The sequence below is a fragment of the Nerophis ophidion genome, linkage group LG07 (genome assembly GCF_033978795.1).
Source record: "Nerophis ophidion isolate RoL-2023_Sa linkage group LG07, RoL_Noph_v1.0, whole genome shotgun sequence".
Lineage (NCBI taxonomy): Eukaryota > Metazoa > Chordata > Actinopteri > Syngnathiformes > Syngnathidae > Nerophis > Nerophis ophidion.
This window is the reverse complement of record NC_084617.1, coordinates 21,740,634-21,811,569: the sequence shown is the minus strand read 5'-3', so window position 1 is coordinate 21,811,569 and position 70,936 is coordinate 21,740,634. Positions and strand designations below refer to the sequence as shown.

At 39.9% G+C, this 70,936-nt stretch overlaps 5 protein-coding genes across 10 annotated transcripts in view; 3 read left to right on the top strand and 2 right to left on the bottom strand.

Moving 5' to 3' along the window:
- The window catches only part of ift70 (intraflagellar transport 70), a 19,330-nt gene extending 5,916 nt beyond the window's left edge, over positions 1-13,414 (top strand). The window contains exons 4-19 of one of the 2 annotated variants that reach the window (XM_061905648.1): positions 325-381; positions 487-622; positions 737-841; positions 919-1,047; positions 2,233-2,282; positions 2,555-2,707; positions 2,782-2,847; positions 3,972-4,025; positions 4,109-4,174; positions 5,913-5,989; positions 6,141-6,348; positions 8,558-8,629; positions 8,698-8,801; positions 8,871-8,949; positions 12,221-12,350; positions 12,442-13,414. In XM_061905648.1, the coding sequence (XP_061761632.1) occupies positions 325-381; positions 487-622; positions 737-841; positions 919-1,047; positions 2,233-2,282; positions 2,555-2,707; positions 2,782-2,847; positions 3,972-4,025; positions 4,109-4,174; positions 5,913-5,989; positions 6,141-6,348; positions 8,558-8,629; positions 8,698-8,801; positions 8,871-8,949; positions 12,221-12,350; positions 12,442-12,578 (1,623 nt within the window). In that variant the 3' untranslated portion in view covers positions 12,579-13,414. Of the gene's footprint in view, positions 1-324; positions 382-486; positions 623-736; positions 842-918; positions 1,048-2,232; positions 2,283-2,554; positions 2,708-2,781; positions 2,848-3,971; positions 4,026-4,108; positions 4,175-5,912; positions 5,990-6,140; positions 6,349-8,557; positions 8,630-8,697; positions 8,802-8,870; positions 8,950-12,220; positions 12,351-12,404 lie in introns of both variants that reach the window. The other variant, XM_061905649.1, reaches the window with a different exon arrangement.
- On the bottom strand, positions 12,624-20,723 carry lg07h16orf89 (linkage group 07 C16orf89 homolog). Its single transcript, XM_061905650.1, has 8 exons — positions 20,502-20,723; positions 16,183-16,335; positions 15,963-16,113; positions 15,782-15,899; positions 15,547-15,709; positions 15,384-15,488; positions 15,231-15,320; positions 12,624-13,013 (listed from the first exon to the last, which is right to left on the bottom strand). The coding sequence occupies exons 1-8, from the start codon at positions 20,677-20,679 to the stop codon at positions 12,910-12,912; spliced, it is 1,062 nt and encodes a 353-aa protein (XP_061761634.1). The 5' UTR covers positions 20,680-20,723; the 3' UTR covers positions 12,624-12,909.
- A 4,546-nt stretch (positions 20,724-25,269) lies between these two features.
- alg1 (ALG1 chitobiosyldiphosphodolichol beta-mannosyltransferase) lies at positions 25,270-46,285 on the top strand. 3 transcript variants are annotated; one of them, XM_061905645.1, is made up of 13 exons: positions 25,270-25,329; positions 30,097-30,174; positions 33,800-33,903; positions 33,985-34,133; positions 34,210-34,299; positions 34,369-34,482; positions 37,103-37,224; positions 37,318-37,356; positions 37,424-37,483; positions 40,716-40,826; positions 40,895-41,009; positions 41,086-41,161; positions 41,228-46,285. In XM_061905645.1, exons 3-13 carry the CDS (start codon positions 33,874-33,876, stop codon positions 41,357-41,359), a joined length of 1,038 nt encoding a protein of 345 aa, XP_061761629.1. In that variant the 5' UTR covers positions 25,270-25,329; positions 30,097-30,174; positions 33,800-33,873; the 3' UTR covers positions 41,360-46,285. The 3 variants fall into 3 exon arrangements, with proteins under 3 accessions (XP_061761629.1, XP_061761628.1, XP_061761630.1); XM_061905644.1 differs by lacking the exon at positions 25,270-25,329 and adding an exon at positions 26,088-26,406; XM_061905646.1 differs by lacking the exon at positions 25,270-25,329 and adding an exon at positions 26,437-27,119.
- On the bottom strand, positions 41,454-53,829 carry eef2kmt (eukaryotic elongation factor 2 lysine methyltransferase). 2 transcript variants are annotated; one of them, XR_009807439.1, is made up of 9 exons: positions 53,650-53,829; positions 53,282-53,344; positions 53,137-53,217; positions 52,963-53,064; positions 50,828-50,961; positions 50,478-50,725; positions 46,645-46,681; positions 41,666-41,815; positions 41,454-41,579 (listed from the first exon to the last, which is right to left on the bottom strand). XR_009807439.1 is itself a non-coding variant. In XM_061905647.1 (8 exons), exons 1-8 carry the CDS (start codon positions 53,764-53,766, stop codon positions 41,479-41,481), a joined length of 996 nt encoding a protein of 331 aa, XP_061761631.1. In that variant the 5' UTR covers positions 53,767-53,829; the 3' UTR covers positions 41,454-41,478. The 2 variants fall into 2 exon arrangements, 1 of the variants encoding a protein (XP_061761631.1); XM_061905647.1 differs by lacking the exon at positions 46,645-46,681.
- A 2,887-nt stretch (positions 53,830-56,716) lies between these two features.
- Positions 56,717-70,936, top strand: part of pigq (phosphatidylinositol glycan anchor biosynthesis, class Q) — a 27,815-nt gene continuing 13,595 nt past the window's right edge. The window contains exons 1-9 of one of the 2 annotated variants that reach the window (XM_061905642.1): positions 56,717-56,819; positions 57,334-57,512; positions 60,946-61,135; positions 61,215-61,384; positions 63,155-63,351; positions 63,421-63,552; positions 63,619-63,739; positions 69,667-69,793; positions 69,869-70,022. In XM_061905642.1, the coding sequence (XP_061761626.1) occupies positions 57,354-57,512; positions 60,946-61,135; positions 61,215-61,384; positions 63,155-63,351; positions 63,421-63,552; positions 63,619-63,739; positions 69,667-69,793; positions 69,869-70,022 (1,250 nt within the window). In that variant the 5' untranslated portion in view covers positions 56,717-56,819; positions 57,334-57,353. Of the gene's footprint in view, positions 56,820-57,333; positions 57,513-60,945; positions 61,136-61,211; positions 61,385-63,154; positions 63,352-63,420; positions 63,553-63,618; positions 63,740-69,666; positions 69,794-69,868; positions 70,023-70,936 lie in introns of both variants that reach the window. The other variant, XM_061905641.1, reaches the window with a different exon arrangement.

The following is a 70,936-nucleotide window of genomic DNA, read 5'->3' as shown; positions in this document are numbered from 1 at the left end:
CATTTTAAAACATTTGGGGAGAATAATTTTGCAAAATTTGTATAGGCTGTTTTTTGGCAACAAAGGCATACAACATAAAATACATAAAGTTGATCTATAAGTTGAATAATGAATATATGTATGATATATTTTCTGCAATGCTTCTTGGTCCCCAAGGCCAAAGTTGAAAGGAGTTTAAAAAAAAAAAAAAGTATATATATAGTATTGATTTTGAAAATGAAAAATATCAAGCCCCTCCAGGCTTTAATTTTCTAGTGGGTGGCACTTGGTGGAAAAAGTTTGGATACCCCAGCGAAGTGTTCATTGTCTGACTTTCCTCCACAGATGATCAAGCTGCAGGCCTCCATCAAATATTTTGAGGAGAATTATTCTGCTGCCAAGGTGCCATGCTCATATTCATAGATTGTTGACGTATTCATGTTTCGTATGTATATGCCTGTGTAGAACGGTTCACATTTGAAGCACTGAAGTGTTCCATGTGTGCAGTCTCTGGTGGAGCAGCTACCCCAGGAGGACCCAGACTATGTCTACAACATGGGCTGCCTACTCTATCAAGACGCCAATTATGAGGACGCCTGCAAGAAGTTCACGTCGGCCATGCAGGTGCTGGGATACGTACCTGGTAATCACACTACACACACACACACACTGATTTGACAGTTGGCCGCTGTTCCACGACTTGATAAACTCTTTTTATTTTTTTATTTTTTTTTCTTCTGTCTTCTTTTCCTGTCAGCGCTGTCGTACAACGTCGCGCTGTGTTACTACAGAATGAGCAACTACGCCCAGGCGCTCAAGTACATTGGCGAGATCATCGAGCGAGGCATCAGGGAACACCCAGGTAAAAAGATGATGTTGCTGGAGCACAAATCCTACATGCTGCAACTTCATCTTAATGACGACCTTTCGCCGTACCAGAGCTGAGTGTGGGCCTGACGACAGAGGGTATCGATGTGCGCAGTGTGGGCAACACGCTTGTGCTGCATCAGACCGCCCTCATCGAAGCTTTCAACCTCAAAGCTGCCATCGAATACCAGCTGAAGAAACGTAAGCACTTCACTCACTTGCTCAGTCAACCAACAGTCACATGACTGTCATCAGCAGCAGGAAAAAGTTCTGGAAACATCAGCACAAGCTATACAAGGGGTGTCCAAAGTGTGGCCCGGGGGCGATTTGCTGCCCACAGCTAATTGAAAAAAATACATTAAAAAAATGTTTTAAAAAATAAACAAGTGGAATAATAGCGCGAACAGATTAAATGTAACGAGGAAAAGTTGTAATGTCAACTGTAATAATGCAATAAGTCTTTAAAGCTGTCATTGCTACAAAAATAATAATGAATCAATGTTGTTGTTATTGACCAAGTCAAGGCTTCACATCAAGTATTCAACTTTGAACATTTTTGGAGGGAAATTATTGCATATTTTGTGTGTTTGCCATATAATAGGTGTTCTTTGACAAAAAACGGCACAAGACAAACAAGTAAAAAACAACAACATTAAAACATAATAAAAGCATATACTGGATGAATAGATCTTAAAGTTGTTGAAAGTAAATAGGAAATAGGATTTTAGTGGGGGTTTCTAAACTGTCGTTGCTCAAAAAATATAATAAAGTAAAAAAATCAATGTTATGAAATATTGACTTATTTAAGGCTTCAATTATTTTACATCAAATATTCCGCATTGAAAATTTTGGGGGGAAAATATTGCATATTGTGTTGTTTTTGTGTGTATATATGTGTGTGTATATATATATATATATATATATATATATACGCATATATATATATACGCATATATATATATATACATACATATGTATGTATATGTGTGTATAAATGTATGTATATGTGTTTATATATATATATATACATATATATATTTGTATATGTGTATATATTTTCATATATATATTTACATATATGTGTATATATATATATATATATGTATATGTATATGTATTTGTATATATGTATATTGTAATGGTTTTGAAAATGAAAAATATCAATTTTACAGTGGAAAAATGTTTGGACACACCTGTTCTATACACTTTGATTGACAGATGGAAGCTTTCTATCAAACCCTTTGCACATTGAATAGCCTTTCATGGGGGAACCTTAAGGCAGCATTTTACACCTCTCAATATGCTAAATATTTTTGAATGTATGCTTATTTTTTCAATCATTCCCTTGTGAATAAATGTATTGACTACTGAAATGTTAATTTACAGTGAAAGGCGCTCAAGAGGCTTTGACAGACATGCCGCCACGATCAGAGGAGGTAACCACTAATTGTCCTCTCACTTTTCAATGTGTCCTCTGTCCTAATTATCCTCTCAATAAGGTGTACAACCACTGCCCTCTAGTGGAATGTATTATAAACTGCATGCAGCCAATTCAAGTTTCCTTTTTATTTGTCATAATCTTGTATGTATAGTTTCTGGGGTGGTCACATGACTTGACTGAGGAGCTGACATCCATGTACCATAAGATGGAAAATCTCAAATGAAGCTTTACGAGTACATATATTTCTAAAGATGGGCTGTCATGCAGGAGCTGGACACAGTGACGCTGCACAATCAGGCTCTGCTCAACATGGACTCCAAGCCATCGCAAGGTTTTGAGAAGTTGGCCTTCCTGCTTCAGCAACCGTCCTTCCCTCCCGTCACTTTTGGAAACTTGCTTCTGCTCTACTGCAAACATGAGGTGCGTCTTTACTCAAGAGTTAAGACATCAAAACACTGGTGGACGTAATCCCACTCTGCCTCTTCCCTTGGCAGTATTTTGACCTAGCAGCCGACGTCCTGGCAGAAAACGCCCACCTCACCTACAAATTGCTCTCTCCAGTAAGACACGTGCCTCACATGAAACCAAGTGGTGTTTTAGTAAACAAAACACACCCTACAGCAGGGGTGTCCAAACTTGTTGACTTGGGGCCGCATTGGGCTAAAAGCATTTGTTCAAGGGCCAAAAGCAGACTGCTTGTAAAGTAACTATATATATATATATATATATATATATATATATATACATATATACATGTGTATATATACATATACAAATATATGTATATAAATATGTCTTTGTATGTATGTGTATATATATATATACATATATACATATACAAATATATGTATATAAATATGTCTTTGTATGTATGTATATATATATATTCATAATATATACAAACACACGTGTATATACAGATATATATTTGTGTGTGTTCATATTATATCAATATAATGGATATATAATTAATAATTAATATATTTGGAAATTAGGAGTCTGTGAAAGTTCAACCTTTACCTTTACCTTAAAGTTTTGTAATTGATCAGAAATATCAAGCAGCTAAAATGCGGCAAACATGAATAAGTGGTTCTCAAATCTCTGTGAAGCGCTTTCAGTGTCGACAAAAACGCTACATAAATCTAATACATTGTTTTTATTATTATTAAGTGTGAAGAGTGTTTTGCATTTTTCCTATCATGCTTTGTAATGTATTTATATAGGTGTATAATTTGGAATTTTGTATGGGCATTTTTTTATAATGTCCACAGAGTTTGGTGAGCAGGTTGTGTTATGTGTGACCATGTCTGTTGAAATGTTGTGCTAGTTAAGTTTATTTATTTTTCTCTTTCTTTTTTTTGCACTATGACTAGGGAAAGTTGTTTGCATTTGGTCATAAAGTAAATGCTGCGCACACTCCCATTCATGGCATAATTAAAGGTCATTGACTTGAATTTCTCACACTCTCCTCTAGATGGCAACATAATAGCAGTATCAAAATTGGCAGACTATTAAAATGGGTGCAATCTCTCTGAGGATAAAATTAATTACAACTCATGATGTCTCGCGGGCCAAATTGATTATGTTGACAGGCCGCATTTGGCTTGTGGACCCTAGTTTGGACACCCCTGCCCTCCAGTGTGTATTTGTTGTTTACATTTCTTGTGATTTTTGCTTTTTGTAGTATGAATATGAGTTTCTAGATGCCTTGTTGACCTGCCAGACTGCACCGGAGGAGGTACAGTAACATAACACACTGCAAGTGCATCTTGCTTCTATTACACATGTAAAATCATGTGTACGTGTGTGTGTGTTTGACAGGCATTCAGAAAGTTTGATGACATGATCGGCAAAATGACCGAGAAGTTACGCAAGCTGGCCAAGCAGGTTGTCTGCATCCTTTCCATCAGCCTTAGAAGACGTTTTTTTGTCTTTATTATGAAGTAAATTTAGCCACATAACTCAATTTACGAACTTTATTAGTTCTTGAACATGGTGTGTCAATTGCAAAGTTCGAATGATGAAGCAGTGTTCCCTATAAAAAAAATGTAAACATGAATAATTAGTTCTAGCCTCAACAAAAGTCCCTATTTTAGTAAAATAATGCACACTTAGAAGACAATAGTATGTATATATAGTAGGGTTGTCAAATTATTATTTCTTTTTGAATCAGATTAATCTCATTTTGGAATTTGGATTTATTATGATTAATCACAGGTGATTACTCACATTACCTCACTATTTCTACACAAATGCATTTTATTATGAGAATGTCATCCAAGAACATATTCAAAAGTTTTATTTGAATTCATGTCATTCATTTGCACAACACTTGGTAACAGTTTTCATCTAAAGTTCTTTCAGGCTATATTTTGGAGTGAAATTTGCCAGCTAGCACACCACTCAGAATTTCCTCAATAATTTTTCTACTTTCGTATGCATTGGTCTAATCCCTGATTTAACGGAGCTTTTACGGTCAAACTAAAATGCAATATTTATTTAAGTGTGTTCATGATTAATGTGATCTTTTTCTGTGGTTATTCACATCAGTTAACGCTTTAATTTGGATCTATATATATCAATATATATATATATATATATGTATGTAAATATATACATATATACATATATATATATACACAGACACACATTGTGTGTGTGTGTGTAATGTGTATGTACATACAAACAAATTATATATTACATACACACACTTGTGTGTGTGTTTATATATATATATATATATATATGTGTGTGTATGTATACTTGTGTGTGTATATATATATATATATTTCTGTATATATGAAAGTACAGTATTTATGTATAAATAACAGTGTACATATGTATGTATGTATATATATATATATATATATACATATATATATATATATATATATAAAGTATATAATTGTAATATGTACAATATAAAATAACAAGGGGTTAATGGATCAACAATCACTTCATTATCAAAATAACACGACAAGCTAAATGCGCGCACGCACACACACACACACACACAACAGTCCCTTTGGTGTGCTCAAAAACGTTAACAACCATGCTGCTACGATAATTTAAAAAAAAAAGTTCAATACAATTTACCTTACTGTCTGCGAATGTCAAGCAGAGAGAGGAGGTCATAGGTTAGAGGGGAAATGTGTGGGTTCTCTCTCCTCTCTAAGTTTAAGTCCACAGTGATTCCCTCTTTCTTTCCAGGCTGGTTTGTTGCCTATTTTGACCCATATTCCATCCATCCATTTTGTACCGCTTATTCCCTTTGGGGTCACGGGTGGGCTGGTGCCTATCTCAGCTACAATCGGGCGGAAGGCGGGGTACACCCTGGACAAGTCGCCATCTCATCGCAGATTTTGACCCATATTGCGAAAGCAAAATAGACAAAACTTTGAAAATAGTGAGAAAGGAAACACATGCTGCAGCACTGAGGAGCACTAATGGACTGCGTAAACAGAATGTGACGTAGGGCCGCTCACCATGTGTCCTGTAAAATGAATAAAAGAAGCATCCGTACACGGAGACATGGTTCGCACACAGAGGCATATTTGGCGCAGTCTCAAGTCTCAGTCTCTTATTTTAATTTCTGTCAATGAGACTTGTTTGATGCGGATTTCAGCTGCAGGATGCCAAAGCAGTCCGTGACGATGAAGGACAGAAGAAAGCCCTGCATGAGTACGACACAATGCAGGAGAAGTGAGAACACACACATTGCTTGAAAGTCTAGGGTAGCATTCAAAGCACATTCTCTTCTTCTGTGCTAACCGTTAAATATATAAAAAAGAGGCATTCTTGCAAGGATTGTATGCACCTCCGCCCATCTTGACGACCTTGCTCCTCTGCCAAGGTACATTGTGGTGCTGATGGCCCAGGCCAAGATCTACTGGAACCGGGAGAACTTCCAGATGGTGGAGAAAATTTTCCAGAAGTCCATGGAGGTGTGCAACGAGGACGACACGTGGAAGCTGAACGTGGCCCATGTGCTATTCATGCAGAACAAGTACAAGGAGGCCATCAGCTTCTACGAGCCCATCGTCAAGAAGCACTATGACAAAGTGAGTGACACTGAGCAATGTGAGTGGAGCTGAGAGGGGCGCGGCGTCGGCTGACACGTTGCCTTTGTGTACAGGTGGAGCAGTGTAGTGTGCAGGAGTGTCTGTGCACGTTCAAACCTTCGGTAAAATAGACTTAACAGCTTTGCGGTGCATTTTTGTGTTTCTTTTTTCTTTCCTGTAGGGATGTCCAAAGTGCGGCACGGAGCTAATTTTTTACGGGCCACGGCACGTTTTAAAAATACATTTGAAAAAAAGTAGAATAAAAGAGAAAACAGGTCAAATGTAACAAATAAAAGTTACAATGTCAACTCTAATAACACAATACCTCTTTAAAACTGTCATATTTAAAAAAAAATGATAATGAATAAATCCATGTCGTTATGAAATATTGATATAAAATAAATATATTCAATTATCCATCCATTTTCTACTGCTTGACCCTCTCAGGGTTGCAGGAGATTATTTCACAACAAATATTACACTTCGAAACCATTTTTTGGAGAAAGTATTACATATTTTGTGTTTGTCATATTCAAAACAGTTTTCTTATGTCAAAAAGGGCACAAAATAAACAAACAAAAAAAAATATTTCAAAAATTAAAACTTATAAACGATGGATAGATCTGAAGTTGATCGAGAGATTTAAGTGTTGAAAGCAAAACAAAATGTATGACTTATTTTTAACACTTTTATGAGTGGAGCCCTTATAAATTCCTAAAAAATTCATTTTTTTGTTTTTTTTGTTTTAAATCTCTTTGCTCAAAAAATAATAATAATAAATTTAAATCAATGGTGTTATGAAATATTGACCAAGAAGTGTCTTTTCATGTTGTCCTCCCCAGTTTCGATTCCTAAATGGATGTCATAAGTGCATCAACTTGTCGGAATACCTACTCAGACTTGTTCTGTGCATGTGAGATGCATCATTTATGATCAAGAACAAACTTAGAGGGAACAAGAAAATGAACAAGCAGCAGAACACTCGATGATGTTAGCATAGGGACACACGACAGTGATTACAGCACCGCTATAAATAGTTTGCCTACATTGGCGCTTATAATAACAAAATCTCCAAAACTTGGCTAATATTAAAATCAAGAAATGTAAATAAAGTATTGTTGGTGGGATTTGAATGGTTATTCTTTGGGTTTTATGGGCGAAATAGAAGAGCTCCTGTTGGCTGCGCTGTAAGCGAACTTTTATTTTCAAGTTAGACTGTATTTAAAAGATCAATCTGTTGTGATTGTGAACAATAGGCAACCCCCCCCCCAAATAAGCGCAGTTCCCCTTTAAAGAAATTTCCTGTATGACATTCAGACTACCAAATTGCATTTGCATCCAAAATTGGTGTATTTCTTTGTATACATTTTATTTATGCAAGCAAATAATAACCTGTGATTAATCATGATTAATCCTAGGTCAAGTGTGTAATTATTCGGATCAAAATAATTAATTGTTGACAAATCTGCCCAAATCTGCGGATTTTTTTTTACTTTAGAAAAGAGAAGTGTGGGGATGCCTTATTTGTATTTGGCTTTATATATGTCTGGGTAAAATGTTATTAACCAGAACAGTTTTCTTTTAAGTAATATGAAAATTTATCAGAGATGTTTATTTATTTTATGGAGGAATGTAGTTAATCATAGAACTGGCATCCTATGTTATTAAAAATGTTTGGAATTTTAATCGACAATTGTTTTAAATCGAAAATCTATTCTGAATCGATTATTACCCCCAAGAATCGAATCAAATTGTGCAGTGCTCTACCCTAAGATTCACAGCCATCATATATATATATATATATATATATATATATATATATATATATATATATATATATATATATATATATATGTATGTATGTATGTATATATATATATATATATATATATATATATATATATATATATATATATATATACTGTATTGTATTGTATTGGCTCTGCAAATAAAAAATATGAGAAAATGGCCCCTGCATGCTTTATATTTTCAGTGTGCAGCCTTCCGTGGAAAAAGTTTGAACACCCCCCGCTTTACTGTTTGCAGTGTTACTTTTGTGTCTCCTGGAAAATCCTGTAATGTTACAAAGGCAAAAGTAATGGTTGCGACCATTTAAGGAGTTTTCACATACGTTAACAAGATGGCAGAGTATAGCCATTCCTGCAGATGAAAATTGGCTAATGATCCATGAAAATGTGTGTTGTTGCAGATCTTGGATGTCAGCGCCGTGGTCCTGGCTAACCTGTGTGTGTCCTACATCATGACCAGCCAGAATGAAGATGTACTTAGAATGCAGGACTATTGAATGAGACGGTCTTACATTATCTTCACGTTCTCCTGCTCCTCCAGGCTGAGGAGCTGATGAGGAAGATCGAGAAAGAAGAGGAGCAGATCTCCTATGTCGACCCAGATAAGAAAGTCTTCCACCTCTGCATCGTCAACATGGTGATCGGGTGAGTTCAGCAGTCAATCTCACACCAAACTGTGTTTTTTATGTGTATTTATTTGGTTTTCATTTTCAGCACGTTGTACTGCGCCAAAGGCCACTATGATTTTGGCATTTCTCGTGTCATCAAGAGCTTGGAGCCTTACAACAAGAAGGTTGGCTTTTTGAATTATCTGTTACTACTTGGGTTAAAGTGTCCCTTGTTTATCGCAGCTAATTGCAGGCCTGAGCCACCTGACCACGGCGAACAAATTGCAGCAAAGTACGATTATTAGTATAAATTTAAAATAATTAATAGTTAAAGCCTACAAATCTGTTTACTACCTTATAAACATTTTTAAACCTAATAAGAGATTTGTAAAAATTAAATAACAGTCATATAGTCACCTTTACACTAACCCCATAAAGTAGCCTTGAGCCAATGGTTGTCACCCGGCCACTACAACATATCCACTAAGTGGAAATACTTAATCACATCCTGAATGATTCCTCTAAGTTAGAACTGGGCTTCCATGTACTGAAACCACAGGCGTAGATTTTTCTGCAAAAACTTGGTAAACTTGACACTCACAGGTACGACCATTAGCCATGTTGTTAGCATTGTTTGTCTCATAATTCAAGACAAGATAATGTCTTGTTCAGCTGATGATGTCGAAGATAAAGTACATCAACATAGTTCATCTCCTCTTATCATCACCCAGACTGCTGCTGATAGCTGATAGCAGTGTTGTTAGCGTCAGATGTGTGCCTGTACTGTTGCTTCTCTTCTTTTGATATTGGTCATGTCAATGTCTCACTAATGTGAAGATGTGCTATTGATGAGGCAGGGGTTGAACATGGAGTGTATCGAAAAGATGTTCTGCAAAAAGTCAGTCAAATTTGTTGACTTGGGGAAGATAGCACGCCAAGATTAGCCTCTGTGTTGTTAGCATTGTTCAACTTTAACCAGGAAATGGAAGTCCTTTTTGGTGATTAACTTTATCAATCGCCACGCTGTAATATTACAAAATATGACAAATGCTGCCCTGTAATAATAGGGTGTCTCTGGGATCTTAAAAAGTCTTAAATCCAACATTTTGAATTTAAGGCCTTAAAATGTCTAAAATTCTCCTAAAATCTTATAAAAGGTCTTAAATACGATTTTGAAATGTCTGGAAAAAATCTATTTACAGTCCTATTTTTATGCATAAACTTCAGTCTGGCTTTTAAATGTTCAATTTTTGAGGACGCTATAATGTGACCCCAAAACGGATCTAAACTAGGCAACCTGTGCTACCTGGTCAGAATTAATCACGCACGGCCTGATGTGCTGTACGGACGCACCGATGCGTTGTTACAGCTTACTTTACAATACCACAATTAGTTTACAAAAGAGTTTTATGGTGTATTTAGTTAGTTTAGCCATTTTGTTTCCTATGTGAAACAAAAGTGAATTATTTCATATACTTACAATTCATCCTGGCCCTCTGATTTTCCTTTGTCTTTGTACTTTTTTGTCCGTATGGATATGAAGTGGTCTTAAATTATATTCATTATGGTCTTAAAAAAGTCTTAAAAAGTCCTACATTTGACGTCTTGAAACCTGCAGAAACCCTGAATAACCCAAATACATACTTGAAGGGGAACTGCACCTTTTTTTGGAATTTTGCCTATCGTTCACAATCATTACCAGAGGCAAAAAGACAAAAGGTTTTTGGTTTGTTTTGCATTCTATCATATAAAAATTGTCTCGTTCTTGGTGGCCAGCAACAAAGCAAATACGAGCAATCATTTCTACCTCTAAACCACTTTGAAAATGCATTCAAAAACCATCAATAATAGTTCATTTACGTTCCGTAAACTGTATAATAACCAAGCTGTAGCGACATTGTTATTTTAAGAGCCAACACGGAGGAACTTTTTCTAGCGTACTAACACATCGGAATAGTTTGGTACTAGCCGTAAAAGCTAACTACGGCAAGGGGATAAATTAGCTTCTAAGTCAGCACGAAGCGCGTTTGAGTATGTATTGCCCAACACGATGTGATTGTCAATAATCTTTATTGACTGAAAAAACATAAATAATCATATAACAGTATCTGTAAAGTATTAGCCCACATTTCATGTTTTGTTTGTACACAGCTAGCCAGACAGCATATGTAGTGTACTGTACGGTGATGTGCTGTATGTATTATGAACTATAGTATAGTTACTTACTCAATGGTGAAGCTGGCGGGGGACGTTTCCAGTTGATTTTGGCACTCCAATAATTCGGCATAGCCTGGTTCAAAATTTCGTCTGCTCCAACCTTTCACCCTCTTTCTTCTTCATGCTGGCTTCTAGAAGCAGCAGTTCATCCTCTGTATATTCAGCTTCAAAAAGATAAGGTTGCAAATCCTCATTTGTCTAAAAACAGTTGTCTGTTACCAAGTCTTTCATGATTAGAAAACATACTTGCGTGTTTGTTTGTGGAAGTAGGAACACGCAGTTGATGCCAGAAGACGAATGTGCGCTGCTATGGAAACGGAAATAAATGTGCCAGAGAAGGAAGTCCTGCTGTTAATTAAAATCAATAAAACACAGTCAATACTGTTTATGTTACGTAATGTTTTGAACATGTCTGTTCCTACATTATATATAGATTTGACTGTGTTCTTGTCCCTCATAATGGATTGTGCACGATAGGCAAAATTCCAAAAAAGTGCAGTTCCCCTTTAATTTTAAGAGGACCTATTACGCAAGACCAACTTTTCTTACCTATGGGTACCTGCTTTTGTGCATTTGGCATCGCCATGAGTCCCAATAATGTGAAATCAAAAAATGGCGACTTGGTGGAGATATTTATAAAACAATCTTGCCTTCCTTCATACTTTCTCCTCACAACCTGTTTTGGATTTCTCCAATTTGTGACATTTTTCCTTAGTGTGATATCAGCGGACATCTATATATTGTTAAGGTTTACTTGTAGATCTTTGCAGGAGTCCGCCGCTGTAGTCAAAATAAGTCCCTTCTTTTTCGCTATCCGCTTGTGGGCCAGCTTGGCTTGTACATGCACATGCATGCAATGCTGTTGCCATATTTAATACAAAGTAGCGTATAGTTCTAACTTATATCTGTCAGTAGACTACATATGGAAGCGCTAAAAAGTACAACATTGCTGACTAGGAGAAGACGCTGTTAAAGTGGAGGCACGTATAAAACGGCACATCCTGAAGAGACTGTCAGAAAGCGACTTGAAGGCGGTTTCTAAAACAGTTGAAAAAAATAATAGAATGTAGTTGTAGAAAAAACATTATAAATGACCCATTTTAACAATTAATTTAAATACAGGGAATATGCTTTCATAAACCTGGATGTAGTGAAGCATGATGTGGGACGACTGTAGACCCAGGAACAGTAGGCCCAGCTCCTGCCAGTGATTAAGCAGTCAGTCCTTGTTGTGTGTAGCTGGGGACCGACACGTGGTTCTACGCCAAGCGCTGTTTCCTGTCCCTGCTGGAGAACATGTCCAAACACATCATCACGCTGAAGGGTGCCGTGGTGCAGGAGTGCATTCAGTTCCTGGAGAACTGTGAAGGTGAGTCTCTCACAACAAACTTGTTAGTGTGCAAGGATTCATTGAGGAAGCCAGATGTTTGCTCTTCATTGCGGCGTTCTGTCCGCATCAGAATACGGCAGGGAGGTGCCCGCCATCATCGAGCAGCCTCTGGAGGAGTCCCGCGTTCAAATGGGCAAGAACACGGTCACCTATGAAGCCCGGCTCCTCAAGGCCCTCTTCCACAAAGTCACCAGCTGGAACGAGTGACGTCACCGAGGCCTACAGCCTGGATTTAAACACCAGAGACACACGCACGTTCATTTATTTATTTGGGATGTTATGTTTTTACATACATTCATGGTTCATACTTGACACAAAGCCTGCCAAACTCCTAAAACACTTAAGTGCTTCACATATAAAAACAGGCAGTTTATTTGTTTTTCTACTCCACATTGCAGAGGACTCCATGAAGAACTACATGGGAACTGTTGTCTGTGAAGATGTACGATTCAGTTCTCGGTCTGCCAGGAAGAATGTTTCCATTTTGGGCCAGAGAGACCACCTCATGCCCAGCATGGCTGTGAGGGACCAGAGAGGTTCACGACAGGGGCCTCTTGGTTATGTCCTGCTCTGCCAGGTAGTAGTTTAAATATCCTCCCAGGGCGCCCACCGCCACAGCGGTCATGTGACTGGAGCAGCCGTCTGAAGGCAGAAACAAAAAATTAATATCAGAAGAATAGTACACAGGGTTTTTGTTTTTTTTTTCAAAATAAAATTACCTGTCGTCAAAAGGTGTTGTGTCGGCATTAATATATAATTCTTTAATGTTATCATTATTACACTAGAGCAGCTGTCAAACCTGTTTTCATTGAGGGCCGAATCACAGTTTTGGCTGCCCTCAGACGGCCATTTGTAAGATTAAAAAATACATGAATATACATTTATAAGAGTTTTCCTCATTATATTACGAAATGTATTATATTTTTTTTACATTCACTGTAATGAAAACAGGAAGCTAAGTCGCCAGGATTTTACGGTAACATTTACAATGATTTTTACAGCATGTCACAGTAAAAATTTAACAATAAAATCTACAGATGTTTTATGGTGTATTACTGTAAATGTAAAAATGGTCCCACGGGTTTTTTTCCCCATAATATGGCAACTCAGCAACCAGTTGTTTTTACTGTAAAATCTATTGCTGTCTTTACAGTGTACAATTTGATGGATTACTTGCTTGGGAATCATGAGTCACACAGTTATTTATTGTTAAATATTTTGATTTGAATGAATAAAACTATAATGTATGCTAATATAATTATTTATTGCATTATTAGATAATAATAATAATAAAGGTTCAAAATACTTTTTTTTTTTTACTGCTGTCAAATGATAACTTTTTTTTAATCATTAATCACAGTTTTGAATTTGGAATAATCTTTACTAATCACTGATTTTTTTCTCGCCTGCATAATTTCAGTTAACTTAAATCTGACGCAGGCATTGACCGTATAACAACCAGATAACCATCCGCGGTTACGGTAAATGAGCATGTACGGTCAAAATAAATTGCATTGATTAAGCTGCATACTGACAGTGCATCTGAAAGTATTCAGAGCGCTTGACTTTTTCCACATTTTTTTTATGTTGCAGCCTCATTCCAAAATTTAATAAATTAATTTTAGTCCTTAAGATTCTGCATGCAATACCCCATAATGACAATGCAAAAAAGTTTCAGATTTTTTGGCAAATTTGTCAAAAAATAAAAAACAAATAAATCACTTGTATTCACAGCCTTTGTTCAATATTTTGTTGATGCAGCTTTGGCAGAAATTACAGCATCAAGTCTTTTTGAATACTACACCACAAGCTTGGCACACCTACTTTTCGGTAGTTTCGCCCATCCCACACCTTTCAAGCTCCATCAGGTTGGATGGGAAGTGTTGGTTTTCCTCCAGGATGTCTCTACATTGCTGCATTCATCTTTCCCTCTATCCTGATTAGTCTACCAGTTCCTGCCGCTCTAAACCATCCCCACAGCAAGATGCTGCCCCTACCATGCTTCCCTGTAGGAGTGTTACTTGCCTGGTTTCCTCCAAACATGACGCTTGGCTTTCACGCCAAAGATATCGATCTTTGTCTTATCAGACCAGAGAATTTTATTTCTCATGGTCTAAGAAGCTTTCAGTTGCAATGTGGCAAACTATTTGGGAAGAAATATCTTCTGTCTGGACACTCTGCCTTATAGGCCTGATTGGTGGTTTGCTACAGAGATGGTTCTCCTCTCTCCACAGAGGAATGCTGTAGCTCTGACAGATTGACCATCAGGTTCTTGGTCACCTCCCTGACTAAGCCCCTTCTCGCCCGATCGCTCACTTTAGACAGCCAGCCAGCTATGGGAAGAGTCCTGGTGGTTCCAAACTTCTTTTATTTACAGATACGGAGGCCACTGTGATCATTGGGACCTCCAAGGCAGTGCCTCGAGACAATCCTGTCTGTAGGTCTACATAAAATGTCATGCTTGGTTTGTGCTCTGCCATGCACTGTCCAGTGTGAAGGTGTGTGCCTTTCCAAATCATGTCCAACCAACTGAATTTACCACAGGTGGACTCCAATTAAGGATGATCGGTTCAAACAGGATGCAACTGAGCTCACTTTTGAGCTCCATCGTGTCATGTCATTTTAGTTTTAAATTTTGGATAAATTTACACAAAATCTCTAAAAAAAAAGTTTTCATGTTGTCATTAATGGGTATTGTGTGTATAATTTTGAGGACAAAATAAATTTTTGTGATTATATGCAAGTTAACTTTTTGATTTTTCAAAATACAACTACTTCCCGTCAAAAGCAGTTGTGTCTGCAATAACTTTCTCTTTCAGTTTCTTCCTGGCAGTGACTAACAATCCAGTTCAAACCCACCAGGCAGTATCTTCTCCCTCCTCTTCACTCGGTGGTGAGGCTGCAGCTGCTCCAGCAGCTCGTCTCCGATTATCTGAGAGATGACGCTCCCTGAGGACATAAATTGGGCTTAAGTATGACACGACAACATAGTAACGTCAGGTGGTGACTCACTATCGCGCCCAAAGCAGCCCAGTTCGCCATCCTGCAGGCGCAAGATGTGCTGCAGCCAGTCGGCTTTGTAGAAGTCGGAGAAGCCGGCCAATCCACAGATGAGGACTGGGAACGTGGAGCAGGTCAGAGAACGTGGACCATAAGTGATGGGAAAAAAACTCACTGTTCTCGATGAAGATGTCGACCGTCTGCTGGGTCAATCCGTCCGAGATGATGTCCTGGTTGGTCTTCATCATGTTGGAGCAGAAGATTTTCCGGTAGTTGAGTTCCGTCATGTTGGTCCGGGATGCTCGCATGTCGCCCTTCAGCAGGTTGGAGCAGCCGTTCTGGGATCGACAGGCAAAAAACCCTGATAGGACGACGAGAAGGTTTCTTCTTTGTGCTTCGTGTGGACTCACCATCTTCCCGATTATGAAGTAGAGCAGCTGGTGGGACAGCGAGTAGTAAGGGCAGCCGAAGCGAGTCATGGTGTCCTGACAGGGTTTGGTGACGATGCATGGAGTCCCCTTGGTTTTCCTGCAAACATCACATCACTTTGTCTCCTCCATCATGGGAGTCCCGCCCCCTTTTTGCTCCTACCAGGTGCCCAGCAGCAGTGTCAGACACTTGTCGCTGAGCTGCTCGTCGTAACACTCGCTGGTGTTGGCCGAGGGGTACACCAGGCTGGGGTCTGTGGTGTTCCACTCCTGAGGAACTTGCCAGAACGTCCAGGTGAGGAGAGGCTCAAACTCTGCAGGAACAAAACGAGACATTTGGGTTGACTTTCCTTGTTTTTATAGTTTGGGCTCCAGAGCTTCACCTCGGTAATATGTGGGGTCGTTCTGCTGCAGGGCGGCGATGGCGTTGTCGAAGCTTCGGTCCAGACGTTTGACCAGATCCACGGAGGCCGCCCTCTGAGCCCAGCTGACCGGGTCCGAGTGAGGCCACATCCTAACCGCCTCCTTCAGTTGAGCTAGAAAACAGTGACACACACACACACACACACTGAAGTACGGGTCAGCTGGTAAAACACAATATAGATCAGTGGTTCTCAACCTTTTTTTAGCGATGTACCCCCTGTGAACATGTTTTTAATTCAATTCCCCCCTAATCAGAGCAAAGCATTTTTGGTTAAAAAAAAAGAGATAAAGAAGTAAAATACAGCTCTATGTCATCAGTTTCTGATTTGTAAGAATTGTATAACTGTGCAAAATATTGCTCATTTGTAGTGGTCTTTCTTGAACTATTTGGAAAAAAAAGATATAAAAGTAACTAAAAACTTGTTGAAAAATAAACAAGTGATTCAATTATAAATAAAGATTTCTACACATAGAAGTAATCAACTTTAAAAAAATGCCCTCTTGGGGGATTGTAATAGAGATCCAACTGGATTCATGAACTTAATTCTAAACATTTCTTCACAAAAAAATAAATCTTTAACATCAATATTTATGGAACATGTCCACAAAAAAATCTAGCTGTCAACACTGAATATTGCATTCATATTTTGTTGAAGTATTATTCAATAAATATATTTATAAAGGATTTTTGAATTGTTGCTATTTTTAGAATATTTGTAAAAAATCTCATGTACCCATTGGCATACTTCCAGGTACCCCCAGGGGTACGCGTACCCCCATTTGAGAACCACTGATATAGATCACAGGTGTCAAACTTAAGGCAAGGGGGCAAGATCTGGCCCTACACATCATTTTGTGTGGCCCGGGAATAATGTGTGTGAATAAAGTGCTTCATTTGTTCTCTCAGTTTCGACAAAAAATAGCAATTTTATATTCAATTGCAGTGGTTCTCAAACTGTTTTCCCCAAGTACCACCTTGGAAAGCACTTGGCTCTCCAAGTACTGCAACAACAACCAACATTTAAATACAGTAGCCGAGTGGGCCTAAGTCGGGGGTCGGCAACCCGTGGCTCTAGAGCCACCTTCAGCGCCGTCCAAGTGGCTTCCTGGAGCTTTTTCAAAAATGGAAAAAGATGGGGGAAAAAATACATGTTTTGTTTTGATTTGGTTCTTGGAGGAGGAAAAACGTGACACAAACCGTCCTAATTGTTAGAAATCCCACTGTTTATATTAAACATGCCTCACTGATGAGAGTATTTGCAAGCGCCGTTTTGTCCTACTAATTTCGGCGGTCTTTGAACTCACCATAGTTTGTTTACGTACAACTTTCTCCGACTCTGCCACAGTAAGACGTGTTTTATGTCACCCCTCCATTGTGTCCACCAAACTTTTTATGCTGTGCATTAATGCTCAATAGTGAGCTTTGTAGATGTTATTGACTTTTTGTAGTGCTTATCAGGCATATTTGGTCAGTGCGTGACTGCAAGTTAATCGATGCTAACATGCTATTTAGATTAGCACCATTATGCCTTGTTTGTAGGTTTCACTTATGTCCTCTGTATATTTTATTTATATTTGCATGTCTCACGACACATTATCTGTATGTAATATTGGCTGCTTTTCTGACAGTTGTTTGTTTGCACGTATAGACCACAGCAAACGTTACACAGTTTGCAAAGAGTGTAATAAATCCATTCTTTAACTTGGAAAAGAAAAATCTATACCTTTGGCCATTCTAAGCCAGTAACTTCCAGGAGTTATCTCACCGTCTGAGAAGCCTTCGTTTTAATGTTTTCCAATTTTTTTTAAAGGAGTAGAATAAATATTACATTTTAACATTTCTGTCAACGAAGATTTGCATAAGCCTGCAACAAATAGTCATGTTGATAGTAGGCTAATAAAGCTAATATAGACACCCACATCATGTGTTGCCTTTATTATAACACTTATACAAGGCGTTTAATTTTGTGCAGCTCCAAACCGATTTGTTTTTTGTATTTTTGGTCCAATATGGCTCTTTTAAGATTTCGGTTTTGCAGACCCTTGGCCTAAGTATTCATTAAAAATAGCAGAAATGTTATTTGTCAAGTATATTTAATAGTTTTGGCTACTTTAACATTACAGTTTCAACAGTAACACTATGTTTGAATAAATGAAAATAAAACACTGTCCTTTAATCAAGTGATTCTTTGGCGTACCGTGAGATGGAGCCCCTACCACTGTTCTATTGCATATTTTTTAAACTCTACTGTTATCCGATTATGCAACAAGAAAATCTAAACATTTCTTTTACATCATCAAAAAAAAAAAATGCTTAAATTAGGGGTGTGCCGATACATATTTTTTAAACTCTACAGTTATCCGATTATGCAATAAGAAAATCCAAACATTTCTTTTACATCATCAGGAAAAAAAATGCTTAAATTAGGGGTGTGCCGATACAACTTTTTCACTTTCAATACAATACAGTATAGGCGCTTTGAGCATTGGACGATACCGACATGAATCTGATACGATATCAGCATGAGCACATTCTTTTATCATTTTGTAGTGTTAAATGTTAGAAAAGGCTGGATTAAGTGAAATTATACAGAAAATGTTTGAAGATGACGGATTTACGATGTTTTTAAAATGAAAGGGAGTGGTAATTTGTTTTTGGTGACACCTACTGGCTACAATCATTTATTATGTTAGGCTAATGCCCTGCTTTGCACAAGTAAATATGCTGCAGGACTGCTCGTATTTATTAAGCTTACAGTATATTGGACATATTTTAAGCAAGTCAGTATCGTATCTGGACACACCTATTTGTCACTTTGATTTATGAGTTATCCACCAGTTAAAAATATACAAGAATTATTAGAGGATTGTACATTTACATTCATATTTTCACTGTTCCAAACGGCGCTGCAAAAGTGCAAAGGTTAATATGCAAACTGTACAATTGTGAAGTGAAACATATTTATGCAGCGCTTTTTCTCTAGTGACTCAAAGCGCTTTACATAGTGAAACCCAATATCTAATTCTTACATTTAAACTAGGTGGGTAAAGTTTCTTGCCCAAGGACACAATGGCAGTGATTAGGATGGCGAAAGCAGGGATCGAACCTGCAACCCTCAAGTTGCTGGCATGGCTGTTCTACCAACCGGTATAGTTCGGTTGGTGTGTGCGACTCGTTTTTTCATAACAAGTGCAAAAGTGGTGCAAAAGTCCATTGAGGTTTTTGTGTGTAGCATTAATCCCCTCCACATTCATGACATCATACGCTCCAAACTGGGCTGTTCAGTTACGTTGTGGAATATGCAGCACACAAATACAATATGAAGAAATACTGTACTTTTTTATTCCTGACAGTCCAAATATGTGGACGCACACGTACAAGTCGGAGGATTATCTGTCCGTCGTCTCTTGGACTGCATGGTTTTGAGAAAAATCAGGAATGCAACTTTTCCCTACCAAATTGCGATTCAATTTGAGATTATTATACCCTATTTCCTTGATTTGCCGCCGGGGCACTAATTAATTCAAAACTTCTTCTCACTCCTGCGCTTACCAAAGGCATGCGGTAAAAGTAAGCATGCGCTAATTATTTTACACCCTCTTCTCACTCCGGCACTTACCAAAGGTATGCAGTAAATATTTGAGTGTGATGTAAGCTTGGACCTTAAATCCTACTGAATAGCTCTTAATCTTCTTCCCTTTATGCAATTTCAAATTACGGGTATTGAAATCAGCCTCCTCCATTTTGAAAATGATGACAGGGGAAGTGTCACTCGTGACGTCACGAGTTTGACCAGGCGGTAATACTGAGCATGCGCTAATTATTTTGCCAAGCGAGTTTGACCCGGCAGTAATTCAAGGCAGGCGCATACTATATGCCTTCCGGCAATTCAAGGAAATACGGTATTTTATACATACGTACATGTAAATATTTACACCCCTGGTGCATATGATTTATTAATCTCTTTGTGCATTTGCCACTCTTTGTGTTGTAAGCAATCTGCTCATTTCCAATATATGTTCCTGGCTTGTGTTTTACTTTTTTCACGGCACGCATCCGACTTGCAAACACGACTCGTTAAAAGAATCGTATCTTTTCCACACATTGCATCATGGCTTTTACTTGAGGTCATCCAACACTATCTGAGTGTTCCCATATGTATTACACGTGTACTACACTGATATAATCGATACATTTCTGTTTTGCAGTCCGTGCAGTGACATTGCGGGCCTGCAGGAGGACACTGCGCCACGACGACAACAAGCCCTGTGCACCCACCCTGCAGCAGGAGGAAGCCCACCACGCCGTCCAGGTTGATGTGTTCGTGCTGGCGCTCCAGGAACGACGCGCCCTTGGAGAGGCTGCCCAGCACGTCATCGATCACCTCCGCCAGCGAGCAGCCGGCGGCGGCCAACAGCGCCAGCACCGCGGCCAGCTGGAGTCGAGACGTCCGCATGTTGTGAGCTGAGCTCCGGTGACGTTTTAACGGAGGAGGGGGCGGACTCCGGAGCGGGAATGAAAAGGTGACGTCATGTACAAAAATCCCGTTTTTCCCCTGGGGAAATTAATAACATAACTAAAGTGTGAGCGTAATAATGATAATTCCACATATATGTCATCAAATTATTTTTAATTAATCAAACGCATATTTTCCTTAAATCCCACCGGAGGGCGAAAAAATAGTGACGTCAGCGACGTATGTCATGAAGAACAATTTTCACGATGTTTATGCCTACAATTAGTAAACTTTTTAGTTGTTTGACTCAATTATTTTGCGTGTTTGAATGCAAATTGGAGTTACTGTAATGGAGTGAAACTATACTGCCAAAACTCTACAAACACAAAATATTTTTAACTCACGCCCAATGACTCGCAAGTAGTAAAAAAAAACAATTTTCTTCAACTTTAAAAAATTATTAGCATGCATAAAACCAATTTTATACTGGCATAAAATGATTTGTAAATATGAAAACATGTTTCTGTAAATAAATGGTCTGCAATTGTAAAAACTATTTTCTACTATTGAAAAAACAACAGTATACAAACAAATTTCTACAATTTAAAAAATGATACGCAGGAATAAAAACAATTTTCTGCAAGTAAAAATGATTTGTAAGTATAAAAACTATTTTCTACAATTTAAGAAGTGAAACGCAAGAATAAAAACAGTTTTCTGCAAGTATAATGATTTGCAAGTATAAAAACAATTTTCTTCAATAAAGAAAAAACATTTGCTAGTATAAAACACGTTTTAATTCAACGACTCACAAGTATAACACAATTTTCTTTAATTAAAAATACAATTCGCAAGCGTAAAACCATAAAATTATTTGCATGTATAAAAATAACTTTCAATTAAACGATTTGCAAGTATATAAACAACTTTCTGCAAGTAAAAAATGGTTCGCAAGCAAAAAAACAATAATCTACAACTTAAAGAATGATACCAGAAGAATAAAAACAATTTTCTGCATGTAAAACAATTTTTGCAAGTATCAAAAACATTTCCTTAAAATAAAAAAAAACATTTACAAGTATAAAACAATTTTCTTCTATTACAAAAACAATTCACAAGTAAAAAAAATGGTTTACAAGTATAAAAACTATTTTCTACAATAAAAAAATTATACGCAAGAATAAAAACTATTTTCTGAAGGTAAACAATTATTTGAAAGTATAAAAACTATTTTCTTCAATTAAGAGAAAAAATGTGCAAGAATAAAACAAGTTTTGATTAATAGATTCACAAGTATAACAAGTTTATTCAATTAAAAACACAATTCTCAAGCATAAAACAGTTTTTTCTGCAGGTAAAAAACTATTTGAATGTATAAAAACTATTTTCAATTAAAGAACGATTTGCACGTATAAAAACCCTTTTCTGAAATTGAAAAATTATTTGCAAGACTAAACACAATTTCCTTCAAATAAAAAATGATTCGCATTGTAAAGAAAACAATTTAGTGTATAAAAAAATGTAAGTACCACTGGGTGTGGTGAAATTACCCTCTGCATTTGGACCATCCCCTTGTTCCACCCCCTGAAAAATGATTCATATGTATAAAAACTATTTTCTTCAGTCAAAAAACCATTTACAAGTATAAAAAACGATTTGCAAGCAAAATGAATTTTTGCGAGTAAAAAAATGGCTTACATGTTAAACAAAAAAAGTTTTTGCAAATTATTAAATGACTCGCAAGTATAATAACCATTTCCATCCATCCATCCATTTTCTACCGCTTATTCCCTTTCGGGGTCGCGGGGGGCGCTGGCGCCTATCTCAGCTACAATATCGGTTAAAAAAATATTAAAAAGTAAAAAATATATATATATTTTTCAAGAAAAAAATGGTTCGCAACTATAAAAATAACAACAAAACAAGCTCAGTCTGTAAGTTAACATGTAAGTCAAAAAATAAAATAACAGTTGCCTGACTCCTTTAAATAGACTCAACAGCACCAAATGTCGTTGTAGGGTGCACATGACGGGTGCTCTTGAGTGCAAACTTCGACTTAGACTGAGACTTAAACAAACTTTAATGATCCACTAGGGAAATTGTTCCACACAGTAGCTCAGTTGCAATCATGGAAAGTGTAAGAATGGAAAGGACTATGCTTGTATAAATAGACTAAATATAGCGATAAAAAAATATAACATATATACGTAATATTTACATAATATATGTACAGTATATTATATATACTGTTATATTATATTATGTCTATATCATATATACAATATATATAAAAATTACCATGTACAATATTACAGTATATGTGACAGCTTCAGCATAAAATGGAGAGTAAATCCAGCAGAAAATAGAAATTAGACATTAAAAACAAAGAGAAGTAGCTAACATAGTGTAACAACGTCCATCCATCCATCAGGGGCGGTATGGCTCGGTTGGTAGAGCGGCCGTGTTCAATAACTTAAGGGTTCGAGGTTTGATCCCCGTTTCTGCCGTTGTGTCCCTGGACAAGACACTTTTCCCACCTGCTCCCAGTGCCACCCACACTGGTTTAAATCTAACTTAGATATTGGGTTTCATTATGTAAAGCGCTTTGAGTCACTAGAGAAAAGCACTATATAAATATAATTCACTTCACTTCACATCCATTTTCTACCGCTTGTCCCTTTTGGGGTTGCGGGGGGTGCTGGAGACTATCTCAGCTGCATACGGGCGGAAGGCGGGGTAAACCCTGTGAGAGAAAATGTTTTTTATACTTGTAAATAGTTTTTTTTAACTGAAGAAAATTGTTTTATACAAACACCATTTTTTTCCTTGCAGAAAATGTTTTTTATATACTTTGGATATTTTTTTTTACTTGCGCAACATTTTTTTATATTTGTGAATCGTTTTTTTTAAGTGTGTGTGGAGTTTTGGCAGCAATTTCACTGTTTGACAAGAGTTACCAGTTTACTATGAATTGATTAACGTGGACCCCGACTTAAAGGCCTACTGAAACCCACTACTACCGACCACGCAGTCTGATAGTTTATATATCAATGATGAAATATTAACATTGCAACACATGCCAATACGGCCGGTTTAGTTTACTAAATTGCAATTTTGAATTTCTCGCGAAGTATCCTGTTGAAAACGTCGCGGAATGATGACACGTATAATGACGCATGCGCGTGACGTCACCAGTGGTAGCGGACATGTTCTTCGAGCACCGATCACGGCTAAAAGTAGTCTGTTTTTATTGCATAATTACACAGTATTCTAGACATCTGTGTTGCTGAATCTTTTGCAATGTGTTCAATTAATAATGGAGACTACAAAGAAGAAAGATGTTTGTGGAAAGCGGTGTATTGCAGCCGGCTGTAGCAACACAAACACAGCCAGTGTTTCTTTGTTTGTTGTGAAGCTTTAATATGGAACAGAGCGGTCAAGCGAACATGGTTCTCTACCACATGTCAACCGGCAGGTTTCGGTGAGAAATTTGTGGTAATAAGTCGGCTCTTACCGTAAACATGAGCGGAGCTTGTGTCGTTCCTCCTGCAGCTGTCAAAGAGGCAGCTGAGACTTTCTTGGCTCCTCCGTGGCTTCCCTCACCCCTCCAACTTTCAGGTATGACTATATAATCTCGCTAAAACACTAGTAACACAATAAGCAGATAAAGGATTTTCCAGAATTATCTTAGTAAATGTGTCTAATAACATCTGAATCGCTCCCACTGCCCTCGTCTTTTTTGTTTGTTTGTTTCTAGTCCTTCACTCTCACTTTCCTCATCCACAAATCTTTCATCCTCGCTCAAATTAATGGGGAAATCGTCGCTTTCTCGGTCCGAATCGCTCTAGCTGCGGCTGGCCATGATTGTAAACAATGTGAGGATGTGAGGAGCTCCACAACCCGTGACGTCACGCGCACATCGTCTGCTACTTCCGCTAAAGGCAAAGCTTTTTTATTAGCGACCAAAAGTTGCGAACTTTATCGTGGATGTTCTCTACTAAATCATTTCAGCAAAAATATGGCAGTATCGCAAAATGATCAAGTATGACACATAGAATGGACCCGCTATCCCTGTTTAAAGGCCTACTAAAATGAGATTTTCTTATTTAAACGGGGATAGCAGGTCCATTCTATGTGTCATACTTGATCATTTCGCGATATTGCCATATTTCTACTGAAAGGATTTAGTAGAGAACATCCACGATAAAGTTTGCAACTTTTGGTGCTAAGAGAAATGCCCTGCCTCTACCGGAAGTCGTAGAAGAAGACGTCACATGTTTGATGGCTCCTCACATAGTCACATTGTTTTTAATGGGAGCCTCCAACAAAAACAGATATTTGGACCGAGAAAACGACAATTTCTCCTTTAATTTGAGCGAGGATGAAAGATTTGTGTTTGAGGATATTGATAGCGACGGACTAGAAAAAAAACAACAAAAACGTGATTGCATTGGGACGGATTCCAATGTTTTTAGACACATTTACTAGGTTAATTCTGTGAAATCCCTTATCTTTCTATTGTGTTGCTAGTGTTTTAGTGAGTTTAATATTACCTGATGGTCGGAAGGGTATCTCCACGGGTGTCTTGACGCGCAGTGTCTCAGGGAAGTCGACGGCAGCTATGGACGGCACCAGCTCAGCTTTTCTCCTGTAAGAACTGACTTTTTAACCACAAATTTCTCACCGAAACCTGCCGGTTGACAAGTGGTCGGGATCCATGTTCGCTTGACCGCTCTGATCCATAGTAAGGTTTCACCACCGGGAATTTTAAACAAGGAATCACTGTGTGTTTGTGTGGCTAAAGGCTAAAGCTTCCCACCTCCATCTCTCTACTTTGACTTCTCCATTATTAATTGAACAAATTGCAAAAGATTCAGCCACACAGATGTCCAAAATACTGTGTAATTATGCGGTTAAAGCAGACGACTTTTAGCTGTGTGTGTGCGCAGCTCTAATATTTCCTAACAGTCTGTGATATCACGCGAACACGTCAGCATTCCGCAACGTTTTCAACAGGACACTTCACGGGAAATTTAAAATTGCAATTTAGTAAACTAAAAAGGCCGTATTGGCATGTGTTGCAATGTTGATATTTCATCATTGATATATAAACTATCAGACTGCTTGGTCGGTAGTAGTGGGCGTAAGTAAAAGCATTTTTAATTGTGTGTGGGGTTTTGGCAGCAATTTCATTGTTTGACAAGAGTTACCAGTTTACTATAAAAAGATTAACGTGGACCCCGACTTAAAACAGGTTGAAATACTTATTGGGGTGTTACCATTTAGTGGTCAGTTGTACGGAATATGTACTGTACAGTGAAATATTTAAAAAAAATCAATTAATCAGATAATGAATCATTTAAAAAACAAAACTACGCGGTCACTTTAAATCTGTAGTACCGCCTACTTCCGTGTTCCACGTCCTTGCCAAATCCCAAACAAACATGGCAGCGGATTTCTGTAGTGTCGCTCTCCCGGCAGCTTTGGCGCTCATTCCGCTGGTCCCGGTTGTGTTTTTTGCAGCGGATTGGGATTGTTGGTGGCTGCTTGTGTCTACGGCGCTCGCCGGCCTGCTCGCTGTGCTTTTGCTGCGGTGGAGGAGCGACGGGACGGAGCGGCGGGTGTGCGTGCTGGTGTTGGGGGACATCGGCCGCAGTCCCCGCATGCAGTATCACGCCTTGGCCCTCAGCAAACACGGCTATCGCGTGACTCTGGTCGGATTTTTAGGTAACATATTTCATCCCTTATCTCCTTCATTGATTTAAACTTAGACTTAGATTAACTTTAATGATCCTCAAGGGAAATTGTTCCACACAGTAGCTCACTTACAATGATGGAAAGTGTAAGGATGGAAAGGACAACGCAGGTATAAACTTAAAGGCCTACTGAAATGAGATTTTCTTATTTAAACGGGGATAGCAGCTCCATTCTATGTGTCATACTTGATCATTTCGCGATATTGCCATATTCTTGCTGAAAGGATTTAGTAGAGAACATCGACGATAAAGTTCACAAATTTGGTCGCTAATAAAAAACCCTTGCCTGTACCGGAAGTAGCAGATGATGACATCACAAGGGTGAGGTCTCCTCACGTCCTCACATTGTTTATAATGTGAGCCTCCAGCAGCAAGAGCTATTCAGACAGAGAAAGCGACAATTTCCCCAATAATTTGAGCGAGGATGAAAGATTCGTGGATGAGGAAATTTAGAGTGAAGAACTAGAAAAAAAAAAGGTGATTGCATTGGGAGCGATTCAGATGTTTTTAGACACATTTACTAGGATAATTCTGGGAAAGCCCTTATCTTTCTATTGTGTTGCTAGTGTTTTAGTGAGTTAAATAGTACCTGATAGTCAGAGGGGTGTTTCCACGGCTGTGTTGACGCCAGTCTCTGAGAGAAGTCACGAAGCTGCAGCAGGACAGAAGCTCTGCTGATTTCCGGTAAGAGGCGACTTTTTACCACAATTTTCTCACCAAAACCTGCCGGTTGACAAGTGGTCGGAAACCATGTTCGCTTGACCGCTCTGATCCATAGTAAAGCTTCACCTCTGGCAATTTTAAACAAGGACACACCGTGTGTTTGTGTAGCTAGAGGCTAAAGCTTCCCACCTCCATCTTTCTACTTTGACTTCTCCATTATTAATTGAACAAATTGCAAAATATTTAGCAACACAGCTGTCCAAAATACTGTGTAATGAAAAGAGACGGCTTTTAGCCGCAAGTGGTGCTGGGCTAATATGTCCCCTCCAACCAATAACTTTACAAACACGCGTCGTCATTCCGCGACGTTTTCAACAAGAAACTCCGCGGGAAATTTAAAATTGTAATTTAGTAAACTAAACCGGCCGTATTGGCATATGTTGCAATGTTAATAATTCATCATTTATATATAAACTATCAGACTGCGTGGTCGGTAGTAATGGGGTTTCAGTAGGCCTTTAGTATAGCAATATAAAATATGAAATATATACGTAATAGTTATATAACATATGTACAGAATATTATATATACTGATATATTATATTATGGCTATATCATGTATACAATGGCCCTGCGATGAGGTGGCGACTTGTCCAGGGTGTACACCGCCTTCCGCCCGATTGTAGCTGAGATAGGCACCAGCGCCCCCCGCGACCCCAAAGGGAATAAGCGGTAGAAAATGGATGGATGGGCATATATACAATATATATCAATTAGCATGTACAATATTACAGTATATGTGACAGCTACAGCATAAAATAGAGAGTAGCTCTAGCAGAAAATAGACATTAAAAAACCAAGAGAAGTAATTAACATAGAAGCGGTCAGCGGATATCAATCAATGTTTATTTATATAGCCCTAAATCAATAGTGTCTCAAAGGGCTGCACAAACCACAACACAAACCACAACGACATCCTCTGTAGAGCCCACATAAGGGCAAGGAAAACTCACCCCAGTGGGACGCCGGTGACAATGATGACTATGAGAAACCTTGGACCGAAAGCAATGGATGTCGAGCGGGTCTAACATGATACTGTGAAAGTTCAATCCATAGTGGATCCAACAAAACCGTGAGAGTCCAGTCCAAAGTGGATCCAACACAGTAGCGAGAGTCCCGTCCATAGTGGAGCCAACAGGAAACCATCCCAAGCGGAGGCGGATCTGCAGAGATGTCCCCATCCAATACACACGCCAGCGGTTCATTCTGGGTCCCGACTCTGGACGAGCGGTCCATCCTGGGTCCCGACTCTGGACGAGCGGTCCATCCTGGGCCCCAACTCTGGAAAGCCAGTACTTCATCCATGGCCACCGGACCGGACCTCCTCCACAAGGGAGAGTGGGACAGAGGAGAACAAGAAAAGAAACGGCAGATCAAAAGGTCTAAAAATGGAGTCTATTTAAAGGCTAGAGTATACAAATGAGTTTTAAGGTGAGATTTAAATGCTTCTACTGAGGTAGCATCTCGAACCGGAGCCCGAACGAAAAACGCTCTATGGCCCGCAGACTTTTTTTGGGCTCTGGGAAACAAACAGATATCATCTATTGCTGTATGGCGAGTGATTATACAGCTGGATGGAGTGCGGAATGAAGGAGTTCTTGAATCGAACACTGTGGAGCCTGTAGGAGTATGTACTCCGTTGTCCCTCAATTGTCTGGTGGAGTGGGTGGGCAGGATTGTCCAAGATGGCCAGCAGTTCGTCCAGTATCCTCCTGTCCCTCACTGACACAAACGCCTCCTACTGCTTGCCAATAGTTTGGCCGGCTTTCCGGATCAGTTTGTCAATCCGGTTTGAGCCCCTTTAGCTGGTGCTGCTGCCTCAAACAAACCACTGCAAAGGACAGGGCACTGGCTACAACAGACTGATAAAGTATCTCCAACAGCTTGCTGCAGACATTAAAGGACCTAAGCTACCTCAGGAAAAAGAGTCTGCTCATGCCCTTCTTGTAAACAGCTTTGCAGTTGTCCTTCCAGTCCAGTCTGCTGTTCAAGTGGACTCCCAGGTACTGGTACTGCCCCACTACTGCCACCTCCCGGCGCTGGATCTTGATGGGCTCCACCAGGGTCATTCTCTTCTTGTAGTCTATGACCAGCTCCTTGGTCTTGTCCACATTAAGGACCAGGTGGTTCGCCTGAGACCACTCCACAAAGTCAGCGATCAGTGTCCTGTACTCCAATGATGTGCATTTTTGATTAATAGACAATTAAACTCTAGCAACTAAACACATATTTACACAACTGTGCTTGAGAAGGAAAAGGATGAAAGAAATCTTATATGTCCTGCCCCCTTCAACATAATAAGTAGTCTTACTTAATGGATAGCTTAGATTCACAAGCATAGAAACCAAACAAATACATCCAAATATAATGAAAACAAACAAAAAACACACACACACACAAGTGCAAAACTTCATGAAGTACAAACCAAACAAAAAAGTAATATACACCTCACGGGATGATGCAAAACACATACAAAACCAGACTAAAAATAAGTAAAATATAAACCAAAATGTAGACACTTACGACTGTCCATATGATCTTATTGTTCTGTGTTTATATCTATTTTTCAATTGGAATATATTTCTACAATCTTTTATCTCACTGTAAAAATAATTCCATACTTTAAACCCCACCACTGATATACACATTTGCTTTAAAGTTGTTCTTGAATACTGATGTTTGAAATGACCCTTTTTTCTAGGCTCTTCATTCTCAGAAGTTAAGACAAACATTATTGTAAATTTGCTGGTGATGTTTTACTTTTAGCCGTAAACATAACGCATAATGTCTGTAACTTTACTAGCTCCTGTAGTTTCAATATACCAGAATTTACTCATTTACACATTTTTGTGCAGTTCCGGTCAAATATTTGGACTCACTTTCTGGTGGAATTCAATTGCTATTTATTGTTATTTTCACACAATATTATTTTTTGCAGATAGCAAACCTCACAAGGATGTGCTGAGCGATGAGAGAATTCACATCATCGCAATCACAGAAGTGAAAGGCATCAGAGGTATCTGCTTTTATGCTTTTTATTGATTATCAGGGTTGGCGCAAGGAATCTTCTAAATGCAGTCCCAGGGACCCCATCAAGTCATAACAATGGGGTACCACAGTAAATTTATGGGCTCCCATTTTTTTGTAATTGTTTAGAAAACAAATGATAAATGTATGCATTATCCTGTTACAGCTCACATTTTATGTTGTGTTTTTGAAGAAGGTTGTCATAAATGTTACTTAATTAATTAAAAAAATAACAAAAAAGAAAACAAATGCAGTATTTGTGATCGATAAAACTTTAGGCGAATAAACATTTATGAAACTGTGCTAATTACTTCGAAGTCGACCAATAATAAATAATTAATCATTTTACCCGGAAAATATACCGTATTTTCCGGACCATAGGGCGCACTGGATTATAAGGATTATATTTTTAATCTTTTTTCATATATTAGGTGCACCGGATTAAAGGGCCTATTAAAGGAGTCTTTTTTTTTTTTTCTGAATGTAAAACACTTCCTTGTGGTCTACATCAGTGGTCCCCAACCACCGGTCCGTGACTCATTTGCTACCGGGCCGCAAAGAAGCGTTAAATAATTCATAAAGGACTGCATTTTCTCCAACTTAACTTTGGTCTGTCCCTCTAGACACACCAATAAGTTTGTTTATAGATGTACAATAAAACTCCTCATAGGAAGTTGTTATATTTGTTATAACTTGGTGACACGATGCAATGCACATTAATGCACATATCAAATATAAATGTGACAGATTGTAGCCAAAGGCTGATTCCTATCTGCATCGCATTGCAAAGAAACCAGCCCAGGTGCTCCCACTCATTCAGCATTATAGTGAGTTGTATTTTTGCTGTATTTTTCTGGCACAAGTGGAAAACCGGTCCTTGAAAATAATGCCTACATTAAACCGGTCTGTGGTGCAAAAAAGGTTGGGGACCACTAGTCTACATAACATGTAATGGTGGTTCTTTGGTCAAAATGTTGCATCGATTATGTTTTACAGATCATCTTCTAGCCGCTTTCTGACAGTCTCTTCCGGATGTGCCGTTTTCTGGGCGGTCTTATTTACGTGGCTGACCTTTGACAGCGTCTTCTCCCTGTCATTTTTGTTGTAGCGTTGTAGCGTGCAAGGACGGCAGTTGAAGAAGTGTAAAAAGATGGAGCTAACTGTTTTAATGACATCCAGACTTCACTTAAATCAACAACAGAGTAGCGTCTCCTCCTCCGGAAACAACCACACTGGAAAAGTGTCCCGTGAAAAACAGTCCAACCGTAACTCTAATAACTAAAGTTACTTGGGTGAATAATGGTACTGCGGCTTCCTCCCACTTCCAAAGAGATGCACCTGGGGATTAGGTTGATAGGCAACACTAAATTGGCCCTAGTGTGTGAATGTTGTGTGTCTATCTGTGTTGGCCCTACGATGAGGTGGCGGTTTGTCCAGGGTGTACACCGCCTTCCGCCCGATTGTAGCTGAGATAGCCATCAGCGCCCCCCCGCCATCCCAAAGGGAATAAGTGGTAGAAAATGGATGGATTGACTACACCAGTATGTTTTAGCACTTTCATGGCGAGTTTACTGACAGATATAAGTAAGAACTTTACCCTACTTTATATTACAAATGGCACTAAAACATTTACTACTAAAACATTTTGATAGATTTTGAGCCTTGTGTGTAATTTTCTATATTTTCAATGAAAGATTTAAAAATGTTGTTGTTGTTGAGGGAGACTTATCTCTTGTTGGGCGGTATAGCTCGGTAGGAAGAGCGGCCGTGCCAGCAACTTGAGGGTTGCAGGTTCAATCCCCGCTTCCGCCATCCTAGTCACTGCCGTTGTGTCCTTGGGAAAGGCACTTTACCCTCCTGCTCCCAGTGCTACCCACACACCCACACTGGTTTAAATGTAAAAAAAATAGATATTGGTTTTTACTATGGAAAGCGCTTTGAGTCACTAGAGAAAAAGCGCTATATAAATATAATTCACTTCACTGTTATGTTTGACTGCCATCTACTGGGCACACTTATAATTACACCCTGTACCAAATAAAATAGTGCAGCGTCCCGGAAGACTAGCTACTGCAAGGAATTCTGGGTATTTGCTCTGTTGTGTTTATGTTGTGTAGCGATGCGAATATTCTCCCGAAATGTGTTGGTCATTGTTGTTTAGTTTGGTTTCGCAATATGGCACATGTTTATGACTGTGTTGGCATTGTTTTGATATGGCCACCCTTAATCTGACATGTATGGCTGTTGAGTACGAATGCCCTTCATTCACTTGTACATGTACTGGTCATTTAAATTGGCTATAATCATACAGAATTACAGCTTTTCTTGACATCGTGGATTTAAGATCATTATCAACCTTTCCAATGCGTCAATAGCATTGAGGTGGGTGAGCTCAATCTTGTAGGCTATAGTCCGGAAAATACAGGAAACAGAACGCCGACGGAAAACGATAATCGGAATTCCAGAATTTCGCGACCTTTCTGATTTCAATGCGTGAAAAGACCCAAAAAGTGCGTTAACGCCGAAATTAGGGTTGGGTATCAAGTATCGATTGGAACCGGGACTAACTTTCCGATTCTCCCGGAATCGTTCAAAAGTTTAAATTTCGATTCCTAGTTTATATACCCAGCCGCCGACTGGAAAAAAATAATAAGTCCGCCGAACAGGAAAAAGAAGCCGCTGAACACCAATGAAGAAGCGCCCACCGCCGGAAGTGTTAGCAAAGCCGAGCCTATTTAGCCGAGCGAGTCAGTCAAGCATGGATAGCGGGCATCGGCGGTCGAAAGTTAGGCTTTATTTTACAAAAAAAAATGAAATATCGGTGAAATGTAACACGTGCAACGGGACTGTTTCGTGCTTAGGAGGGTGCACGTCGAACATGATGAAACACCTCCGAGTTCATGGAGTACAAATAAATGCGTGTCCCATCTTCGACAGGAGACACTATCTGTCCAGAACGCTCACGCATCCTGCCTGAGAAGGCGGATATGGTCCTTTTCCTAAACAAGAACTGTCTCTGATTTTATACTGTACCCGCTGCTAATCTGGACTGGGTTTTGCAAGTTGTTTCTTATTGTTTATTTGCTTTTCTGCACCAGTTTAGCCCATCAGTGGGAGCACGGTAACATGTTTAAGTAACCTGCAGCATCATACACTTATGTATAAATGTGTTTTTATGAGGTTTTCAAAAATAAAGCTCTCTTGATGAAAGTGTACCTCTGTGAAAATGTATTCATAATTTATAATATTTATATGCAAATTCATAGATTTGATATTTATATTCTAGTTGAAAACAGCCCTGTGAGGAATTTATAGTAAAGTTCATAAAAAGTTAATAGAATTAAAATTGATGGAGAATGTCAGACTATTTCATTCAGAAAGACTGCAGGTTAGCTAGCTCATTTAAAATATCCTAAACTTTTTTTGGCCCTGCCTTTTTTTTTTTTTTTTAAAGAAAGAATCGGAACCTAGAATCGTCAGGAATCAGAATCGAAACAAAGAATCGGAATCGTTCGAATTCAAACGATACCCAACCCTAGCCAACACTGATTATTATCAATATGGTCATTGATTTTCACGCTGTGTTCGCCTTAATGCTCGCTCTTTCCTTCCAGGGGGCCCAAAGATCCTGACATACGTGACGAAAGTCCTCGTCCAGTTTGTGCAGCTTCTGGTGGTGCTGCTGAGAATGAAGCTGCAGGCTCAAATCCTAATGCAGGTTGGCGGCACTCGCAGTCACGTGACTTGTCAGTAGCCAATCACTGGTTGGTGAGGCAAACGTCCCACTTTTGTTTCCAAGAATCCCCCTGGTCTTCCCGGCATAGCGGCGGCTTGGCTGGTTTGCGTCCTGCGAGGCAGCCGCTTGGTCATCGACTGGCACAACTACGGCTTCACCATCATGGCGCTCAGCCTGGGCAAAACGCACCTGCTTGTACGCCTGGCAAAGTGGTCAGAAGTCTGAGCCGTACCTGAATTTTTGAGCATTCGCACCAGTCCTCCAATGGCTTATTTATTGTTGCTGCAGGTATGAACATGTCTTCGGCACCCTGGCGACTCACAACCTGTGTGTGACCAATGCCATGAAGGACGACCTGCACCAGAACTGGGGCATCAAGTAGGATTTATTTTGCTTGAATAATTAATCTTTGCACACTGCATCACTTTTGCCATTTGACCTCTTTAGGGCGACCACACTCTACGACAGACCGGCCACCATTTTTAGGGAGACGCCGCTGAAGGCGCGGCATGAGCTTTTTGTGAGGCTTTCACGCCCGCTTCCCGTGCTCCAGTGCAGCAGGTGAGTGACGCTTTGTCTATGTAGGAATGCCTAATAGTCTTTAACGGCTCACACATCGGTGTGACCAGGGGGGGGGACATCTGCTGCCCGCAACTTTTTATTACAAAAAAAAAAGACAAACAAAAAAACAATTGAAACAGCGGTGCGAGTAAGATAGTGGAACCTTCTTAAGTCGACAACTCGTCTATGTTGCCACTATATTGCCAAAATTATTTGGCCACCTGCCTTGACTCACTTATGAAGTTGAAGTGCCATCCTATTCCTAATCCATAGGGTTCAACATGATGTCAGTCCACCTTTTGCAGCTATTACAGCTTCAACTCTTCTGGGAAGGCTGTTCACAAGATTGCGGAGTGTGTTTATAGAAATGTTCCACCATTCTTCCAAAAGCGCATTGGTGAAGTCACACACTGATGTTGGTCGAGAAAGCCTGGCTCTCAGTCTCCGTTTTAATTCATCCCTAAGGTGTTCTATTAGGTTCAGGTCAGGACTCTGTGCAGGCCAGTCGAATTCATCCACACCAAACTCTGTCATCCATGTCTTTATGGACCTTGCTTTGTGCACCGATGCATAGTCGTGTTGGAAGAAGAAGGGGCCCGCTCCAAACTGTTCCCACAAGGTTGGGAGCATGGAATTGACCAAAATGTTTGGTATCCTGGAGCATTCAGAGTTCCTTTCAATGGAACTAAAGGGCCAAGCCCAACTCCTGAAAAACAACCCCACACCATAATTCCTCCTCCACCAAATTTCACACTCTGCACAATGCAGTCCGAAATGTATCGTTCTCCTGGCAACCTCCACACCAAGACTCGTCCATCAGATTGCCAGATTGATGGAAAAGCGTGATTCATCACTTCCACTGCTCAAGAGTCCAGTGGCGACGGGCTTTACGCCACCGCATCCGACGCTTTGCATTGGACTTGGAGATGTATGGCTTGGATAAAGCTGCTCGGCCATGGAAACTCATTTCATGAAGCTCTCTGCGTACTGTACGTGGGCTAATTGGAAGGTCTCATGAAGTTTAGAGCTCTGTAGCAACTGACTGTGCAGAAGGTATTTGCATTATGCGCTTTAGCATCCGCTGACCTCTCTCTGTCAGTTTACGTGGCCTACCACTTGGTGGCTGAGTTGCTGTTGTTCCCAAACTCTTCCATTTTCTTATAATAAAGCCGACAGTTGACTTTGGAAAGAGAGGAAATTTCACGACTGGATTTGTTGCACAGGTGGCATCCTATGACAGTTCCACGCTGGAAATCACTGAGCTCTTGAGGGCGGCCCATTCTTTCACAAATGTTTGTAGAAACAGTCTCTATGCCTAAGTGCTTGATTTTATACACCTGTGGCCGAGCCAAGTGATTAGGACACCTGATTCTGATCATTTGGATGGGTGGCCCAATACGTTTGGCAATATAGTGTATCTATCTAGGTCCTGGTCCACTATGTTCTTAATATTACAAGAAAACATGCCAGCATAGGTCAACGTCATGTGATTACTTTGACAAATGTCTGATTGTGTCGACATGTTGCATTATTAACTTCATTATTATCACTAAGCTTTAAAAGGAACTGCACTTTTATGGGAATTTTGCCCATCATTCACAATCCTTATGGAAGACAAGAACACATGTTGTTGTTTTTTTATGCATTCTAAGTTAAAAAATATGGCAATACGGCTATCAATGCAGGTAATAAAGAGTACCCTATTCCAGTGGTCTCCAACCTTTTTGTAGCTGTGGACCGGTCAACGCTTGATAATTTGTCCCGCGTTTTTTGGGGGTTTTGTGTTATGAAAAGGGGAGGTTTTTTGGGTTGGTACATTAATTGTAAGTGTATCTTGTGTTTTTTATGTTTATTTAATAGAATATAAAAAAAATAATAAAAAAATTATTCTGCGGCCCGGTACTGGTTGGGGACCACTGACCTATTCCACTCAAAGTATTAGCATTAGCGATATTGTTATTAGCCCTATCAAAGACAAACTATTTTTAGCGGCACCGTCATGATCAAAGAGAGCTAACCAGCTTATGCTGCATTGCCTCTGAATTGGTGAAAGTTAATTCTAGATTATAAATCATGCTTCTCACCTGGATAGTAGAATGTTGTGGACATAAACCGAGAAGTTGGGCAACTAACTAACTAACTTAGACCCGAAGATGGCGAGAAAGGCAAGAAAAGATGCTTTTTTGCGTCAACTTTTTTTTTTAACCTTCAAAGAGCCATAGGTTTAAAAAAATATTTTATCAATCTTTGTCTCTGGACAAATCCACAAATAAATGTGCTTGGTTTCACTTTTCGATTTTGGCAAAGTTGACCACCGCTCATTCAATGACTGTCATCCAGTCCGAAGGATGTCAAGATCAGAAGGTTCGGCTTTACTACTACTACTACTAATAATAATAATATGCTTTGTCAACACAAAAGCTGAGGTTTGTTACTTGATATTGTATCTACATTTAACTGGTGTTAGTGTGCAAACACTGAATATTATCAAAATGTTTTTTTTTTTCATGACCTGCTCTGATGCCGTATTTAATTAATCAATTTATAGTTCATTTAGTTAACGGTTTAGCAACAATATTTTTGCCCATTTTCATCATGTCTATTGTGTTGCGTCCTCCAGGGAGGATGATGATGTCGAAGCAGTCGAGGCGACCGTCTTCTCCGTGAGGGACCTCGCCAAGGACACTGTGACGTTAAGACCTGGCCGACCCGCCTTGCTGATGAGCAGCACAAGCTGGACAAGTGAGTGCACCGTGACTACAAGGTGACTTTGGTCGGATTGAGATGTTTATTGTCCATGAGCTCAACAATCATCACATTGTTTTGCCTCCTCAGAGGATGAGGACTTCTCCATCCTCCTGCAGGCTCTCCAAGGTAACTTATTTTCCTGCAACAAAAAGAATGTATTTTCTCAGCACAGATTTACTTTTGTGCTTGACAGAATACGAAGGTTTTATTCAAGGAGGAGCGTCTTTGCCAGCGCTCATCTGCATCATCACAGGTAAATGTTCTGTTGGCCTATCGTGGTCCGGCATATGCTAATTCCCATAGATTGAGTGTTGGGTGGAACAAAACTAGCCAATGTGAACTCATTGCCCAGTGCAGCTCTTAAGGTATCAGGGAGTGAGGTTTATAGGATGCACAGCCATGCTAGCCAGCAACCCAAAGTACACTCTCTTCTGGGTCAAGGCACCAAAGTAACAGTTGTATTTCCGCGCAGTTCACCCCAGGGCTTATAGCTCATTAGCTTGCACTGCTCTTAAGGCATCAGGGAGTGAGGTTTACAGGATGTACAATTACACAGCCACGCTAGCTGGCATCTGTTACTTCACTCTCATCCGAGACACGGCACCAAATAACAGTTTTAACTCTAAACAGTCCAGCGCAGGGCTTTAAGCTCATTAGCTAACATTGCTCTTAAGCAGGGGTCCCAAACACGTGGCCCGCGAGACGTTATTTCGCGGCCCGCACCTTGATGTGAAAATGTAATGTTGGTGCGGCCTGCGAGTTTTATATGACTGGCGCTTTGCAGCGTCATACTTGTATACCCTCGATTTTTTTCCGGGAGATTCCCAATTTTCAGTGCCCCTCCAGGGGCAAACATTCCCCGAATTTTACCCTAACAACAATATTAAGGGGGCACCTCGGAGTCACTGCCTTTAGGGTCTTCTACATCCTGTACTAACAGCGTGCCAGTCCAGCCGCATGTTGTGTTCGGCTTCTGTAGATGCGGTAAGCGACTGCAAGACATACTTGATCAACAGCCATACAGGTCACACTGTGGGTTGCCATTTCAACAACTTTAACACTGTTACAAATATATTCCACACTGTGAACCCACACCAAACAATAATGACAAACACATTTTGGGAGAACATACGCACCGTAACACAACATAAACACAACAGAAAAAATACCCAGAATCCCATGCAGCCCTAACTCTTCCGGACTACAATAGGGGGCTGGGGTGTGAATTGTTATATTGATGTGTTTGTCAATCTTGTTTGGTGTGGATTCACAGTGTGGCCCATGTTTGTAACAGTATTAACGTTGTTTATACGGCCACCCTCAGTGTGACCTGTATAGCTGTTGATCAAGTACGTCTTGCAGTCACTTCCATGGGTCTGCAGAAGCCTCATACAATATGTGACTGGGCCAGCACACTTTATGGCGGGCGAGACTGCAGGTTGTAGATGACGCTAGAGGCAGTGCCATCACGGCACAGACCTTAATATTGTTGTCCGGGGCGTGCCTTAATATTGTTGTCCAGGTAAAAACTGGAAGAATGATCGCCTCGGGAGATTGTCGGGAGGGGCACTGATATTCGGGTGTTTCCTGGAAAGATCGCGAGAGTTGGCAAGTATGTTGCTAAGGCGGGAAAGCCATTCAAAGAAGGTGAATTTGTTAAAAAGTGCCTGTTGGATTTTTTTAAGAAATCTTTTGTTGCGGCCCATCCTCACCCAGTTTCTGCATCCAGTGGCCCCCAGGTAAATTGAGCTCGAGACCCCTGCTTTTAAGGAATCAGTGGGTGAGGTTCATATGACGTACTATTGCACAGCTACGCTAACTAGCATCGTAAATTTCGCTCTCTTCCGGGTCACGGCACTAAAGTAACCGTTGTATTTCCGCGCAGTTCTGCCCAGGGCTTTTAGCTCATTAACTAACACTGCTCTTAAGGTGTTAGGGAGTGAGGTTGATAGGATGTATTATTGCACAGCTCCGCTCGTTATCAACCTAAATTTTACTTTCATCCGGATCACGGTACCAAAGTAACAGTCGCATTTCCGCCCAGTTCACCCCAGGGATTTTAGCTCCTTGGCTAGCAGCCCAGGGCTTTTAGCTCATTAGCTTGCACTGATCTTAAGGAATCAGGGAGTGAGGTTCACAAGACGTACTGTTGCACTGCCATGTTAGCTGGCATCCGTTGCACTCACCCGCTAAACTTTACTCTCATCCTAGACACGGCACCAAATAACAGTATTAACTCTACACAGTCCAGCCCAGGGCTTGTAGCTCATTAGCTAACACTCCTCTTAAGGCATCAGGTGGAGAGGTTTGTATGATGGACTATTGCACAGCTACGCTAACTAGCATCCTAAATCCCGCTCTCATCTGGGCCAGGGCACCAAAGTAACAGTTGTATTTCTGTGCAGTTCTGCCAGAACATTTAGCTCATTCCCTCACCCTGCCCTTAAGGCACCAGGGAGTGGCGTTCACAGTATGTACTATTGCACAGCCACGCTAGCTCGCATTAGTTACACTTACCCGCTAAACTTTACTTTTATCTGGGAAAGTAACAGTTGTAATTCCCTACAGTTCAACCCAGACTTTTTTAGCTCATTGGCTTGCGCTGCTCCTAAGGCATCAGGAAGTGAGGTTCCCACGATGTACTATTGCACAGCCTAGTTCAGTGGTTCTCAACCTTTTTTCAGTGATGTACCTCCTGTTAACATCTTTTTAATTCAAGTACCCCCTAGTCAGAGCAAAGCATTTTTGTTTGGAAAAAAAAGAGATAAAGAAGTAAAATAAAGCACTATGTCATCAGTTTCTGATTTATTAAATTGTATAACAGTGCAAAATATTGCTCATTTGTAGTGGTCTTTCTTGAACTATTTGGAAAAAAAGATATAAAAATAACTAAAAACTTATAAAGATTTCTAGACATGGAAGTAATCATCAACTTAAAGTGCCCTCTTTTGGGATTGTAATAGAGATTCATCTGGATTCATGAACTTATATCTAAAGTTTTCTTCACAATAAAAATAAATCTTTAACATCAATATTTATGGAACATGTCCACAAAAAATCAAGCTGTCAACACTGAATAATCCATTGTTGTATTTTTTTTTCACAGTTTATGTACTTGCATTCATATTTTGTTGACGTATTATTCAATAAATATATTTATAAAGAATTTTTGAATTGTTGCTATTTTTAGAATATTTTTTAAAAATCTCTCGTACCCCCAGGGGTATGTGTACCCCCATTTGAGAACCACTGGCCTAGTTAGTGGTCTCCGTTACACTCACTCCCTAAACCTCACTCTCATCCGAGTCACGGCACTGAAGTAATGGCTGTAATCCCACGCAGTCACGGCCAGGGCTTCTCATGCATTGGCTAGCGTTGCTATACTTAACTCTCAAATGGTGGTCGCTGGTTTGAGCCTTTCGTGCGATGACCGCTATTTAAGTGTGATGGTGAGGGGCACATGTGACCTCTCCCTGTCTGTGAAGGCAAAGGTCCTCAGAAGGAACACTACATGAAGACTATTGACTCCCTGAGTCTGAAGCATGTGAAGATCTGCACACCCTGGCTTGAGGCAGAAGACTATCCTGTGTTGTTAGGTGAGTTGACCGTTAAACTCTTTAGCCAGCCAAACCCGTCTCTCATCACACCTGTGTGTGTCCTGCAGGTTCGGCTGACTTGGGTGTTTGTCTCCACAAGTCGTCCAGCAGTCTGGACCTGCCCATGAAGGTGGTGGACATGTTTGGCTGCTGCCTGCCTGTCTGCGCCATCAACTACAAGTGGTGAGTGCACCCGTTTTGACTCTGTTGACGCCATTGTTCTCCTACATGAGTGAAACCAAGAGTTTTGTACCGTCAGCTTACATGAGCTGGTGAAGCACGAAGACAACGGACTGATCTTCAGAGACGCTCAGCAGCTGGCTGAGCAGCTCAAAGTGAGTTTTCCCAGGAGCGACGTTATTATTTCAGGACAGCAGAAGCTCCATCTTGTTTGTTTCCAGTCTCTTCTCTCAGAGTTTACCAACAGCGATGGCAGGCTTGGCGTCTTCAGGAGGAACCTCCGTGCCAGCAGAGGGCAGTGCTGGGATGACAACTGGGACCAAAATGTCCTCCCGCTTATGTTTTCTTCCTGACGAGAATGGGATTCTTCGCTTTTGTACTACAAGCAGCAATTATGACTGAGCACTGAGAACTTTTCTTCTTCTGCAGAGAAACTTTGTGGGAACATTTGTAAATAAAACCATCTTTAATGTCAGACGTACAACTGGATCAGCTCTATGCTGGAGACTCTGTCGTACTGAAACACGTGACCGACAGCACCACCCATCACATGATGGCCGATTCCTGCATCGCCTGTCAAGCACAGAAAAACCAAAGACTTTGTTGAAGCTCCGCCTCCTCTACTACTGGCCAATCAATGAGAAGAGTGAAATTGTTACCAAGCTGCTTCTTGAAGCCGCTATACGTCTGTGGATTCCTCACAGTGGAGCAGATGAAGACCTCAGGGGAGATACGCCCGCGTTTTGGTCTGAGTATTCTGGACAGCAGCTGGGACAGACCCGCTATGATGTCTGGATCGTACACCACGTCTGCAACGAAGAGGAAAGCATTCAGCACAGCTCCTTTTTAAGCCGCCCACCTGAGTCAGCACAAACTTGACCTGCAACATTCTAGAACACCTGTCTTGCTGTATTCCAGGACCAAGTTTCTACATTTCTAGAACACCTCATCAACATCTGACCTCCAACACCAGGTGCATTAAATAATCAACATTCCAGAATATTTTAACTGCGAAGTTCTAGAAGATCTCACGGGCAAACATTACAGGACCTCTTAGCTATGGTATTTTTAGATGAGTTTCCTTAACTTTTTGCCCCCCAGTACCACCTCAGAAAACACTTGGTTCTCCAAGTACCACCATAAAGACCAACATTTAAATACAGTAGCGTAGTAAGCCTGAGTATTTATTAAAAACAAAGGAGATGTTTTATTCTATCCATCCATCATCCATCATCTTCCGCTTATCCGAGGTCGGGTCGCGGGGGCAACAGCCTAAGCAGGGAAACCCAGACTTCCCTCTCCCCAGCCACTTCGTCTAGCTCTTCCCGGGGGATCCCGAGGCGTTCCCAGGCCAGCCGGGAGACATACTCTTCCCAACGTGTCCTGGGTCTTCCCCGTGGCCTCCTACCGGTTGGACGTGCCCTAAACACCTCCCTAGGGAGGCGTTCGGGTGGCATCCTGACCAGATGCCCGAACCACCTCATCTGGCTCCTCTCGATGTGAAGGAGCAGCGGCTTTACTTTGAGTCCCTCCCGGATGGCAGAGCTTCTCACCCTATCTCTAAGGGAGAGCCCCGCCACACGGCGGAGGAAACTCATTTCGGCCGCTTGTACCCGTGATCTTATCCTTTCGGTCATGGCCCAAAGCTCATGGCCATAGGTGAGGATGGGAACGTAGATCGACCGGTAAATTGAGAGCTTTGCCTTCCGGCTCAGCTCCTTCTTCACCACAACGGATCGGTACAACGTTCGCATTACTGAAGACGCCGCACCGATCCGCCTGTCGATCTCACGATCCACTCTTCCCTCACTCGTGAACAAGACTCCTAGGTACTTGAATTCCTCCACTTGGGGCAGGGTCTCCTCCCCAACCCGGAGATGGCACTCCACCCTTTTCCGGGCGAGAACCATGGACACGGACTTGGAGGTGCTGATTCTCATTCCGGTCGCTTCACACTCGGCTGCGAACCGATCCAGCGAGAGCTGAAGATCCCGGTCAGATGAAGCCATCAGGACCACATCATCTGCAAAAAGCAGAGACCTAATCCTGCGGTTACCAAACTGGAACCCCTCAACGCCTTGACTGCGCCTAGAAATTCTGTCCATAAAAGTTATGAACAGAATCGGTGACAAAGGACAGCCTTGGCGGAGTCCAACCCTCACTGGAAATGTGTTCGACTTACTGCCGGCAATGCGGACCAAGCTCTGACACTGATCGTACAGGGAACGGACCGCCACAATAAGACAGTCCGATACCCCATACTCTCTGAGCACTCCCCACAGGACTTCCCGAGGGACACGGTCGAATGCCTTCTCCAAGTCCACAAAGCACATGTAGACTGGTTGGGCAAACTCCCATGCACCCTCAAGAACCCTGCCGAGAGTATAGAGCTGGTCCACAGTTCCACGACCAGGACGAAAACCACACTGTTCCTCCTGAATCCGAGGTTCGACTATCCGACGTAGCCTCCTCTCCAGTACACCTGAATAAACCTTACCGGGAAGGCTGAGGAGTGTGATCCCACGATAGTTGGAACACACCCTACGGTCCCCCTTCTTAAAGAGAGGAACCACCACCCCGGTCTGCCAATCCAGAGGTACCGCCCCCGATGTCCACGCGATGCTGCAAAGTCTTGTCAACCAAGACAGCCCCACAGCATCCAGAGCCTTAAGGAACTCCGGGCGGATCTCGTCCGCCCCTGGGGCCTTGCCACCGAAGAGCTTTTTAACTACCTCAGCGACCTCAGCCCCACAAATAGGAGAGTCCACCACAGATTCCCCAGGCACTGCTTCCTCATAGGAAGACGTGTTGGTGGGATTGAGGAGGTCTTCGAAGTATTCCTTCCACCTATCCACAACATCCGCAGCTGAGGTCAGCAGAACACCATCCGCACCATACACGGTGTTGATAGTGCACTGCTTCCCCTTCCTGAGGCGGCGGACGGTGGTCCAGAATCGCTTCGAAGCCGTCCGGAAGTCGTTTTCCATGGCTTCCCCGAACTCCTCCCATGTCCGAGTTTTTGCCTCCGTGACCGCTGAAGCTGCACACCGCTTGGCCTGTCGGTACCTGTCCACTGTGGACCGGATGTTTTATTCAACAAGTATATTTAATATTTTTACCATTACACAGTTTGAACAGTAACACTGTGTTTCAATATAGGAAAATAACACTAATTACTTAACTGATTCTTTGGCGTGCCACTAGATGAAGCACGCATACCACAGTTTGAGAGTCACTGGTCCAGAACATCACACTAGCAAACATTTTAGACTAGCTCATCTGCAACATTCTAGAACACCTGTTTTACTGCATTAAAAGAGCACTGAGTTTTAATATTCCAAAACAACTGAACAACATTCCAGGATGTCTGATCTGCAAACTTTACTGAAAATATTTTGGAACATTAACTTTCAACATCAATAAAGCATAATTCCAGAATATTTGATCTGCAAAATTGTAGAACATCTCACTGGCAAACATTTAAAAATATCAGACCTGCAATATTCTAAATTCTAGAATCTAGAACATCCGTTTTACCGCCTTCCAGGACCACTAAGAGTGTAACTAGAACCAACATTCCAGCATACCTGACCTGAAAACTTTAATGGGGCCTTTCAGAACATCTAACCTTCAGCAATGTTCCAGAATATTCAATCTGCAATATTTTAGAACATCTCACAAGCAAATATTCATGCATCGCAAACCAGCAACATTGTAGAATATCCTTCTCACCGCATTCCAGGACCTCTTAGCTACAATATTCCAGGACATCTGTCCTGTACCCTGTACTGTTACATTTTAGATCCAACCTCGAACAATTCTAGAGTTACATTTTGGATCCAACCTCAAACAATTCTGGAGCATTTATCAGGAACATTCAATAGGCAAGATTGTAAAACAGTGCCATAACAAACATTCTGAACACCTGTCTTGGTGTATTCTAAGGCCAAGCTACTAATATTCTAAAACAGTGGTTCTCAACCTTTTTTCAGTGATGTAGATTTTTTTAATTCAAGTACCCCCTAATCAGAGCAAAGCATTTTTGGTTGAAAAAAAGAGATAAAGAAGTAAAATACAGCACTATGTCATCAGTTTCTGATTTATTAAACTGTATAACAGTGCAAAATATTGCTCATTTGTAGTGGTCTTTCTTGAACTATTTAGAAAAAAAGATATAAAAATGACTAAAAACTTGTTGAAAAATAAACACGTGATTCATCCATCCATTTTCTACCGCTTATTCCCTTTTGGGGTCGCGGGGGGCTCTGGCGCTTATCTCAGCTACAATCGGGCGGAAGGCAGAGTACACCCTGGACAAGTCGCCACCTCATCGCAGGGCCAACACAGACAGACAACATTAACACTCACATTTAAACACTAGGGCCAATTTAGTGTTGCCAATCAACCTATCCCCAGGTGCATGTCTTTGGAAGTGGGACGAAGCCGGAGGGAACCCACGCATTCACGGGGAGAACATGCAAACTCCACACAGAAAGATCCAGAGCCTGGGATTGAACCCAGGACTGCAGGACCTTTGTATTGTGAGGCAGACTCACTAACACCTCTTCCACCATGAAGCCCACAAGTGATTCAATTATAAATAAAGATTTCTACACGTAGAAGTAATCATCTACTTAAAGTGCCCTCTTTGGGGTTTGCGATAGCGATCCATCTGGATTCCTGAACTTACGTAATTCTAAACATTCTTCACTAAAAAAGAAATCTTTAACATCAATATTTATGGAACATGTCCCCAATAATATAGCTGTCAACACTGAATATTGCATTGTTGTATTTTTTTCTTACAGTTTATGAACTTACATTCATATTTAGTTGAAGTATTATTTAATAAATATATTTATAAAGGATTTTTGAATTGTTGCTATTTTTTTATAATATTTTAAAAATCTCACATACCCCTTGGCATAACTTCAAGTACCCCCAGGGGTATGCGTACCCCCATTTGAGAACCACTGTTCTAGAACACCGGACCAACATCCTAGAAATTACCTTACTGGTACATTTTAAAACATCTAACCAACATTAAGAGCATTAATTGAGCAACATTCCATAATATTTTAGCAGCAACATTCTAGAACATTTCATGACCAAAAATTCAGGTATAGCAAACCTGCAACATTCTAGAATTTCCGTCTTACCATCACCTTTTAGCTACAATATTGTAGTACGTCTGTCCTGTACCATTTTTGATCAGAAGTCTGACATTCTAGAGCATCTATCAGGAGCATTGCAGAAAATAATGCGCATTTTATCGTTTATGCAAGAGTTGTCCAAACTTTTTCCAATCAGGGCAGCACACTGGAAAAATTAAAGCATATGGGGGTAATTTATATTTTCCATTGTTAAAATGTATACGATATAAACATTTTTTTAAGCTTTTGTAACGATGGGAAAGCATAGTTTGTGGCGCTAACCCCAGAGATGCAGAAACTGCAGTCAGAAAGTAAAAGGAATATATAATTAACAAAGAGGGCAAATGCAGCTCGGAAGTGCACAAGGTACATAGGTGGTTAGAAATTAACATAGTGTTAGTAGAGCAGAATAGACTGTACAGTATAACTTAAAATAGAATAGGCTATGGCAGCTGGGAAGTGCACAATTTCATGGCGTCACTCACAAAGGGAACCAGGTGAACAGGAGACTATGATCCAACCCTGCAGAAATAAAAAGGAGCCCGATTGGCAACCAAAAACAGATGTAGCAGACAGGGGAAGTGACATTACAAAAATAAGAGCAATGGACAGGAACAGACATACAAGAAAAAAAACAAGTCTACAACTGTCACAGAGGTCATGACACCTTTAGGGCTCCTTTTAAGTTTGGTCCTGGGGACCTGAAAGGGTCTCAAGAATAAAAGTTTTTAAATTAAGTCATAACACAATATTTTCTATTACTTTTAAAACTTACATTTTTAGACCAACTTCAGATCTATCTGTTGGTATAAAAATGTTTAATGTTTTATGCCCTTTTTTCAGAGAAAAACGTGTTTTTATGACAAAAACAACACAAAATACAATTAAACGTGGAACGTGAAGTAACTGGAGACTTGAATGTGTCAATAATTCATAAAATTGATTTTGATTCATTATTATTTTTTGAGCAATGAGGTTTAAAGGAAAAACAGCCTGCATGGCAGCTTTGTGTTATTAGAGTAAACTTTGCAATGTTTTCTCATTACACATTTCACCTGTTTCGTCCTTTAATTTACTTCTTACCGTGTTTTTTTGTAATTATATCTTAAGATAGGGCTGCAGGCCGTAAAACAATTAGCTGCGAGCAGCAAACAGCCACTGGGCCACACTTTGGGCAACATTGATATATGCCATTGGAAAACATCACACCAGCAAACACTCTGGCATAGCTGACCTGCAACATTCTAGAACATGTGGCAAATCAGAACCAATTTCCAGAACCTCTAATGCTACAATATTCTAGAAAAATCGTCTGATCTGTCATGATTTAATTGGCAATACCCTAGAACAGCAGTGTCCAGCGGCACATTCTTTAAATAGTATTAACAAAACAACATAAAAGTGGAATAAAAGAGCAAACAGGTTAAATGTAACAAGAAAAAGTTGCAATGTTGACCCTCATAACACAACTCTTAAAAAAAAAGAATTGCGACTCAAAATCAATGTTATAAATTTACCTATTTATTGTATTCCGCCACGTTACTTCTTACCGGAAGTGAAAAACTGGTGGTCAACTAAGCCAAGATGGCTGTTGTGCATCAACCAGCATGCAAACTATCGGAGTACACAAGGGGCCTACATCTTCCGGTAAAAAGCAGATACGAGCAAAAAAATCAAACAATACAACGCAATAGATCTCTATACTTTATCAAAAAATATTTGAGTGATACCAAGATTCAACCGTCAGTGGAGTTCCCAGACATATCGAACTATTGTGCTCCAGACGTCATTCTACACGACAAAACAGATGAAAACTTGCAAAAGCATGTAGGTCTACAACTTCTTTGTGTGTGGCTGGGTCAAGGACATTGGTATCAAGACTTCCGGATAAATATACATCGTTTTTGCTTGGTTAAGTTTGCATTTCATGATTAAACTTTGCGTCTTGCAAAGTAAACAAACTAGCACCCGACAGCTGACACCCGTGACTGACCATCCATTTAACAAACTTAACAATTGCTGAATCATCACCATATTTTTATTATTGTCCTGTTGCCACATGTACTCTGACACGTGGATACAAAATAAACAAAAAGGGGAGATGTAGAAGATGTAAATGTAGAATGATGCTTTCCTGACAAAGCATCATTGACTCTTTCTGTTAAAAATTCTAATACAATTAATACCAACATAATACTTCAATGGGAAATACTCAAGTAAAGTATATTTGATGTATATCAAACAAACCTTTTAACGAAGTGGTCACTGCAAACTAATGCGTTCTTTGACTGTGTTCCCTTGAGTGTGTGCTATTTTGTAAAATCTTGCACTCTTCTGCCCTTTTTGATAACCTTGCGTGGAACTCTGAAGAAACCTTCATCCTTTCCACGATTTGAACGGTTTGTCTTGCCTAAGACAACGCAAGCATAGGGCATTTTTTTCTTCGATAGAGGTTAACTGGCGCCTAGTACCCACTGAGAACAGCTAGCTTGACCACCATGCATATTTAATGAACCGGACGTGACGTCGTGAAAATCCAAGCAATTACTACACATTATATATTCCACTTTGAAAGATTTTGGGGGGAAAATATTGCATATTTCGTGTGTTCGCCAAAACAAAAAACTATGTTAAACTTGACAAAAATGGCATAAACCTTGGAAGAAAATAATAAAAACTTACAGCATAATTGACGGATAATAAAATTTATTTAGAGATTTAAAAGTTAAAGAAAAAAGTATGACTTCTTTTTTATAGTTATGAGTGGGGCCTTTTTGGATCCAAAATATTTCTAGTGGAATTTTTTTTTAAGCTGTCATTGCAAAAAAAAAAAAAAATAACAATGCATTAAAATCTGTATTGTTATAAATGATAAATGGGTTGTACTTGCATAGCGCTTTTCTACCTTCAAGGTACTCAAAGCGCTTTGACACTACTTCCACATTTACCCATTCACACACACATTCACACACTGATGGGGGGAGCTGCCATGCAAGGCGCTAACCAGCACCCATCAGGAGCAAGGGTGAAGTGTCTTGCTCAGGACACAACGGACGTGACGAGGTTGGTACTAGGTGGGATTTGAACCAGGGACCCTCGGGTTGCGCACGGCCACTCTTCCACTGCGCCACGCCGTTATGAATTATTGACCTATTTAAGCCAGGCTCTAATTACTTCACATTAAATATTCCACTTGGAAACACTCTTCCACTGCGCCACGCCGTTATGAATTATTGACCTATTTAAGCCAGGCTCTAATTACTTCACATTAAATATTCCACTTGGAAACATTTTTTGGGTAAAGTATTCCATATTATATGTGTTAGACATGAAAGTGATCTGGAGATTTAAGCTTTGATATATATATGTATATATATATATATATTAGGGATGCACCGATTAATCGGTAACCGAATATATTCGGCCGAATATGGCAAAAAAAGCCACATTCGGCCTTCGGTGGAATGAGTTAAAAACAAGGCCGAATAGTGGCTTGTGACGCAATTTTTTGACGCGGTGACTCAATCAACCAACGTGCAGTGACGCGGTGACGTTGGGATATGTTGTGTACCTGTATAGGTGTATGAGGTTACAAGCACACACTTATTGAGATTTAGTGGGGCCTCTGTTTACATTATTAGCCTGTTGTGTAGACTAGCTATATAAGTGTAAGAGGTTACAACCACACACTTAATTGACATTTACTTGAGCCTTCTGTTTACATTATTAGCATATCTACTGTGGCTAAGCAGACTTTTGCCAAAAGGACAATAATTCATTTGTTGTGGGCTTATCCACATTAATGCACTTTATTTTTTTTTGGACTGCATGTTTTGTTTGAAGGCCTAATATAAATGAAAAACGTTGTGCTTTTTTTGAAAAGCAAAGGCTACTGGAATATTTAAAAAATGTCAATATTCAATAAAAAATTACTTTATTTGAAAAACGTGTAAATATTTATTCTAGGCTATTCATGCAATATTTAAAAAATTGTGAAAACTGCATTCATTATTCGGTATTTGGTATTCGGCTTTCGGCCAAGCGTTTAAATTTTATTCGGCTTCGGCCACAAATTTTCATTTCGGTGCATCCCTAATATATATATATAAAAAAGACTTATCTTCAACATTTTTATGGCTGAGATCCTTCTGGGTCCTCAGGACCAAACTTGAGGGGAGCTGTAAAGGTTTCAAAAAATCTATTTATTGTATTGGTTTTGAAAATAAAAAATATCAAAATGGCCACTGCATGTTTAAATTCGTCAGTGTGCGGCCCTCAGTTTAAAAAGTTTGGACACCCCTGTTCCGGAGCATCTAACCTGAAGCGATGACCACATCGGCGCCGATCTCGTCCAAGCGTTCATCCGTCACGTCGGTCCAGTCCAGCTGTTCCACGCTGACCTCAGGGGTCGCGTCATTCTCCAGGAGTCTGTTGAGCCGGACGTTGTCCTCCAGTCTCTGCAGGACGCTGCGGTGAGCGTCGCTGAAGACGTACTTGGACGGGCTGCAGGAGCGACACACGGTCACACCGGTCAAGCCCAAGCCGCTGCCCAGCTCCAGAATCTTCCTGCATAGGCAAAGAAAGGTTTGTTGGTTGGTCCTTGCTCCGGTCGGGGAGGTTCTGATTCTCAGCAAGTTGCTGTAGGGCCACTCAACGACGAGCTGGTACCGGCTAGTGAACGTCTGCGGGTGGTCCAAGGCCCACTCGGCCAGGTAAAGGGCAGCTTCCCAGGTCACCAACCCTGTCGTCCCTTCTGAGATCAGTGCCCGGTTCTCCAACAAGCTGACTGTGCCACCACACGGCTGCAAGACAAAGTCAACAAGGACGCCCTTTATTGGGACGGACAACTAGACATCGACCGATTACCAACCGGGCCGATTATTGGCGTAGATATTTGGCATTTTGATGAATATTGATATATATATATATATATATATATATATATAGTTAAAAGTACCACTGATGGTCACACACACACACACTAGGTGTGGTGAAACTACCCCCTGCATTTGACCCATCCCATTGTTTCACCCCCTGGGAGGTGAGGGTAGCAGTGAGCAGCAGCGGTGGCCGGGCTCGGGAATCATTTTGGTGATTTAAACCCCCAATTCCAACCATTGATACTGAGTGCCAAGCAGGGAGGTAATAGGTACACACATATGATACCACTATTAAGTGTATAAAAAATAATTTTTTAGTACCAATTGTAGCTGAGATAGGCCCCCCGCAACCCCAGACGCAATAAGCCGTAGGAAATGAATGGATGGGATGGATTACCCACTGCTCAAGCACCAGCTCTTTCTTACATGGCCACGCCCCCACCCTTCCTTTCTCTCTCCTGCAGTTCTGGTCTTTGACAGTACGTCTCCTCTGCTTACCTGTCATTAATTTCTTTGTCGCGAAATCCAGTTTTTGTCTTTCTTTCCTGGCCTCTTACCAGTCCTGTTTTGTTTGTTTTGGCTACTGCAGCGATGGAGTCGCCCGACAAGCCTCCGTCCGCAACACCCGTAGTGCGGGCTCGTTGTAGGTGCGCCACGAGTTTCATGTTCCGTGATCCAATCAAACAACGCAACAGAGATGGACGGGCGTAAATGCGACAGAAAAGATATCGCTGCCAAAAATCCGACTTTTGTATAAGTATTTTGACAAATAGGAGATTATTATATAAGTAAAGAAGCACAGGCAGCAGCTCACACATTCTCATACGTTCTGTAAAACCCAGGAAGAAATTATGTCAAAAAATGTCCCAACTCGATAATTTACATGAAGGAGCCAAGACATGTTTTTATTTAGATTTTCACAATATTTCAGGGTTCCTTACTAAGAAACCTTATAATGTATTAAATCCAAAAACTGCTATAAAACTGAGTAGATGGCGAGTTATTGAGATCTAGAGAAATGCCGTTATTTTACCAATTTTCCCAGGAGAGTTGCCATATTTTGAAATGCAAATGTTGATGCTCCTCTTAGACACACGTATTAAAAGGTGTTGGATGTTTTTGCTGCTAAATTAACCATAACATTAGCGCCGCATAAAACATATCGCTGCTGGCCCAAGTTTTCCTAAAAAATAATGTTAAAAAAAAACTTAAAACCTTGTCCAGATGTTTAGTGACATCCATCCATCCCATCCATTTTCTACCGCTTATTCCCTTTCGGGGTCGCGGGGGGCGCTGGCGCCTATCTCAGCTACAATCGGGCGGAAGGCAGGGTACACCCTGGACAAGTTGCCACCTCATCGCAGGGCCAACACAGATAGACAGACAACATTCACACTCACATTCACACACTAGGGCCAATTTAATGTTGCCAATCAACCTATCCCCAGGTGCATGTCTTTGGAAGTGGGAGGAAGCCGGAGTACCCGGAGGGAACCCACGCATTCACGGGGAGAACATGCAAACTCCACACAGAAAGATCCCGAGCCTGGATTTGAACCCAGGACTGCAGGAACTTCGTATTGTGAGGCAGACGCACTAACCCCTATGCCACCGTGAAGCCCTGTTTAGTGACATACTATTCATATTTAAATAACTTTTACTGCAAATGAATATCGACTATGAATTATTCGTACCATGAATTGATTAACGTGGACCCCGACTTAAACAAGTTGAAAAACTTATTCGGGTGTTACCATTTAGTGGTCAATTGTACGGAATATGTACTGAACTGTGCAATCTACTAATAAAAGTATCAATCAATCAAAAAGGCTTCAAATGTCGGTTAGCCGCTTCCTTGACTACTAATAATCTGTAACGGCCCTGAAAAAAAACATATGGGTCAATCTACTGAGTATGTGGTACCAGTAAGAAAGTTCTGTATCCTTCCGCTGCTTCCTGGGCCGACACCACCTCCGCCAGAGAGTCGTAGAGCTCGTCCAGAGGCTCGCAGTCGGCCGCCTCCACCTGGAGCCGTAAAACAAACCGTTACCAATCGTTTTAACGCCTTCAGCGGGAACAGACCAATGGGACACCGACCCGCCTGATCAGCTCGGTTAGAAACAACTTCCTGTATCGCGCTGACGGGGGAAACTTCTTGCACAGCCGGTGAAGACAAGTCTAACCAAAACAGGAAAAGCAATCAATCCTGTGTCTCATATTAATTATCAACATTAATAATTACCTGTTTGAGGACAGCCAGGATTATTTGTGATGATTCGCTGAGTTCCAATTCCTGTTCTAAAACCTGAAAGGGTAGAAATAAACATTTAATGATTAAAGTATTGATGAAATGTTCAGATAATTGTGTCTTACAACTACTGATACTTACAGACAGTAGTACTAGTAATACAGCTTTGGCATATTCGCCGTATAAAATAAAATGTGGATATTTGTTGAAAATATAGCCTGAAACGTAAATATGACTAAGCAGAAAGAATTGTAAGAATGTAAACGTGTCAGATATAAAAATAGTCACTCTCGCTCGACTAGTTCGGTGAAGTTATGGAAATACATACTTCAGAGTAACGGTACGCAGTAAAATGTACTCACAGTCCAGGGAAATAAAGCAAGACGACTTGTAGAGAAAAAACAAGATTTAAATTGTTTTAAGAATTCGTCTTTGTTTTCATTTCTCGAGTGTTTTTCGTTTGATTCTGCGACCATCATCTTTCATTTGCCACTTTTTTCCTTCAGGCTCCTTCCTTGTGCTTCGTCGAACTATCGCGAGAATTCCTCGCTAGGCATTTTGGGTAGTGTAGTTTCATTTTCTGCTTTGCGAATAGCGCCTTTTTTTTTTTTGCTTTGTCACAGCAGTGAGAGATAAGTTATTTTTCAGTTGGGTGACTCCTTATTTACTGACAAAAGAAACAACACAATCACTGTGAGTAACATTATTATTATTATTTGTATTATTATTTTATTTATGTATTCATTATTATCATTAATACCATGATTAACTCTTACATTATTTTATGTATATTAATGTAGTCGTTTTGTATTTTACAAATATTCATTTATTATTTATTTTGCATTTGATCTAATTGTGGACTGTAAATGTTATGAACATGATTTTTCATGTACATGTGTAGGTTCCTCTCGATAGTAGTCTTGTGTTAAAGAAGTGATAAAAACAAAATGTAAACCAAGGGAGGCAAACTTTTTCCACGAAGTAAGTAATAAGTATGCACGTCGCCATAATGATTTTATTTTTGCTTAAAAAAAGATTTGTAAAGAAACATATTTGTTTTATTACTATTACTAGTACCAGCATTTTGGTACTAGAAATATCCTTTTTTTGTTGTTGTTGTTTTTTTGTTTAGTATTGAGAATGTGCAGCATGCCAATAACGATGCCCTGCAGGCTGCAAAGTGTGTTGCAAAAAAATAAGGCTAAAACAAATCCAATGTAAATATAATAAGAAAGTATTTATATTTAAAGAAAAAAAGCAGCATGCATGTGATATTTAAGTTGTAAGTAAAACATGTATTTTTTATTAGTAATAGTTGTAGTAGTGGCAAAACTTTTTCTTGTTACGTTAAGCCTTGTGACTTAGACTTAGACTGAGACAAACTTTATTGATCCACAAAGTAAATTTTTCCACACAGTAGCTCAGTTACAAATGATGAAAAGGGTAAGCGTGGAAAGGATAATGCACACAAGGGCACAAAAAGAGGGTGAAAACAAAAGGTATAAAGTAGACTAAAAATCTACTATAGTAGCAATATAAAATATAACGTATATGTAATATTTACCTATTATATATGCAGTATATACTACCCCGTTTCCATATGTGTGGGGAAATTGTGTTAGATGTAAATATAAACGGACTACAGTGATTTGCAAATCCTTTTCAACCCATATTCAGTTGAATATGCTACAAAGACAACATATTTGATGTTTAAACTTATAAACTTATTTTTTTTATGAATAATCGTTAACTTTAGAATTTGATGCCAGCAACACGTGACAAAAAAGTTGGGAAAGGTGGCAATAAATACTGATAAAGCTGAAGAATGCTCATCAAACACTTATATGGAACATCCCACAGGTGTGCAAGCTAATTGAGAACAGTTGGGTGCCATGATTGGGTATAAAAGCAGCTTCAATGAAATGCTAAGTAATTGACAAACATGGATGGGGTGAGGGTCACCAATTTGTAAGCAAATTGTCGAACAGTTTTAGAACAACATTTCTCAATGAGCTATTGCAAGGAATTTAGGGATTTTACCATCTATGGTCCGTAAAATCATCAAAAAGTTCAGAGAATCTGGAAAAATCACTACACATAAGCGATGATATTACAGACTTTTGATCCCTCGGGCGGTACTGCATGAAAAACCAACATCAATGTGTAAAGGATATCACAACATGGGCTCAGGAACACTTCATAAAACCACTGTCAGTAACTACAGTTGGTCGCTACATCTGTAAGTGCAAGTTAAAACTATATCATGCAAAGCCAAACCCATTTATCAACAATATCCTGAAACGTTGCCGGCTTGGCTGGGTCCAAGCTCACCTAAGATGGACTGATGCAAAGTGGAAAGGTGTTCTGTGGTCTGACGAGTCCACATTTCAAATTAAATTTGGAAACAGAGGACATGGTGTCCTCCAGAACATAGAGGAAACTAACCATTCGGATTGTTATGGGCGCAAAATTCAAAAGCCAGCATCTGTGATGGTATGGGAATGTATTGGGACGGCTGTGTGCAACCCGAGGGTCACTGGTTCAAATCCCACCTAGACCAAACCTTGTTGTGTCCTGAGCAAGACACTTCACCCTTTCTCCTGATGGGTGCTGGTTGGCGCCTTGCATGGCAGCTCCCTCCATCAGTGTGTGAATGTGTGTGTGAATGGGTAAATGTGGAAGTAGTGTCAAAGCACTTTGAGTACCTTGAAGGTAGAAAAGTGCTATACAATTACAACCCATTTATTTATTTATTAGTGCCCAAGGCATGGGTAACTTACACATCTGTGAAGGCACCATTAATGCTGAATGGTCCATACAGGTTTTGGAGCAACATATGTTGACCCCAAAAGGGACAAGCTGTAGAAAAAGGATGGATGGATATTATATTATATTATATTTTTATATAGTATGTATAATATATTTTTAAAAATCATAAGAAATACCTTTTTTGTAATTTATTTCATTTTTTGTACGTATTTATGTTTCTAAGAATATTCAGCAGGCAAAAAAATATATCCAAAAGTTCCCCGGACCACACTTTGGACACCACTGACACAGCAAACATCAATTATGGTGACAGATTCATGATCCGGTTTTAAAAGGCTGTTCGGATCTAAAGTGTTTACATCGCACATGGAAGAAGAAATATAAAACGTCTTAAACCTTAATGAACATTTTGATTATATCATTAATTTCATTGTGTAATTCATTACTGGCTTAACTATCTAGTAGGACGAGTGTTTTCTTTAAAATTAATTTATTTAAATTGTGTTGCAAAATCGATAACAAGGGAGTTAAAATATACGTATTAATAGGTGCTATGGAACTACCCTTTTTTGGAGAAGTTGTAAGAAAAAATGGAAATATGTCAAATGCGGTATAGTTTAACTGTATACATACTGGACATAATAATAAACCATAAATTTACTTTTGTTTTCCTTCGGAACATTTAATGTGTGGGACTGTCAACAAACAAAATGGCGGCATAGCGTATTGTGTGGAAGCTGAAACTCCGTTAAGTCTCCAAAAGGTAAAACGTTGAGATTTTAAACATGTATTTCACATTTTACACTTATCATAGGGTGATATTTAATCATTGCATTTGGACCAAACAATGTGGTACTTGGGTACAAGTTTGGGGCTGCGACAATGTCGTTCAATGTAATAAAATTGACTATTTAACTCTCATACCGTAAAAGTAAAAAAAGCAAAAATAGTCATCTAGCTAGTTAAGAATTTATCCACTTAATTTATGTCACAGACAAAGGTTGTTTGTGCTTACTAACTATTGGAGATGAAATCAATCAAATGTGTGCCTAAGGGGCTTCAACCTTCATGGAGGACAAAAGGTAGTGCAGTGTTGATGTTTGTACATGCACATAGTCATGTGTGCACATAATAATGATCTTTATAGGTGCACATAATTATGTTTGCACATAATATTATTTCAGATACTAATCCCCTGATCTGTGTTGTTGCTGAGACACCCTCATGGATGTTCATTTTATGCTGGAGGGACTTTGCTTGTGTATTTCTTTCTGCAGGTTGCAGGTCATTAGAAGCCATGGTGCTGAAAGTCTTCTTCCCACAATGCTGCAACCTGGCAGAAAGCGGGCTGCTGGTGGGCCGCTGGATCCCTGGCGATGGCCACGACTCGGCCGTGGTGTTGGCTGTCATCCACTACCCGTTCATCCCCAGCCAGGTCAAACAGTACATCCAGCAGGTATTGTGTTGGCGATGACGGTTATTTAGATGTTTTTGTTTCGGGGTGCCTAAACATCTTCCACTGAGGGCCACAGACTACTTAAATCAAAGGATGCAGGGGCATTTCAATAGTTTTCCCCTTCAAAACCAGTAGTATATGTATGTATTATTTCAAATAAATAGGAAACACAATATAAGTAGAACGTTTGTGTGAATGCTGAAGATCTGAAGCCGAATTGAATCACTAACAGTTAGCAGGCTGGCCAGATAGTGTCAAGTAACAAGAAATATGAGCGAAATGAGCTAAAAAAAGAGAAAGGCTAGCATGCTAACTGTACTCTGCTAAAATGCTAATTGTATCATATAACTTATATATCCCTTAATCAAAAATGTCTCAAATACCATGCTTACAGTAAGCATTTGTGTAATACCAAAATGTATGACACTAAAGGGGATACATTTTGCATTATCTGGGAAAAAAAAGTTAGCAATTTAATGTTAGCAATGTAACATGCGTAAAACCCCAAAATGTATTACTCTAAGGCAGGGGTCACCAACGCGGTGCCTGCGGGCACCAGGTAGCTCGTAAGGACCAGATGAGTCGCCCGCTGGCCTGCTCTAAAAATAGCTCAAATAGCAGCACTTACCAGTGAGCTGCCTCCATTTTTTAAATTTCATTTATATACTAGCAAGCTGGTCTCGCTTTGCTCGACATTTTTAATTCTAAGAGAGACAGAACTCAGATAGAATTTAAAAATCCAAGAAAATATTTCAAAGACTTGATCTTCACTTGTTTAAATAAATTCATTTATTTGTTTACTTTGCTTCTTATAACATTCAGAAAGAATATTTTAGAGAAAAAATACACCCTTAAAAATTATTTTCGGATTTTCAAACACACATACCTTTTTACCTTTTAAATTCCTTCCTTTTCTTTCCTGACAATTTAAATCAATGTTCAAGTAAATTTATTTTTTTATTATAAAGAATAATAAATACATTTTAATTTAATTATTCTTTTTAGCTTCTGTTTTTTCGACAAAGAATATTTGTGAAATATTTCTTCAAACTTATTATGATTAAAATTATGTAGAATCAAATTTAAATCTTATTTCAAAGTCTTTTGAATTTCTTTTAAAATTTTTGTTCTGGAAAATCAAGAAAAAATAATAATTTGTCTTTGTTAGAAATATAGCTTTGTCCAATTTGTTATATATTCTAACAAAGTGCAGATTGGATTTTAACCTATTTAAAATATGTCATCAAAATTCTAAAATTAATCTTAATCAGGAAAAATTACTAATGATGTTCCATAAATTATTTTTTAAATTTTTTCCAAAAGATTTGAATTAGCTAGTTTATGTCTTCATTTTTTTCGGTTGAATTTTTAATTTTAAAGAGCCGAAATTGAAGATAAACTATATTTCAAAATTTAATTTTCATTTGTTTTTCGTGTTTTCTCCTCTTTTAAACCATTCAATTAAGTGTTTTTTCATCATTTATTCTCTGCAAAAAACCTTTCGTAAAAGGAAAAAAAATGTACGACGGAATGACAGACAGAAATACCCATTTATATATATGTATATATATATATATATATATATATATATATATATATATATATATATATATATATATATATAGATTTATTTATTAAAGGTAAATTGAGCAAATTGGCTATTTCTGGGAATATTTTTAAGTGTGTATCAAACTGGTAGCCCTTTGCATTAATCAGTACCCAAAAAGTAGCTCTTGGTTTCAAAAAGGTTGGTGACCCCTGATCTAAGGTGTGTACCTGAAAAAGTTGATTAAAATGCTAGCTGCAATCAATTATCATCATATGACTAAGGTGCATACCTACAAAATTAGCTGGGGAAAAAAAGGTTAGCATACTAACATTAACATGTTAGCAGTTAGCTTTAGTGAAATACCAACATATATGATACAAAGGCTTACACCCACTAAATTATCTAAAAAAAAAAGATAGCATGCTTCTTACTGTTACATGCATCACATACCAAAATATATTACTCTGAGATGTGTACCTGAAAATGTTTGTTAAAATGCTAGCTCGCTAACTTTAGCATGCATCAACTACCATCATATAATATAACTAAGGTGTGCACCTACAAAATTAGCTAAAAAAAAAGTTTAGCACACTAACATTAACATGCTAATAGTTAGCATTCGTGAAATATCAACATATATGACACAAAGGCATACACCCACTAAATTATATTTAAAAAAATAGCATGCTAATGTTAGCATGATAAAATGCTAACTGTAGTACTAAAATATATTACTCTGAGGTGTGTACCTGAAAAAATTTACTAAAAAGCTAGCATGCTAACCTTAGCATGCATCAATTACCATCCTATAACTAAGGTGTATATCTACAAAATTAGCTAAAAAAAATGGTTAGCATACTAACAATAACATGCTAACAGTTAGCATAAGTGAAATACCAACATGTATGACACAAAGGTGTATGCCCACTGAATTAGCTCAAAAAAGATAGCATGCTAAAATCCTAACGTAGCATGCGTCAAGTCCCAAAATGTATTACCCTAAGGTGTGTACCTGTAAAAGTTGATTAAAATGCTAGCATGCATCAATTATCATCATATGACTAATGTGTATACCGACAAAATTTGCTGAAAAAAAGGTTAGGATACTAACATTAACATGCTAACAGTTGGCATTGGTGAAATATCAACATATATGACACAAAAACGTACACCCACTAAATTATCTTAAAAAAAATATAGCATGCTAAAATGTTAGCTGTTACATGTGTCAAGTACCAAAATATATTACTCTGAGGTGTGTACCTGAAAAATTTTATTAAAATGCTTGCATGCTAACCTTAGCATGCATCAATTACATCATATAATTAAGGTATATACCTACAACATTAGCTAAATAAAGCTTAGCATGCTAACATTAAAATGCTAGCAGTTAGCATTAGTGAAATAACAACATATATAACACAAAGGTGTACACCCACTAAATTGTCTGAAAAAAGATAGCATGCTAAAATGCTAATTTTAGCATTCTAAAATGCTAACTGTTGCACGCTTCAAGTAACAAAACATATTACTTTAAGATGTGTACCTGAAAAAATTGTTTGAAATGCTTAGAATGCTAACGTTAGCATGTTTGAAGTACCATAATATAACTAAGGTGTATGCCTACAAAAATAGTAAAAAAAAAAAAAAGTTAGCATACTAACAGGTATCATTTGTCAAGTAACACCATTTTTGACGCTGACATGTACACCTGTAAAGTTAGCGGAAAAGCTAGCATGCTAATATTAAAAAAGAAAGCTGCAAGCCGCAAATGATCCCCGGGCGGCACTTTGGACACCCTGATTTAGTTAATGTTGTCAGTGTGTGTGCTTATTAAAAAGAACGATCCTCCATTTTGTTCCTTTCTGTGTGGTCCTCCCCCAGATGGAGGCCAAGAGCAAGGTGGAGCTGTCTGTGCTGGGCTCTTGGAGCTTGCCCAAGGACGGGGAGCAGGAGGGCATGGAGAGCTTCCTGAGGGACCTGAGCACCATGTTCCCTCAGCAGCGCTGGCTTCAGATCAGGCGGCAGATGGGGAAGACAGGCTTCACCTGCCAGCTCCTCAACCGCCATCTCAGTACGACACATTTCTCTAATTAACAGTTTGGAAGTAGGAACCTCCTCAGCAGCACAACAACCTGTCTCTTCATCAGCAGCTCATCAAAAGGCAAGTCAAGGGGACGTGAAGGATGGGAAAGACGAGGAGGAGGAGGACAAGGTGATCTTTGTTCACTACGAGCAGAGGAAGGTGATGGAGTCGCAGCTTCATCCCATCCAGAACGGCCTCGCTGGGACGCAAAGAGAACCTCCGTCCGAGCTGAGACAAGTACAAGCAAAATAGAAATACACTTTGTTTTTGCCTCATGGGTGAAGAATTCACTGCCGACGTGTTAATACGCGATAAGTCCGAAAGAGATGATGCAGTATTATCTGCTCACAGATGCTACTTGGTGGTTGTTTGAGCACACTGCAGCTAGTCCTGAATAGTCCTACTTTTAATGCTTCAGTCACACGCAGGATTCTCACAGAAATGAGGCAAAAATACAACCTTACCTACAGTGTGTGTGTGTGTGTGTGTGTGTGTGTGTGTGTGTGTGTGTGTGTGTGTGTGTGTGTGTGTGTGTGTGTGTGTGTGTGTGTGTTTGTTTGTGTGTGTGTGTGTGTGTGCGCGTGCGTGCGTATACATATGTATATGCATATGCATACATCAATCAATCAAAGATCCCACAAATCTATATTTATGTGTATATTAATATATATTTGTGTGTATATATATTTGGATATGTATATGTATATGTATATGTATATATATATATATATATATATATTTGTATGCAGGGCTTCACGGTGACAGAGGGGTTAGTGCATCTGCCTCACAATACGAAGGTCCTGAGTAGTCAGGGTTCAATCCCGGGCTCGGGATTTTTCTGTGTGGAGTTTGCTTGTCCTCCCCGTGAATGCGTGGGTTCCCTCCGGGTACTCCGGCTTCCTCCCACTTCCTAAGACATGCACCTGGGGCAACACTAAATTGGCCCTAGTGTGTGAATGTGAGTGTGAATGTTGTCTGTCAATCTGTGTTGGCCCCGCGATGAGGTTGCGACTTGTCCAGGGTGTACGCCGCCCTCCGCCCGATTGTAGCTGAGATAGGCACCGGCGACCCCAAAGGGAATAATCGGAGGAAAATGAATGGATGTATATAAATATGTACATTTATATATATGTATGTATGTATGTACAGTATATATGTATATGTGTATTTAGCATGTGTCAAGTACCAAGTTATATGAATCTGAGGCGTTTGGCTGCTAATTTAGATAAAAAGTTAGCATGCTAATGTTAGTAACTATTAGTCGTTAGCGGGCTCTGTCACGCCAAATTTCTTCCCCCCTACAAAAACCTTCCTACCCCCATTTACTTCCGAGGTCATGTTTCGTTTTACGTCACACATGTTTCCTTTTACGTCACACTTCGGCTTTGACTGCCCGTCGCTGGAAGGATACTTCCCTGCTGGAATCTGAAGAAATCAATTAACACGATAAAAAAAAATTCTATTCCTTCTCATTACTGCAAATATAGTTCTTTGTGGTTTTGTTACTTAAGGATATAACTATTTTCATTTGCCAACAATATCAACCTAAAACCCATCCGTCTGAAAGAAAAATTAACCCTGAAGTAGCGTTAACCCGTGGAAAACGAATCGAAAATCGTTTAATTCTTCGTCCTGTACGGTAGTCAAATGTGCAATGAGTATTTGTTCACATATGCATTCCCAAAGTAACACGATGTGCATTCAGTCAGGAATATCCTCAAGTTAATTTGTCCGATTAATACGGACGTTTTGGTAACGCTATATTATAAAAATAGAACGCTATATTATAAAAATAGAACGCTATATTATAAAAATAGAACGCTATATTATAAAAAATTAATAAAAAAAAAAAATAACAATTTACAAACACAAGCCATGGGATGACGTAAGAGGAAACATGAGGAAACGTGGCCCGGGGGGGGGGTTTGTAGGGGGGAAGAAATTTGGCGTACTGGTAAGGAAATGTGAGGAGGTCCACGCTGCATGACGATGGCCGTCCCTCCTCAGGTGTTCCACACGGTGGCCCACAGCCAACCACTCTTCTTCCTGGACAAATACGACGACGGGCCCCTGAAGTCCACGCACTGGCAGACTCAGGGCCGCGAGGGCAGCATCATCGTGGAGCTGCTCAAGCGGGCGTCTGTGCCGCTCTGCTTGCTCCTGGCCTGGCTCCTGTCCGTGTGGACGTGGACGTGCGGCATGCGGTGAGAATCACCGTAGGGCGCCCTGCTGAACGTGACACCGGTGCTAACTCGCACGCTTGTCCCCACCAGCATCTTGCGTCTTTACCCGCTGCGCTTCCTGTCCAGCAAGCTGTCCACCTGCGTCCAGCTGGGCTACAGGAGCCAACACCTGAAGACGCTCAGCTCGCCCAAATCAGCCGCAGATCACACACACTTCATGAGGTTTGCTCCTATTCTTTTCCTGCTTGGCATCTTAGCTCACATGCTGATTGTGTGTTTTTTGTGCAGGAAAGCCAACATTTTTGTGTCCTTCCTGGTGGACGTGGCTCTGGGCATGATGCTGGTGTCCTGGCTGTACAAAGACCAGCACATCAGCATGCTGGCCAACACGCTGGTGCCCGCTGCTGATGTAAGGCTAACATTTGAACGCTACTGCAGTGTGTTTTATTTTGTTTTTCTATTCCAGGGGTGTCCAAACGTTTTCTAGTGAGAGTCGCATGAATAAAAATCGAAGGACTTGGGAGCCACTTTGATACATTTTATACAAAACCCAAAACCAGTGACGTTGGCATGTTGTGTAAATGGTTAATAAAAACAAAATACATTGATTTGCAAATCCTTTTTAACTAATATTCAATTAAATAGACTGCAAAGACAAGATATTTAATGTTCAAACTGAGAAACTTCTTTTTTTTTTGCAAATAATCATTAGCTTGGAATTTAATTGCAGCAACACATTGCAAAAAAGTTGGCACAGGAGCATTTTTACCACTGTGTTACATGGCCTTTCCTTTTAACCACACGCAATAAACGTTTGGGAACTGAGTAGACCAATTTTTGAAGCTTTTCAGGTGGAATTATTTCCCATTCTTGCTTGATGTACAGCTTAAGTTGTTCAACAGTCCGGGGCTTCCGTTGTGGTAATTTAGGCTTCAAATTGCGCCACACATTTTCAATGGGAGACAGGTCTGGGCTACAGGCAGCCCAGTCTAGTACCCACACTCTTTTACAATGAACCCACGCTGTTGTAACACGTGGCTTGGCATTGTCTTGCTGAAACGTTGCTTGGATGGCAAAATATGTTGCTCCAAAACATGTATGTACCTCTCACCATGAATGGTGCTTTCTCAGATGTGTAAGTTACCCATGCCTTGGGCACTAATACACCCCCATAACATCACAGATGCTGGCTTTTGAACTTTGCGCCTAGAACAATCTGGATGGTTCTTTTCCTCTTTGGTCCGGAGGACACGACATCCACAGTTTCCAAAAACAATTTGAAATGTGGACTAGTCAAACCATAGAACACTTTTCCACTTTGCATCAGTCCATCTCAGATGAGCTCGGGCCCAGCGTTTCTGGGGGTTGATAAATGGCTTTCGCTTTGCATAGTAGAGTTTTAAGTTGCACTTAGAGATGTGGCGACAAACTGTAGTTACTAGAGATGCGCGGTTTGCGGTCTCATCCGCGACCCGCGGATAAACCGCGGGTCGGGCGGGTGACATGACAAAAAAATAGATTTTAATTAGATTTGGGCGGGTGGCGGTTGAACCATTCGGACATATTTGATATTCATGGTTCTGGGATCAGTATCTTTTACCATTCAAAGAGCCATTTAGGACCTGTGTCACAAAATAAAGAAGACAATAGGAGACGCAAACATTCTCTAGAATGACTGCCGGCAGTCACCCGGTTAATAAGTATTAGGGCGTGCTATGAAGCCTTTGGCTTTGTCTCTTTCTACTGCATGTACGATCTGCTTGTCAGTCCAGCAGTATGTTGTGTGTGGCTCACGCACACGACTGCAAGGCATACTGGGTGATACAGTACACTAATGGTTGTGATATAAACAATTTTAACACTCTTTGTAATATGCGCCACGCTGTGAAGCCACACCAAACAAGCATGACAAACACATTTCGGGAGAACATCCTCACAGTAACACAACATAAACGCAACACAACAAATACCCAGAATCCTTTGCATCCATGGCACTTCATGACTATTTTATACACCCCGCTAGCAGCAACCCCCCGTGCGTCGGTAAGGTGGGCGGGGGTGGGAGCGCGGGGATGTAAAATATATTCAGGAATTGTCACGGATGTAAAGGATTCTGGGTATTTGTTGTGTTGCGTTTATGTTGTGTTACTGTGAGGATGTTCTCCCGAAATGTGTTTGTCATTCTTGTTTGGTGTGGCTTCACAGCGTGGCGCATATTAGTAAGAGTGTTAAAATTGTTTATATCACAACCCCCAGTGTACTCTGTATCACCCAGTATGCCTTTCAATCTTGTACGAAGCTGCTTAAAACATGTTGCTGGACTAACAATCTGGTTGTACATGTTGTTGAAAGTGTCAAAGTCAATGTCTTCACAGCACACCCTTATTCTTGCCATCAGGATGAACACCATTGGATATTCGCGAGAACATCAGCGGCACCTATTGCCTTTTATACTCTGTGAAACGGGTTTAAATAGCTCTTTGGTTGGTAAAGGTGGCCGACCTGTAATGTATTTCAAGTTGCGGGCGGTTGCGGTTCTGATAAAATGTTGGTTCGGGTGGACGGCGGGTGGATGACGACTTTGGTGATGCGGTTGCGGATGATATGATTGCCTATCCGCGCATCTCTAGTAGTTACTGACAGTGGTTTTCTAAAGTGTCACGTGCAGTGATTTCTCCAGATTCTCTGAACCTTTACGGACCGTAGATGGTGAAATCCCTAAATTCCTTGCAATAGCTGGTTGAGAAAGGTTGTTCTTAAACTGATCGACAGTTGGCTCATGCATTTGTTGACAAAGTGTTGACCCTCGCCCCATCCTTGTTTGTGAACGACTGAGGGTTTCCTAGAAACTGCTTTTATACCCAATCATGGGACCCACCTGTTTCCAATTAGCCTGTTCACCTGTGGGATGTTCCAAATAAGTGTTTGATGAGCATTCCTCAACTTTGTCAGTCTTTTTGCCACTTGTGCCAGCTTTTTTGAAACATGTTGCAGGCATCAAATTCCAAATGAGCTAATATTTGCATAAAATAACAAAGTTTATCAGTTCGAACACTAAATATTTTGTCGTTGCAGTCCATTCAATTAAATTGAAGTTGAAAAGGATTTGCAAATCATTCAATTTCGTTTTTATTTACCATTTACACAACGTGCCAACTTCACTGTTTTTGGGTTTTGTATTTTTAAGAGAGTAAAACTAATACAATATAGGTCAATCAAGATATGCTGAACTATCTAAACACAACATTCATATTTTAGCTTTGTGTTATCGCCAACAAAGCGCATTCTACATATTTGTGGCCAAAATAAGAAATTTCAAGCATAAAAATGGCTGAATGAGGTAGACATGTAAATACTACAGTAGTATTGACCACTAGACTAGACCACAACAATCAGACCTTGCTGTTCAGTATCTTGGCCACTGATTGGCCCAGTCTTAGACAGTGTTGCTAACATAAGCATGCTAACTCTTTAGCCAATTTCACAGCCAAACGCCTCAGACTCATATAAGTGAGTACTTGACACATGCTAAATGTTAGCATCCATCCATCCATTTTCTACCACTAGTCCCTTTTGGGGTTGCGGATTATGTTAACTTTTTTAGCCGGATAACTCATATGGTCCCTGGTTCAATCCCCACCTAGTACCAACCTCGTCACGTGCGTTGCGTCCTGAGCAAGACACTTTACCCTTGCTCCTGATGGGTGCTGGTTAGCGCCTTGCATGGCAGCTCCCTCCATCAGTGTGTGAATGTGTGTGAATTTAATTAAATAAATTATAAATGGGTTGTACTTGTATAGCGCTTTTCTACCTTCAAGGTACTCACTCAAAGCGCTTTGACACTACTTCCACATTTACCCATTCACACACATTCACACACTGATGGAGGGAGCTGCCATGCAAGGCGCTAACCAGTACCCATCAGGAGCAAGGGTGAAGTTTCTTGCTCAAGGACACAACGGACGTGACGAGGTTGGTACTAGGTGGGGATTGAACTAGGGACCCTTGGGTTGTGCATGGCCACTCTTCCACTGCGCCACGCCATCCCCCTGTTAGCAGGCTAATGTTAGAATGCTAACTATTTTTGGCCAGTTTTGCTGCCAGACACATGAGTCATATAACTTGGTACTTGACATATGCTAAAAAAATTTTAGCCTAATAACTCAAAGTCACATGACTTGATACTTGATACATGCTAACTGTCAGCATGCTAACGTTAGAATGCAAACTTTTTATGCCAGTTTTGCTGCCAGACACATGAGAGTCATATAACTGGGTACTTGACATATTTTAACTGTTAGCATGTTAACTTTTTTAGCCGGATAACTCGGACACATATGACTTGATATTTGATACATACTAACTGTTAGGCTAATGTTAGAATGCTAAAAAAAAATGTTTAAGCCAATTTTGTAGCTGGACACCTTAGAGTCATATGGCTTGACACATGCTAACTGTCAGTATGCTAACGTTAGAATGCTATCTTTTTTTGCCAGTTTTTCTGCCAGACACATGAGTCATATAACTGGGTACTTGACATATGCTAACTGTTAGCATGTTAACGTTTTTAGCCGGATAACTCAGAGTCATATGACTTGATACTTGCTACGTACTAACTGTTAGCATGCTAATGTTAAAATGGTAACTTTTTTTTTTGCCGATTTTGCAGCCGGACACCTCACAGTCATATGACTTGATACTTGATACATGCTAACTGTCAGCATGCTAACATTAGAATGCTAACCTTTTTTTGCCAGTTTTGCTGCTAAATGCCTCAGACTCATATAGGTGGGTACTTGATACATACTAACTGATAGCATGCTACTGTTAGAATGCTAACTTTTTTTTTTGCCAATTTTGCAGCCGGACACTTCAGAGACATATGACTTGATACATGACGCATGCTAACAATAGAATGCTAACTTTCTTTTGCAAGTTTTGTTGGCCAAACACCTCAGAGTCATAAAACTGGGTAATTTGCACATGCTAACTGTTAGCATGTTAACTGTTTTAGCCAATTTTGTTTGTCAGACATCCCAGAGTCTTACAACTTGATACTTGACACATGCTAACTGTCAGCATGCTAACATTTTTTGGGCCAATTTTGCAGCCAGACACCTCAGAGTCATATAACTAGGTACTTGGCACATGGTAACTGTTAGCATGTTAACTTTTTTAGCCACTTATGCAGCCATACACCTCAGAGTCATATGACTATATAGTTTATACATGTTAACAGTTTTGGGTTGGGTTTTTTTGCCAATTTTGCAGCCGGACACATTAAAGTCATATGACTTTATACTTGACACATACTAACTTTTAGCATGTTAACGTTGAAATTCTAACCTTTTTTTTTTTGCCAATTTTGTAGCCGGACATCTCAGAGTAATATAACTTGATACTTAAAGTTAGAGTACCAATGATGTCATACTTGACACATGACACATGGTAACTGTTAGCATGTTAACTTTTTTAGCCAATTATGCAGCCAGACACCTCAGAGTAATCCATCCATTTTCTACCGCTTATTCCCTTTGGGGTCACGAGGAGCGCTGGTGCCTATCTCAGCGACAATCGGGCGGAAGGCGGTGTACACCCTGGACAAGTCGCCACCTCATCGCATGGCACCTCAGAGTAATATAACGTGATATTTGACACATGCTAACTGATAGCATGCTAAATTTTTGTTAGCCAATTTTGCAGCCGGACACCTCAGAGTCGTATAACTGAGTACTACACACATGCTTACTTTTAGAATGTCAACTTTTTTTAGCCACTTTTACAGTCAAACGGCTCAGAGTCATATAACTTGATACTTGACACATGCTAACGTTTGCATTCTAGCATGCAAACTTTTTTAACCAGTTTTACAGCCTCAGAGTCATATTACTTGACACATAACCCATGTTAACTGTTAGCAGTGAACATGCAAAGTGGCTCACAGGATAGAGCGGCCCCTTGAAAAATGTGAAGATTCCTGGTTGTATTCCAGCTTCCGCCATCCTAGTCACTGTCGTTGTGCCTTTGGGGAGGACTCTTCACCCACCTTGCTCCTAGTGCCAACCACACTGGTTTAAACCAGCTTACCACCAAGGTCGACTGTATGGGTTTCTCATTGTATCGCGCTATATGACTATCATTCATTTTATTTCATGGCATGTTAACCCCAGCATACTTGTAGCGCACATGCTAACTTTTTTAGCCAATTTTACAGTTCTAAATGTTAACATGCTAATGTTACCGTTGACGTTCAGCTTGCGCATTCCAGCGGCTTGCACATTTTAGCACTTTACACACCCTTGTTCTATTCAAAGCACTGTGATATTTTTTTTGTAGCATGTTGCTAAGGAGCTGGAGGAGCTGCTGCAATGGCTGATGGGAGCGCCAGCGGGGCTGAAGATGAACCGGGCCCTGGACCAGGTGCTGGGCCGCTTCTTCCTCTATCACATCCACCTGTGGATTAGTAAGTGGACGCACACACTTTTTTTTTGTAGTTACCTTCATGCGTTAAACATGGCGTTTACCACGTCACCTCCAGGTTACATCCACCTGATGTCTCCCTTCATGGAGGCCATCTTGTGGTATGGCGGCCTATCAGCCTGCCTCGGCCTGACCTTTGCCCTCTCGCTGCTCTCGGACATGGTGGCCCTGCTCACCTTCCACATCTACTGCTTCTACGTCTACGGAGCCAGGTGACATTTTCTTTCCTTTTTTTACCCTCATGTCTCTTTGGGACTACTCGACATCATACAGTAATTCCTCCTTTATCGCTGTTAATTAGTTCTGGGTCAGACTGTGGTAAATTATTTTAATATTATATTAATGTTAATAATTGAAAAAGTTGCAAAGTCAACTCTGATAACATAGGAGCTGTCTAAAGCTGGCATTGCTCAAACAAATAATCAAAATCAATGTTGTTATGAACATTATTGACCTATTCAAGGCTCCAATTACTTCAATATTCCACTTTGAAATATTTTGGAGGAGAAAATATTGTATATTTTGTGCTTGCTCTAAAAAAAACATAGTTTTATTTGACAAAAAGGGCATAAAAACATAAAAAAGAAGTAAACAGGTCTGGCTATAAGATTAACAAATTGCATGTTTTTTTTGAAGACCATATGAACTTCTTTGGATTAAAACATAAAAAAATAAAATATAGAAATGTTGAAAGTTGAAAAAAAAAGTATGACTTTTAAGGCTTATTTTAACACTTATGAGTGTGGTTCTTTTGCATCCCCCAAAAAATTAATTTGATTTTTTTTTCTTAACTGTCATTGGTCAAACAATAATAATGAAATAAGACTGAATCCCTGTAACCCGACCTCAAAAAAGCAGAACAAGATAGATGGATGTATGTATAAAATCAATGTTGTTATGAATTATTGGCCTATTTAAAGCTCCAATTACTTCACATAAAAAATTACACTTTGAAGTATTTTTGGGGGGAAATACTGCATATTATGTGAGTTTTCCAAATAAAAAACACATTTTTGTTTGACAAAAAGGGCATAAAACAAACAAAAAAAACCGTAAGAAATAATAATAACTTTAATTGACGGATGGATCTGAAGTTAATCTAGACTTGTATGCCTTATTTTAACAC

Coding starts and splice junctions, on each gene's coding strand:
- eef2kmt (XM_061905647.1), bottom strand. CDS start 53,766: ATGATGGTCGCAGAATCAAACGAAAAACACTCGAGAAATGAAAACAAA. Junction 53,065..53,136: donor TAACCGAGCTGATCAGGCGG/GTCGGTGTCCCA, acceptor TTACGGCTCCAG/GTGGAGGCGGCCGACTGCGA. Junction 41,580..41,665: donor CGGCTTCAAGAAGCAGCTTG/GTAACAATTTCA, acceptor TGTGCTTGACAG/GCGATGCAGGAATCGGCCAT.
- alg1 (XM_061905644.1), top strand. CDS start 26,124: ATGGCAGCGGATTTCTGTAGTGTCGCTCTCCCGGCAGCTTTGGCGCTC. Junction 41,010..41,085: donor TGCGCCATCAACTACAAGTG/GTGAGTGCACCC, acceptor TTGTACCGTCAG/CTTACATGAGCTGGTGAAGC. Junction 41,162..41,227: donor AGCTGGCTGAGCAGCTCAAA/GTGAGTTTTCCC, acceptor GTTTGTTTCCAG/TCTCTTCTCTCAGAGTTTAC.
- lg07h16orf89 (XM_061905650.1), bottom strand. CDS start 20,679: ATGCGGACGTCTCGACTCCAGCTGGCCGCGGTGCTGGCGCTGTTGGCC. Junction 15,900..15,962: donor ACACTGCTGCTGGGCACCTG/GTAGGAGCAAAA, acceptor TGATGTTTGCAG/GAAAACCAAGGGGACTCCAT. Junction 13,014..15,230: donor GAGGGAGAAGATACTGCCTG/GTGGGTTTGAAC, acceptor TTCTGCCTTCAG/ACGGCTGCTCCAGTCACATG.